Source organism: Rhinatrema bivittatum, chromosome 2, assembly GCF_901001135.1.
Source record: "Rhinatrema bivittatum chromosome 2, aRhiBiv1.1, whole genome shotgun sequence".
Taxonomy (NCBI): Eukaryota; Metazoa; Chordata; class Amphibia; order Gymnophiona; family Rhinatrematidae; genus Rhinatrema; species Rhinatrema bivittatum.
Genome location: NC_042616.1, coordinates 666,937,809 through 667,009,897, shown reverse-complemented (window position 1 = coordinate 667,009,897; position 72,089 = coordinate 666,937,809).

Here is a 72,089-nt window from a genome sequence, read left to right as displayed (position 1 = left end):
AAATAGTGGAAACTATTCTAAAGATCAAAATCATACAGCATATAGAAAGACATGGTTTAATGGAACACAGTCAACATGGATTTACTCAAGGGAAGTCCTGCCTAACAAATCTGCTTCATTTTTTTGAAGGGGCTAATAAACATGTGGATAAAGGTGAACCGGTAGATGTAGTATGGTGGATTTTCAGAAGGCGTTTGACAAAGTCCCTCATGAGAGGCTTCTCAGAAAACTAAAATGTCATGGGATAGTAGGCGATGTCCTTTCATGGATTACAAACTGGTTAAAAGACAGGAAACAGAGAGTAGGATTAAATAGTCAATTTTCTCAGTGGAAAAAGGTAAACAGTGGAGTACCTGAGGGATCTATACTTGGACCGGTGCTTTTCAATATATATATATAAAGGATCTGGAATACGACGATGAGGTTATCAAATTTGTGGATGATACAAAATTATTCAGAGTAGTTAAATCACAAGCGGATTGTGATACATTACAGGAGGACCTTGCAAGACTGGAAGATTGGGCATCCAAATGGCAGATGAAATTTAATGTGGACAAGTGCAAAGTGTTGCATATAGGGAAAAATAACCCTTGCTGTAGTTACACGATGTTAGGTTCCATATTAGGAGCTACCACCCAGGAAAAAGATCTAGGCATCATAGTGGATAATACTTTAAAATCATTGGCTCAGTGTGCTGCAGCAGTCAAAAAAGCAAACAGAATGTTAGGAATTATTAGGAAGGGAATGGTTAATAAAATGGAAAATGTCATAATGCCTCTGTATCGCTCCATGGTGAGACCACATCTGGAATACTGTATACAATTCTGGTCGCCACATCTCAAAAAAGATAAAGTTGCGATGGAGAAGATACAGAGAAGGGCAACCAAATTGATAAAGTGGATGGAACAGCTCCCCTATGAGGAAAGACTGAAGAGGTTAGGGCTATTCAGCTTGGAGAAGAGACAGCTGAGGGGGGATATGATAGATGTCTTTAAGATCATGAGAGGTCTTGAATGAGTAGATGTGAATTGGTTATTTACATTTTCAAATAATAGAAAGATTAGGGGGCATTCCATGAAGTTAGCAAGAAGCACATTTAAGACTAATCGGAGAAAATTCTTTTTCACTCAATGCACAATTAAGCTCTGGAATTTGTCGCCAGAGGATGTGGTTAGTGCAGTTAGTGAAGCTGGGTTCAAAAAAGGTTTGGATTAAGTTCTTGGAGAAGTCCATTAACTGCTATTAATCAAGTTTACTTAGGGGTAGATTTTCAGACGAGCGCGAACAGCCTACTTTTGTTTGCGCTCCAGGCGCAAACAAAAGTACGCTGGATTTTAGTAGATACGCGCGTAGTCGCGCGTATCGGCTAAAATCCTGGATCGGCGCGCGCAAGGCTATCGATTTCGTATAGCCTGCGCGCGCCGAGCCGCGCAGCCTACCCCCGTTCCCTCCTAGGCCGCTCCGAAATCGGAGCGGCCTAGGAGGGAACTTTCCTTTGCCCTCCCCTCACCTTCCCCTCCCTTCCCCTACCTAACCCACCCGCCCGGCCCTGTCTAAACCCCCATCCTACCTTTGTCGGGGGATTTACGCCTCCCAGAGGGAGGCGTAAATCCCCGCGCGCCAGCGGGCCTCCTGCGCGCCGGGCCGCGACCTGGGGGCGGGTACGGAGGGTGTGGCCACGCCCCCGGGCCGTAGCCACGCCCCCGTACCCGCCCCCAAAACGCTGCCGACACGCCCCCGCAACGCCGCACGCTCCAGCCCCGCCCCCCGACACGCCCACTCCGAAAACCCCGGGACTTACGCGAGTCCCGGGGTTCTGCGCGCGCCGGTGAGCCTATGTAAAATAGGCTCACCGGCGCGCAGGGCCCTGCTCGCGTAAATCCGCCCAGTTTTGGGCGGATTTACGCGAGCAGGGCTCTGAAAATCCGCCCCTTAGGGAATAGCCACTGCTATTAATTGCATAAGTAGCATGGGATCTTCTTAGTGTTTGGGTAATTACCCAGTTTGGCCTCTGTTGGAAACAGGATACTGGGCTTGATCGACCCTTGGTCTGACCCAGCATGGCAATTTCTTATGTTCTTATGTTCTTAGAAAGGAAGGGTTTAACAAGACCATATCGAAAATATATGCTTTATTGATTGGAGAGCTGAGGTCCAAACTGAAGATTTAGGGTTGCAAGTGGAAGACATGGAGTAGGATGTGTGTTATCAGATTACGGAAAGAGCTCAGTCTCATACAAATTGTGGAGAATGGGTACAAGAAGGAGCAGGCGTTAATAGATGTGTGCATCAAAAAAAGAATAAAAAGAAAAGAATAAAAAGAAAAAAAAAATTGTCGATCGGGCCCATCATAAAAACGACATCAAGTTTAACGGCATCGTTTTTTGTGACCGGCAGACAGCCATGAAAAATGACGCTGCTAAACCTGGCGTTGGTTTTCGTGACTAGGTCGCTGAAAACCAACACCGAGTTTAGTGACTAAAACCAATGCCGGTTTTATCAGTGTCGGCTTCCCTTACTGCCATGCGGTGGTCACGAAAACTGACACCAGGTTTATCAGCGTTGGTTTTCGTGACCGGCGTACAGTTGTCACAAAAACCATCTGGGTTTGAATTAGCAAGAATGTGCTAGGGTCGACTGGGGCCGGAGCTGAGATTTCAAGCTGCCATTCACCCAGATGATGTCACATCCTCCAAGTTGTTATTTTTTCAGATGATATTTTCCTGTTTTTGTTGGATGCTAAGAAATGATTTCCAAGATGTAGTCAATATAGATGGAATAGAAATACTTTAAATTTAAAAAAAAAAAAGCCCTCGAGATTTTTTATGATTATGGTTCTATGGTTTTAAACTTAATTCTAAAAAGTCTGAGGGACTGCATGTGTTAGGCAGCTTGGCTTCCAACTGGAGTTCCTTTCTGCTTAAATGGGCAGTAGACAAGAGTAAATATCAGGGGATTTGGATTATGTGCATTCTGTATGTGGTTAATATCCCTTGTATAATGAAAGTTTTTGAGCAAAAACTAGATAGTTGGATATTATTTCATCTTTATTAGGTAGGATTGCACTGGTGTTTTTTCCTAAATAGCTTTATGTATTTATACTGCCTCATATATATATATATGTATGTATAGGTATGTGTGTGAGACAACACCTTAGTTCCTATGACCAGAATCTTGTCTGAACCATTCCCAACATCAAGGAATGCAATTAGTTATTCTCCTCTGTTTAAAATATATTTACTTGTATCCTTTATTACTTGGCCAAATCCATTTGAAAAATGTCCTCAAAATGTACAGAAAACTGACCTCTAAAGAATAAGTCACAGTCACTAGTATCTTTAAAATCCAAAAATGTTGCATGACTGGACCAGAGACCAGACCTGAATATGTCAGTGAACTGAAGAAGAATGTGAGTCATATATGTATATGACACAGAAATAAAGAGATAAAATCTTAGTCACCAAGAGGTGTTCCTGAATGAACCTGAGGGGCCAAGACAGAGAGAATGGAGGGCCACAAATTAGTCACAACAAAACAGTGCAATATCTATTATTTATTTCATACACTTCTGGCCTTCTAATCTTAACACACTTATCCCCAACAGGTAACACATTTAATTACAGTGTTTACCTTCATTATTGACTTTCTAACATGCCATTATAGCTTGATCTGCTGTAATCTGGCTTTCACCATTTCCAGTCCACTGAGACAGCCCTTGCCTAAGTTTCTATTGACCTCTTCATGGCTAAGATCAGAGGCCACTACTCAATCCTCATCCTTCTTGACCTATCCACTGCTTTTGACCCTGTTAATCACCATCTACTTTATACAGGGTCAATATTACCTCCTATTTCATGCAGATGAAACCCCTACTTATGCCTCCAACCATATTGTTAATTTGTGTTGAACAAATTGACTGAATAGTAATTTCAGTACTTATTAATGTTAAACTAATTCCTTATTAATGTTATCCTAAACATATTTTATTAATGTTTTTCATGTAGTTCAATTAAAAATAAAGTTTGCGAAATGGGAAATGATGAAGTGACACTTAGCAATGGTTAAGAAAGCACTAAAATTCTGCTCCTGCCATTTTTCATATCTCACTCTTTTCAAACTCTCTCATAAAACTTGAGACATACTGAAAGTAATTTTCAAAGGCTTCCTCTGGGTCGTGCATCTAAAATCATCATATGCATGTACAAGTACCCCCTATGTTCAGTAAAGTGAATTTTTAAAAGGGTGGACTGCACGTGAATTGTCTCTGCTGCACAAAAAAATATGCAGATGCAAAGGAGGGCATTTCAGAGCGGGATTTCGAAATACACGCACATTTATTTATTTCATAAATGAGGTACATACATATATCAGCAAACAAGCGCACATTCTGTAACACCTGCTAATTAAGTTACTGAAATTAAAAGTGACTTCTCTTTTGTCTATAATTTGTGGGTGGGGGGTCTAGAGCAAGTGGTGGTTGATGGTCTCAGTGAACTGGTGCTTGAAAATACGCACACAAGGAAGTATTTTTATAAGTGAAATCAGTTCATACAACAGCCAACTTTATAAAATGCTTGCCTCTGTGCATAAATGTAAGGTTATTATTTGCACATACAGCAATTATTTAATGCATAAAATATATGCACATACTTTTATAAAATAGGTGTAGAAACTATGTGGATCTCTATATGTAAAAAGTATGCATGTACTGAAACATACAAGCGCACTATCGAAGCAGTGATATTTTATAAGCTGAGTGGTTCCTGCTGCAACTTTGTATAACAGAGGCATAACTTTAGGCACACCTTCTTATCTGGTGAATTTTCAAAAATTTCTACACATAAAACTTAGCATATAAGTACATAAGTAACCTTTGCTCACATATTCTGTATTTTATAAAAGGAGAAAATGGGTGTGTATATTCACTTTCACGCACACATATATGCATGTAAAACAGGGGTGGTCAAAGGGCGTTCTGGGGAAGGACCAACGCTAACATACATAAGTTGCTATTTTAAAAGACGTGCGTGAAAATTTGCCAACTTAATTGCATAGTTTTACACTGCAAATTATTTGGCATAAGTGATATTAAATGTGTGTACTGGGTATATTCTGACTGGGAAGAAGATCTGGGTAAACTGGGGTGACTTCAGGCTAAAGGAGGGTCTTGATAACCTGGAAAAGGACTGGGTAAACTTGTAGACTAATTAGTAAAACTGGTAATATCCTTGATGTACTCATATTTTTGAATTGCCTGACATACTCGTGTAAATCCCGATATATGCAAGTAAGTCCTACCTTACTTTCATGTGTAAAATATTTGTGTGCATATTTTTAAAATAGGTAGGAAAAGTGCACACTTTCACTTTATTGTATGTATTTGCGCATGTCGAGGGGTAAAGATATGCACGTTTTACATGGAGGTTATAAAATACTGTGATAAAACTATCAGGTCGATTTTAAAAGCATTGCTTGTACAAAAATGACCCACATACGCATATATGAGGCCAAGCGTGAGCAATGCGGATTTTTAAAAGCCACAAAATATGTACATATATTCCCAGGCAGAAAAGGAGCAGGGCATGGGCGGAGCATGGGCATTCCAGGGTGGGGCCAAAAATTATGCACGTAACTCTGAATTTTAAAACCAAAAATCACAGCGTGCATAGGTTAGATATCCGCGTAACTTTACCGTTGCTTCTGATGAGAATCAAGTTTATAGATCTCGAGTTTTAGGGCTTATAGAACAGGGTGAGGGGTCCAAATCAACTGGGGAGCATGTAGGATGAAGAACTAGAGAGGTCTGAAAGACCTAGCTATTAACTGGATAAACTGGTGGACGGACTGGAAAAGGAATGTGCTTCACATGAGCAGGGCTTAAAATTTGCTGACATACACACATAAAAGTCAACAAGGGCCTCAGAGACATACTAAGGGGGGGGAGGGGGCGGTCCGCTCCAGGTAGCAATAGAGGGAGTGGTGCCAATGTCGCTGGCAGGAAGATCCTGCGGCGGCACGGAACAGTGACGTGACGGGCGAAATCCCACCAGCAAAAGCAAGGACCTGCAGCAGTGGCAGAGGCCAGTGGTGCCACTGGCATTTCCTGGAGCCGGCAGCTCTCGGAGCCGGTGCTCTCGGAGCCAGCGGCCGAAGAAGAGGCCCCGCAGTGCCACCGGAGACCGAAGAAGGGAGAAACTGATCCTGTGAGCAGGCCCAGCGCTACCGGGTGTGGAAACCGTGCAAGTGCAATGGGGCAGCATCAGGAGCAGGGAGAGGCTGGCACACCCGGTGGGGTGGCGTCGGGAGAAGAGAGAGGCCCACAAGGCCACCAGTGGACTCTATCTCACCAGAGGACCGGAAGAGGAATCAGCCCGTGAAGCCACCGGTGGACCCCACCAGAGCCCCAGAAAAGGAAGAGGCTTGTGAGGCTGCCAGTGGACCTCATCTCACCAGCGGCCCAGAAGAGGTCCGTGAGGCTGCCAGTGGACTCCATCTCACCGGTGGCCCAAAAGAAGAATTGGCCTGTGAGGCTGCCGGTGGACCCCATCTCACTGGAAGCCAAAGAAAGAAGAAGGAGCTCATTCTCCTACTCCTTCTTGGTGCCGGTGTTCACTTTCCAAAACACGTGCAGCTAGCACATTTTCTATGCTGACCTCATGATGCACGAGATCAGCATAGAGGAAGTGCTAGGCTCATGTGGTTTGATTAGCACATGGGCCAGCACATGAGGAGGAGCAGCAGAATGACTCCCCATGGTAAGTGTGTGTGTTTGTGTGTGTGTTTGTGAATGAATGAATGAGAGTCTTATTGGGGTGTGCATGGGAGCCTGCCTGGGGTGAATAAAGGCCTGACTGAAGGAGGGATATGTGAATGGGAGTCTGACTCCCTGACTGGAGGCTCGGGGGCGGGGGGGGGGGGGGGGGTATGTGAATGGGAGCCTGACTGCCTGACTGGAAGGGGGGAATATGTGAATAGGAGCCTGACTGGAGGGTTATATATATGTCAATAGGAACCTGTCTGGGGTGTGTGTATGTGTGTGTGTATTTCTGTGTGCATGAGAACCTGACCAGGATGTGTGTGAGGGGGGAGAGGGGAGGAATCTGTCTGGGGTGTGTGTGAATGAATGGGAATCTGGTGTGTATTTCTGTGTGTATGGGAACCTTTCTGGGAGGTGTGCGTGTATGAAGAAAATTTGTGCTCTCTCACTAATCCATGCCTTACTCAGGATGACTGGAAATAAAACGTTTTCAGGTATGGTGAGGGGTGAATTTTCCATCCTTATTAATTTATCTTATTGGATATCTGTGTCTGCCATTTTGAAATAATTTATTGTTGTTTGGGAAATTTTTTAAATTTTGTATGAGCTCTTAATTATTTGATGTTATTCTTTTCCTTAGATCATTATAAAAATAATATTTCCAAGTATGGTTGTACTAATATGATTGATTTATATTCCTTGATTATATTGTTTGATGGATGATTTTGATTTAAGAGGACTGGTGATATTTCTGTTTCTTCATTTCTTCATTGCATAGAGTCTGGCTTGTTTCAGTTTGCGCTTTCTTTTTTTTTAATTATTATTATTTATTTATTGAACTTTTTTGTATTACATAGACAATATATAAAATTATCAATGAATCAGAGAGATCAGAACATTTTCCTTATTATACAAATATGTTCCTAAACACATAGAACAAACATAATATTATCCATATTAACTGAGTTTACATTTGAGATCATATTTATGAAAACAAGAAAAATATATATCCTGTCTGACTTGTAAAAGGAAATAGGTACCTCACCGAGTTCTATTTGAGCACATTTATATATTAATAGAAATCAGGTAATTAGCGAACAATCATTTTGATTCTCCAGTTTTTGAGTGGGATCCCACATCCGTGGGAATCCTTGCATTGATAAAGGATCTCAATTGAATTGGTTCAAAAATATATACCTGTTATTATTCAATTTAACAACACATTTGCTTGGATACCTTACTATGAAATCTGCACCAAGATTTCTTACTTCTTGATACATTGCGAGAAATCTTTTCCTCCGCACCTGTGTTTCCCTGGCTATATCTGGGTATACCCATATTTTCCCACCTAGAAATGTATTAGATCTATTGCGAAAGAAATGTTTGAGAAATGAATCTCTATCTGAGGGGAATAAAAAAGTAACCAGTAATGTTCCTCTAAACTCTATTTGAGTCTCCAAAGACTGTTCCAAGAAATCGGTTAGATTCCCATTTTCTGTTTGAATTTGATTACTATTATCCTGTGCTATTGGTATATGTTTCTTCCCCACATTCACAAAATATATTTTAGCTACTGGTGGTATTGCTTCACTAGGAAACATTAAAATCTCTGTAGTATATTTCTTGAAAATATATAAGGGAAGATGCAATTTCACACATGGGAAATTTACAATCCTTAAATTCTTATATCTAACCTCATTCTCAAGAATTTCAGTTTTCCTGTTATTTGATATTTCCCCTTGAATTATTTTTTCTTGAGTATCATGTAGCTGTACTACTTGTTTTTCTATCACATCTATTTTATCTACATTTTCTTTTACAACTGGTTCTATTTGAGATATATGGTTTTTTGTTCCAAGCATTGTATTCGCTAACATAGTAATGGAAGATTCCAAAGATAATAATGCCTTCCATACCAATTCCAAGGTAATTTCTTTTTTTCTCCACCAATTGCAGGCCCAAGGGTTGAATCCCTGTCTCAATTCCCTGAACATGACCTCCCATGATCAGTTCCCCTCTGTCCTTAGATGTTGGTACCTCCATAATCGGATCTGGATTTCCACCACCCATTGTTCCAGCGATCTGTTGCAATGGGATAGGTTTCTTTCTGGACTCTTCGATGGGTACATTAAGGGAACCTTTCCCATCTTATCCTTCTCCGATGGATATACTTCCAGCCACCAACTTTGGGAGGGCGGTTGTATCAGGAACTAGATGTTGGTTTCCACTAGGATTAGAGGGGACCACTGGAGCTCCGGGGCTCAACGATGTACAAATATCCAACATTAGGGATGTGAATCGTTTTAGGACGATTAAAATTATCGTCCGATAATTTTAATATCGTCTTAAACCGTTATGGAACACAATACAATAGAGATTCTAACGATTTATCGTTATAAATCGTTAGAATCGTGAGCCGGCACACTAAAACCCGCTAAAACCCATCCCCGACCCTTTAAATTAAATCCCCCACCCTCCCGAACCCCCCCCAAATAACTTAAACATTTCCTTGCCAAATCCTACCTCCTTCAATCCCCCACCCTCCCGAACCCCCCCCCCCCCAAATGCCTTAAATTACCTGGGGGTCCGGAACGGCAGCGGTCCGGAACGGGCTCCTGCTACTGAATCTTGTTGTCTTCGGCCGGCGCCATTTTCCAAAATGGCGCCGAAAAATGGCGGCGGCCATAGACCAACAGGATTCGACGGCAGGAGGTCCTTCCGGACCCCCGCTGGACTTTTGGCAAGTCTTGTGGGGGTCAGGAGGCCCCCCCCAAGCTGGCCAAAAGTTCCTGGAGGTCCAGCGGGGGTCAGGGAGCGATTTCCCGCCGCGAATCATTTTCCGTACGGAAAATGGCGCCGGCAGGAGATCAACTGCAGGAGGTCGTTCAGCGAGGCGCCGGAACCCTCGCTGAACGACCTCCTGCAGTCGATCTCCTGCCGGCGCCATTTTCCGTACGGAAAACGATTCGCGGCGGGAAATCGCTCCCTGACCCCCGCTGGACCTCCAGGAACTTTTGGCCAGCTTGGGGGGGGCCTCCTGACCCCCACAAGACTTGCCAAATGTCCAGCGGGGGTCCGGAAGGACCTCCTGCCATCGAATCCTGTTGGTTTATGGCCGCCGCCATTTTTCGGCGCCATTTTGGAAAATGGCGCCGGCCGAAGACAACAAGATTCAGTAGCAGGAGCCCGTTCCGGACCGCTGCCGTTCCGGACCGCCGCTGGACCACCAGGTAATTTAAGTCATTTGGGGGGGGTTCGGGAGGGTGGGGGATTTAATTTAAAGGGTCGGGGGTGGGTTTTAGCGGGTTTTAACGATTTTAACGATATATCACGATATTTTACCCCCCCAAACGGCAACAATACGATTCCCTCCCCCTCCCAGCCGAAATCGATCGTTAAGACGATCGAGGACACGATTCACATCTCTATCCAACATTGAAGACGTGTGCTCTGAGTCCACCAATGTAACGGATTGTCTACTCGGAGTAGACGTGTTCGCAGGAGAGAAGAAACCCGTTATATTAGGTTGCAAAGACAATGTTGGCGTAGTCGGAGTCTCCACACGAACTCTGCCTTTTCGCTTCGTACGAGGCATCAAGTTAAATTGGAAAAAATACTAATAATACAACAGTTTCCTCTAATTTACTCACGGTTTGGTACCTTTGGGGGAGAACAATAGGATCTTAGTGAAGCATAAGTTTTCATCCAATCTTAAGTCCAGTTCATGCAGAGCCAAGCTAGACGAAGCCGAGCAGACAAAGCCGCGCGCCTTTGTCACGCGCGGCTTCGTCAACGCGCCGGTGTCGACTACGCACCGCAGGAAGGTACTTTAAATACCTTTGTAGTTGGAGGAAATGACGTCAGCAGCGTTTAAGGCAATGCAGGTTACAGTTCCAATTTTGAAAAGGAAAAAATGCCGTCGAGGCCAGCTACCGCTAGACCCCCGGTAAGGTAAGGAAACTTCTCCCTGTTCTCCTCAGTAGATGAAAACGGAAGGCACTTTAAATACCTTTGTAGTTGGAGTAAGTGACGTCAGCAGCGTTTAAGGCAATGCGGGTTACAGTTCCAATTTTGAAAAGGAAAAAATGCCGTCGAGGCCAGATACCGCTAGACCCCCGGTAAGGTAAGGAAACTTCTCCCTGTTCTCCTCCTTGCGCTTTCTGGTTTAGTTTCTGTTTATAGTATATAGTCTATTCTGAATTTTGTGAGAGTGAGTCTGTGTTCCGCATGTTTAATTGAGGTGGGGTATTCTGTGTTAAAAAACAAAATGAGGAGGGAGCAGCATAGTAATTGTCACACAGGACAGCAAAAATGCTAGCAACGGCCCTGCCTCTTAGCATAAGTGCCGGGGTGTGTGTGTGTATGAGGGGGTGTGGATGTGTCTGTGTGTATGAGGGTATGTGGGTGTGGGTGTCTGCAATGAGGGTGTGTGTGGGTGTGTGTGTATGAGGGTGTGTGTGTATGAAGGTGTGTGTGTGTATGAAAAGGTGTGTATGAGAGGGTCTTTGAGAGTGTTTATGAGAGGATGCCTGTGTGTATATGAGACGGTGAGTGTATGGAAGAATGAGTGTGTGTGTGCCTGTGTATATATATCAGAGGGTGCCTGTGGGTGCATATGCGTGAGAGGGTGCCTGTATGTGTGTATGAGAGGGTGCTTGTGTGCAGTGGTAGGGGTGGGGGTGATAGAGGAAGCATGTCTGTGTGTGCGTGAGTGTGACAGGAATCGTGTGTGAGAGATACAGAGGAAGCGTGTATGTGGGTGGGCGTAGGGGTGAGAGAGAGGAAGCATGTATGTGTGTGCATTGGTGAGACAGGAATTGTGTGTGAGAGAAACAGATGAAGTGCATATGTGTGAGAGAAAGAGATGGAGGAAACGTGTCTGTCTCTTTCATACACACACACACACACACACACACACACAAACACACACACTCAAGCTCCCTCTGTCTCTCACCAAGCATGTATATGTGTGAGAGAAAGAGGGAGCATATTTTGTTTGTGTCTTTGTGTGTGTGTGTGTGTGTGTGTGTACCCCAGTTCACAACAATCTCAGGGTGACAGGTATGGAGAGTGGAGGATTTTTAAAATCTTTATTAGTTTTAATTATTGGGTGTTGTTTGATGTCTGCTGTTTTGAAATATTTTATCAATGTTTAGGAAATTTTAAAATTATATATTGGGGGGGGTGTGCCAAAAAAGTATGTGCCCCAGGTACAAATACTCTAGGTACACCTCTGAAGGTCCTATAGAAGACACACACATGCTAGCTGTGCTCAAGTAACCTCTTAAAAGTAGGAGCATACTTACAAGCGGTTGGTGCATTTTAAAATATATAAACGCAAATGTGCGCACAATAAAAAATTCCAGCGTATCCTCGCTCGCGCACCAATACGCTCATTGCAGGCGCACACATGCTTTATTTTAAAATCAATTTCTTTGTATAGCCATCTACACGTGTATATGCCACTATGGGTATTTGTATGAAAGTTATCCTATCCTCCCTGTGCTGAATTATGCACACTATTGAAAATTACCTTCACTCTCTTGATCATATTTTTTCTGCAGTCTTTACTAGTTAATCTTTTCTAGCATTTTGCAGTCATGTAAAACCTCTTGGTCGCTTACTGGGTACTGAGTCCCTTACATATAGTATAGTGACTTAAGAACGGAAAAAGCATATACTATACTGCATGACTCAATGATTCAAAGTTTCATCAGTAGGCCTCTTAGGAGCTTTATGTCTCAATCCAATGTAGAACCTGACAGGTATACTTGATAGTTCACAGGGCAAAATCTCATTTGTTTCATAAGATTCTTATTCTTGTTTGACATGCTTTCCACTGAGGATTCTACCACCCTTGGATTCAACTTTACCAGATGTTCTCTGGATTCTATTATGAGTTTCTTCAAAGAGGGAAAGGTAGAAGTAAGGAAAGGAGCTGCATTTTCATTGTGCAGCATTTAACCAAACTACTTTATCACTGTGCTGAGAAATGCCAGAATGCTATGTTGGGAAATTGAAAAAATCATTGCCTGTACAACATATATATCACTAACAGAAAGCCCCCCTCTAAGCCTTGCTGTTTTAACTTCATGAAGACATGTTAGCTTTAACTATTTATATTTTTATATTTTACCTTTATATATTATTAAAGAATCCATATATGTGCATATAATATAACAGAATCCACGTACATCAAGAATTCAGGATTTCAGGGTTATGTTAAAAATTGTACATATTTAGAAGTCAAAACTATGCTTACTTTACTTTTATTAGATTTATTACCTGCCTTTCCAAAAATAGCTCAAGGCAATAAAATACAATCTAAACATCAAATAAGGAGTCAAAAAGACGAAGCATAACAACAAAATAAATCAAAAGATTCCATGAGTGAAAATGTTTAAATAGTCTTGTATTTTGGGATGGCAAAATACTAAATCGCCAGTTTTATAAGGGAAATCAATGGAATTACTTCTACCTTCCAGTAAAAAACCTTTCTAAATTTAGGTTAGCTGAAACATTGTAGGGATGTTTTTAAGACTCATTAATTTAGGTGGTTGATAATATTGGAAAAGGCTAGATAGGGATCAAGTGTGAAACTAGAATAGAGATAAATATCTCCACTAGTCACTTTGTGAAGATTTTCATATTCAAAATAACTGCCAAAGCACTTTGGGCAGGCACTACCTACATCAAGCGAGTGTAAATCCAGCCGCTTATGAACGCAACCCAGTCTGTTTAGCAGGATAGTCATGATAAATGTTCAGAAGATATTTAAATAGATTGGGGGGCTAGATATTCAAATACTACTTAGCCGGATAAGTCGGATTTATCCAGCTAAGTGTCTGCCACTGAATATGCGGCTATACCACTAAATATAGCACTAAATATCCATCTAAACCACTAAATAGTTAGGCTTAGAGTCAATGGATGGGCAGTGGGTGTAACTGGGTAGTGCTATCTATCTAACGGGCCGATGCAGTAAAGTATGCAGGAGAGCTGGCACTCCCGATGCGCGCCCAGGCCACTCTCTTGGGTGCACAATTCACTATGAAAATGAGGGCCCATTCTAATAAAGAGGCGCTAGGGACACTAGCGCGTCCCTAGCACCTCCTTATTGGCAGAAGCGGCGGCTGTCAGCGGGTTTGACAGCTGATGCTTTATTTTACCATCGTCGGTTGTCGAACCCGCTGACAGCCACGGGTTCAGAAAATGGACGCCGGCAAAATTGAGCATCCATTTTCCAACCCGCGGGCTGCGGACAGATTTTTTTTTTGGGGGGGTCTCCTACTTAATATCGCTATGATATTAAGTCGGAGGGTGTACAGAAAAGCAGATTTTCTGCTTGTCTGCACACTTTCCCAGTGCCAGCTGAAATTAACTCCTGCCTTTGGGTAGGCGTTAATTTCAGAGAGTAAAATGGGCGTCTTGGCTGCACATTTTACTTTCTGTATTGCGTGGGACTAATAGGCTCATCAACATGCATTTTCATGTTGCAGGCGCTATTAGTTTCGGGTGGGGGGGAGGGGGTTGGCCGTGCATTTTCCACGCGCTATTACCCCTTACTGTATAAGGGGTAAAAATAGCGTGTTGAAAACGTGCGGCCAAATGGGGGCTAATGGTAAGCTCAGCCAAGCGCACTATATTGCATCAGCCCGTAACAAAGCAGGATAGCTTAGCCAGATAAGTAGCGATATTGAACCTTATCCGGTTAAGTTAACTGGATAAATTAGACGTTGCACATAGCAGGTCTAAAGTTAGTCAGATAAGCTTACCCGGCTAACTTTAATACTTATCTAAGTAATTTCAGTGTCATTACGGTGCCTCTGAATATCTTGTGTAAGTTAGCAGAATAAGTCTTATCCAGTTAACTTACAAAGACAGATAGCTTTAAATTTTGGCTTCTTTGATTTATATTTTTTGGTTACCTAAATATCAGACAGGTTTGCAGTTTTCAAAGCCGAATATGAATTCCCCTGGCCTAAATATAGAAAAAAGGAAAAGCAGCTGTAAAATATTTAAAGCACCTAAGCATGGAGGGGTGAATTTTAAAAGCCCAGAGCACTCCAAAGCTGTGAGTTGCACACAGAAGTCTGGCCAGGGCACATCATGCAAAATGTAAAAGACGCCCAAGTGCATGCATATCTCAATGTATGCACACAAAATCTTTTTCTTGATAAAGGAGTGGAGCATGGGTAAGGTATGGGCGAGGCATGGGCATGCCAGGATTTATGAATGAAACCAACATGTAAATATTTACATGTGCAAGCACACACTGGGGTCCCCTATTATGTAACTTTACTTCTGCTATGTGTAAGTCCTAAAACCAAAATTAGGCTAGTCAGCGGGGCTTTAAAATTAGGGGCTAACAGGGTAAAAGGGAGGCTTATTACCTAGAGGGGTTAGGAAGTTCTATCTTTTACCTGGGTGAACTGGGAATGAACTTTGGAAACTGGTAATTTTCTGGTGTCTACCAAAATCAACGCACATGTCTACTAAAATCCCCCCACTTATGCAATAGAGGCAGCATTTGCATGCACATGTCCATATAAAATTGTGCACACATGTATGCACATCAGCCTATTTTATCCCAAGTGCACATATACGCACGTATGTTATAAAATGACCACGTCCTTTGGTGCGAGCCGGCATATGTGCAAACATGTGTGCCTGCTAGCTGGTATCAAAGTTACGTCCAAGTCTAAGAACTCCACAAGACATATGGATCTCAAGTTCATCAAACTGAGAACATTCCATAGTTCTTAGACCAAATGGATGCAAATTTATCTCATGAATATCTGATGTGTTTAGCCTGAAAATCAGACCTGTTTGAAGACAGAAGTTGAGAACCAAGGTAAAAAAAATATCAGTGCATGGTTTCATCTACTACATCAGGGCTTCTCAACCCAGTCTTCGGGACACTCATAGCTAGTCAGGTTTTCAAGATATCCACAATTAATATGCATGAGATATATTTGCATACAATGGAGGCAGTGCATACAAATCTATATCATCCACATTCATTGTGGATAGCCAGAAAACTAGACTGGCTGAGTATGTCCCGAAGACTGGGTTGAGAATCCCTGCACTACATTACGCAGGGCCGCCAGCTTAAAAGGATTGACTGTTCTCTGGACCTCATCTCCTCTGCCTCAAAGACATCAGAGGCTCTGCAAGCTGATACTACCTTTACTGCCCAATGCTACCTGCATTGCACTGTGTTGTTCCCTCCTCAGCTCCTCAGCTGCTAGCCACTTCATCAGAGGGCACTTTGGAGGCCATAAACGTGAAGCAGGGCTGCCGGCTTAAAACGACTGCCTGTTCTCTGGACCTCATCTCCTCTGCCTCAAAGACATCAGAGGCTCTGCAAGTTGATACTACCTCTACTGCCCTACTGCATTGCACTGCCGACCTCTGGCCGAGCCCCAGAACCAAAACACCATGTTGTTCCCTCCTCAGCTGCTAGCCACGTCATCAGAGGGTGCTGAGGAGGCCATAAACGTGACGCAGGGCTGCCAGCTTAAAAGGACTGCCTGTTCTCTGGACCTCATCTCCTCTGCCTCAAAGACATCAGACGCTCTGCAAGTTGATACTACCTCTACTGCCCTGCCCTACCTGCATTGCACTGCCGACCTCTGGCCGAGCCCCAGAACCAAAACACCGTGTTGTTCCCTCCTCAGCTGCTAGCCACGTCATCAGAGGGCGCTGAGGAGGCCATAAACGTGACGCAGGGCTGCCGGCGTCGCATGCTGAAGGAGCGCGACAAAGGGCCTGCCCCTTTGTTCGCCCCTTCGTTCAGCACTGAGGGAAACCATGAACATCTTAATCTCCTCTATTTCTGTTTTTTTATGTCACAGATTCTTCTTAAGCTTTTCCTCTACAAGTGAGCCACACGCTGTGAGTTTCCAATATTGAGATGTCTAACTGAACTCCATCTGTGACCATGCTATCGACTGGAGAAAGGAGCCCCACCTGCATCTATAATGGAATCTATAAAACAAGGACTGCATCTAACCGTAAGTCTGCAAATAAACCGAGACAAACTAAGCATAGACTAAGAAACAAACATACGCTTATCCCCATTTCTATCATGGTTAAACATAAATGTAACAACTTATTTTTGTTAACTTTCTTCCTGATTAATATTCAAGCACTAACTAAAAAACTGCCAACATTAATGACCTTCTGTGTGATCATAAGCCAAACTTTCTCGCAATTACTGAGACATGGCTTAAACCCCATGACTCAGTAATAACTAATTCAATTTCAAACGACATGTACACAGCAGCATTCTCGTTCCCTAGAATGAAACTTAAAGGAGGCAGACTTATGTTAATCGCTAAGAACGAGCTGAAATTAAAGCTGATACCGACCAATATTGATGAACCATATGAAGTTGCCTTGTTTGAATCCTTATCTCTGCAAATATGTTTAATTTACTGCCCTCGAATTACTTGATCACAACATTTCCCCCTTGATAGAATTACTGATCATATCATTAAAGCCAGATAAATTACCCATTAGTTAAGGTGATGTCAACATTCACATAGATGAAAAGCCACTTATTACTACCTATTATACCATTATAGAGTCCCTGACTAGCCTAAGATTTGACCAACTCATCGATGGACCCACTCATAGAGCAGGCCATATGCTTGATTTAGTTTTAACAAATCTCAACAAACTAGAAACCCATGAGTATCACAATTACCTGTCCCCTGGTCAGATTACTATTTGATTAATTGCAAGCTGCAAGGTAAGTCAACTAACAATATAGTGAACCAATCACAAATACCAAACAGAAAAGTTAATCCTAGAACTTGAAAAAAAATCTAGTCAATTTAGAGTTAACTGATTCCCAAAAAGCCACCTCCTCCTGGCTTAACATGTCTGAAAAAAATCGCTGAACAAATCAATCCCCTCAAAATCAAAATCTTAAAAAACAACAAAATATTTGGAAAGGATGTGGCAAAAAAACAGAAATAGCCAAACTCTAGGGACATACAGATAATTTCTGATCTATTAGTTAAAATTTGTAACCTATCATTAAAATCATCCATTATACCTGAAGACTGGAGGGTGGCCAATGTAACCCCAATATTTAAAAAAGGCTCCAAGGGCGATCCGGGTAACTATAGACCAGTGAGCCTAACTTCAGTACCGGAAAAAATAGTGGAAACTATTCTCAAGATCAAAATCGTAGAGCATATAGAAAGACATGATTTAATGGAACACAGTCAACACGGATTTACCCAAGGGAAGTCTTGCCTAACAAATCTGCTTCATTTTTTTGAAGGGGTGAATAAAAATGTGGATAAAGGTGAACCGGTAGATGTAGTGTATTTGGATTTTCAGAAGGCGTTTGACAAAGTCCCTCATGAGAGGCTTCTACGAAAACTAAAAAGTCATGGGATAGGAGGCGATGTCCTTTTCGTGGATTACAAACTGGTTAAAAGACAGGAAACAGAGAGTAGGATTAAATGGTCAATTTTCTCAGTGGAAAAGGGTAAACAGTGGAGTACCTCAGGGATCTGTACTTGGACCGGTGCTTTTCAATATATATATAAATGATCTGGAAAGGAATACGACGAGAGAGGTTATCAATTTTACGGATGATACAAAATTATTCAGAGTAGTTAAATCACAAATGGATTGTGATACATTACAGGAGGACCTTGCAAGACTGGAAGATTGGGCATCCAAATGGCAATTGAAATTTAATGTGGACAAGTGCAAGGTGTTGCATATAGGGAAAAATAACCCTTGCTGTAGTTACACGATGTTAGGTTCCATATTAGGAGCTAACACCCAGGAAAAAGATCTAGGCATCATAGTGGATAATACTTTAAAATCGTTAGTGTGCTGCAGCAGTCAAAAAAGCAAACAGAATGTTAGGAATTATTGGGAAGGGAATGGTTAATAAAACGGAAAATGTCATAATGCCTCTATATCGCTCCATGGTGAGACCACACCTTGAATACTGTGTACAATTCTGGTCGCCGCATCTGAAAAAAGATATAGTTGCGATGGAGAAAGTACAGAGAAGGGCAACCAAAATGATAAAGGGGATGGAACAGCTCCCCTATGAGGAAAGGCTGAAGAGGTTAGGGCTGTTCAGCTTGGAGAAGAGACGGCTGAGGGGGGATATATAGAGGTCTTTAAGATCATGAGAGGGCTTGAACGAGTAGATGTGAGTCAGTTATTTACATTTTTGAATAATAGAAGGATTGGGGGCATTCCATGAAGTTAGCAAGTAGCACATTTAAGACTAATCAGAGAAAATTCTTTTTCAGTCAAAGCACAATAAAGCTCTGGAATTTGTTGCCAGAGGATGTGGTTAGTGCAGTTAGTGTAGCTGGGTTCAAAAAAGGTTTGGATAATTTCTTGGAGGGAAGTCAATTAACAGCTATTGATTAAGTTTACTTAGGGAATAACCACTGCTATTAATTGCATCAGTAACATGGGATCTTCTTAGTGCTTGGATAATTGCCAGGTTCTTGTGGCCTGGTTTGGCCTCTGTTGGAAACAGGATGCTGGGCTTGATGGACCCTTGGTCTGACCCAACATGGCAATTTCTTATGTTCTTATGTTCTTATGTACAGCTAAATAAATATAAAAATCTGATTAACGAAACAAAAAAAGAGTATTGTAAACAGAAAATCCAGAGCTTTAATCATAATCCTTGAACCTTGTATACATTTACATTAGTAAAGAACTTAACAAAAAACCCCAATTCAGACTTGAATTCTTTGAATGAGTCAAAATGTAATGATATAGCTCTTTTTTTCAAAAACAAGGTTGATAATATTATTGTTTATTTATTTATTTATTTAAAATCTTTTCTATACCGTCGTTTAGTATAATACCGACACAACGGTTCACATATAGGCACATATAGTAAATTGTACATGCAACTGTTTCTATTAATAGTAATGGAGGTGCCTGATGATCTCGGTAACATTGTTTCATAGTAATGGCTAAGAGTTTAGTGATGATTAATCTGACCTGTGATTAAGATAAAGACTGTTAAATTATACATTTAAATTAAAGGTGCAATAGACAAACTCATGACGTACATACATAAAAAGTGCTAGTGCTTTATGAAGATTTTATGTGTACAGCTTTCAGCGTTTTTCTCTTTCTCGCTCTCTTTGTGGAAAGGCTTCTCTAAAGAGCCATGTCTTTAAGCTCTTTTTGAAAGTCTTGAAATCTCTCTGTAGTCTTATCTCTATGGGGATGGTGTTCCATAGTAACGGTTCGGCCAATGATAGTGCTCTTTCTCTGACTTGAGTTAGTTTTGCAGTTTTTACTGAGGGGATGGTTAGGAGGGCTTTGTTGGCGGATCTCAGGTTTCTGTTGGGGACGTGGACGCGGAGTGCTGTGTTTAGCCATTCAGCTTTTTCATCATGTATAGTGCAAAGGGTTTTGTATTTTACTCTGTGTTCAATTGGCAGCCAGTGTAGTTCAGCCAGTGTTTCAGTTATATGATCTCTTTTTCTTTTTCCTATCAAAACTCTTGTGGCTGAGTTTTGGAGTATTTGGAGTGGTCTTAATGTCGTGTACGGTAATCCTAATAGTAAGGCATTACAGTAGTCAGTGCTTGCAAATATTAAGGCTTGTAGGACAGTTCAGAAGTTAGTTTGATTTAGTAACGGTTTAAGTTTCCTGAGGACCATTAGCTTGACATATCCTTCTTTGACTTTTAATGATATGTGTTGTTTGAGGCTAAGTTCTGTGTCTATTATTACACCGAGGTTCCGTACTTTCTCATCTATTCCAATTTTCTGATTGTTTTTTAGTAGGATCGTGGATTGGGTGACTGTCATGCTTTTTCGTTCAAGATGGAGGAATTCAGTTTTCTCGATGTTGATGACTAGCTCCATTTGGTTTAGTAGCTGCTTGATAATGTCAAGGTACATGATTGCGTCAATACCTAACACTCAAGCTCAAGAAATTAAAATGATTAAAAAAAAGACATACCTGAATGGCCCTGCTTTGAAGAGGCATCCATCACTGAAATAGAAAATATTATTAAAAAACTAAATCTTGCCACTCAGCCATTAGATATGATAACTACCTCAGTACTAAAACCGGCAGCACCAGCAATTGCTCCAACTACTCAGATCGTCAACTTATCATTAAAGGAAGGTCATTTCCTGAGATATTAAAAACTGCCATAGTTAAACCAATCTTGAAGAAATCCAATCTAGACCCCGATTCGTTATGCAACTACAGGCCTATATCTAATCTCCCTTTCTTAACAAAAATAACAGAAAACATCCTTCATAGACAACTGGTTGAACATTTAGAACAAAATAACATTTTATATCCAAATAAATTTGGCTTCAGACAACACTTGAACACTAAAACATTGTTGATTTCACTCACGGACGCCATATTGAAAGGTTTTGACACAGGCCAAAAATACATACTAGGATTACTTGATTTATCTGCCACCTTCGATACGGTTAACCATGACATCCTAATAACAAGATTGAAGGAAATTGAGATAACTAATATCACTCTTAAATGGATGACATCATTCCTCCACCAGAGATCTTTCCAGGTCAAGATGGGCGACACACTCTCTGATAAATTTGAGTTCAACACCGGGGTACCTCAAGGCTCTGCCTTGTCGGCCACATTATTTAACATCTACTTATTACCAGTGTGCCATCTTTTAGCCAGACTTAGGGGGTTATTTACTAAGCATTTTTCCCATAGACACAGAATGGGAGAAAATCTTTAGTAAATGACCACCTTAGTCTGAACTTTTATATCTAAGCCGAAGATATTCAGATTCCCATAACCAACACTCTTGAACAGACGTTTAAATTAACAAACATGTACTTATCCGCAATCAAACAGCTACTTTGCATTATGAAACTTGCCCTCAATATGGTTTTGGGTTTTCTGGACAGAAAACCCAAAACCAACAATAAAAATATACTTTCCCTGTCAAATAATATTAAGATATAATATTAAGATAAACTTAGCTGAATCAGATAAAGATTTGGGAATAATCATCGACTGCAAATTAAATTTTAAGAAGCACATTTCCACAAAATTAAGAGATGGGTACTATAAACTGTTGGTCCTCCAATGGCTAAAACCTTTATTAGACTTCAATGACTTTCACTCTGTGTTACAGGCTCTCATATTTTCATCATTAGATTATTGTAATTCTTTACTATTAGGTCTGCCTCAATCCTTTGTTGCGATTCCGGGCTGCCCCCGGAACCTTCCCCTACCTCGTCGGCGCTCCGCTCGGGCCCCGCGCGCCCCGGGCCTCCAGGGACCTCGGCCGCCGCGGGCCCGGCGTCTCCCCACCTCGCCCGGGCCTGCAGACGCTTCCCCTGCTTCCTCCTTGCCGCGCCGGAGCAGCCGGCGTCTCGCGGCGATAAGCCCCGCCCCTTAGACGCGCGCGCGCGTCCCGGGTCTATATTTAAAGGGACCAGCGCGGGAATATTCGGGGACGCCTCCTGGTGATGTCAGACGCTGCAGGGTACTTAAACCCTGCAGCTGGGCCTAGTCTTGGCCTTGCAACAAGGTTCCCAGGCTTGTTCCTGCCTTCTGTTGCTGCGTTTGGACTGTCTTGTCTCCTTTGGGCTTCGGACTCGGATTGGCTGACGTATCTTCTTGGCTCCTGACCCCGGACTGGTATTTGGTATCTTCTGGCTTCTGACCCCGGACTGGCTTTCGTTGACCCCCTGGCTTCTGACCCCGGACTGGCTTGCGTTGATTCCCTGGCTCCTGACCTCGGACTGGCTGACAGCGATCCTTCGGTTCCTGATTCTGGACTGGCGAGCAACGACCCTTCGGCACTCAACCTTGGACCACAGCTGACCAGGCCCCCGCGGGCCCTCCTAAGTCCCAGCGGCCGGGTCCCTACGGGCTCCTCCTGGGGGGACTCCGGCTTCCAGGGTGAATCTCCTAAGTCCCAGCGGCCGAACTCCTACGAGCTCCTCTCGGGGGAGGATCGGCTTCCAGGGCGAAGGTTTCCTCGACACAGTGCCAGCGCTTTCCTCACCTCTGCCCTCGCCAGAGCTCTTGGTCGCATAGGGCTCCCAGAGTTCCACCTTCGGCCAGCCACTAGTCTCTCCTCTCCGCCGCCCGGTCGGGGTCGCTGCTGCAAACACCTACAGCAGCTCCTCTTCAGGCTCCGATCGGCCCAAGGGTCCACGAACTTAACAGATTGCAAGGCCATGGACCCGGCGGACCTTGCCGGTCTAAAGGCCATTCCGGGCATAGCCCAGAAACTGCAGCAACAGCAGTCCTGCCTGGATACATTGATGTCTGCCGTACAACGACTGGCGGATCGCGTGGATGGGGCCTCCGCAGCTCACCCCGCAGCCTCCACGTCTCAGGCCAACCCGGCTTTCCCCGTTCCGGTACAGATGCCAGCACCCCCGAGGTACTCGGGGAATCCGAAGGCGTGTCGGGGATTCCTTAATCAGTGTTACATTCGTTTTGACCTCCTACCGGCGCAATTCACCACGGATCGGGCAAAAACGACCTACATCATTTCCCTTCTGGATGGGAAACCTTTGACTTGGGCTTCCTCCCTGTGGGAGCGCCAAGACTCCCGCTTGAATAGTCTCGTGCAGTTTGTCAAAGCATTTCGGAGGATTTTTGACGAGCCATCCCGGGCCTCCACCGCTGCCTCAGAGCTTCTTCAGTTGAAGCAGGGTAATCGCCCCCTAGAAGAATTTGCGATGGAATTCCAGACTCTGGCCACCGAGTTGGCCTGGGGCGAAGATAGTTTGCAGGGGATTTTCCTGGAGGGTCTCTCTCCTCGGCTCCAGGATGAACTTGCCGCCCGGGACCTTCCGGACGATTTACAGGAACTCATCGAGTTGGCTGGACGCGTGGACCGGCGTATTCAGCGTCGGTTCCGAGAACGAAGGTCCACCCAGGGGTCGTCCGCCCGTCGAACCACGCCTCCTCGGATTCGGGCCTCACCGTCCACGGCGGCTGCCCCTCCGCCCGAAGAACCCATGCAGTTGGGACGGGGTCCACTTTCGGCCGAGGAACGAAGATATCGACGTTCACAGGGACTTTGCCTCTACTGCGGTGGTAAGGGGCATTTTCTGGCTCGTTGCACTGAGCGTCCGGGAAACGCCAGAACCTAGAGCCAAGGGGGGAGGTGACTCTAGGCAGTATCTCTCCAGACTCCCCATTCACAGTTCCCGCTAAACTCTCTCTCCCGGGAGGAGGGCTCGACACCCTGGCTCTACTAGACTCTGGCTCTGGAGGGAACTTTATTCTCCGGGACCTGGTGCAACAATTTCACCTTAAAGTCGTGCCTCAGGAACCCCCGTTGCGAGTATCATCAATCCAAGGGGTTCCCCTTCCGGGGGCCATTACCACTCGCACGAGCCCCCTCCGGCTACAGGTCGGCCTCCTCCATACGGAGGAGATCTCATTCCTCATCTTAGAGAGATCCATTCACCCGCTCATCCTCGGACTGCCCTGGCTAAGAAAACATTCGCCGGTAATCGACTGGCACACGCTTCAGATCTCGTCCTGGGGACCCGCCTGCTTCCACAGTTGCCTCCCTGCTTGTCCGCTTCAGACGCTTCCACTTCTTACCGCTCCGCTGACGGTACCATCGCCGTACCAGGTCTTCAAAGACGTCTTCTCTAAGGAAAAGGCGGAATTGTTACCGGAACATCGTCCTTTTGACTGCGCAATTGATCTGCTGCCAGGTACCACACCTCCTCGTGGGAGAGTTTATCCCCTGTCCTTGCCTGAAACCAAGGCCATGTCAGCGTACATCAAGGAGAACCTAGACCGAGGATTCATACGACCATCGAAGTCCCCGGCCGGGGCCGGCTTCTTCTTTGTAGCAAAAAAGGATGGGTCTCTCCGGCCCTGTATAGACTACCGGGGCTTAAATCAGATCACCCGACGAGACCGCTACCCGTTGCCCCTCATTCCAGAGCTCCTGGATCGCTTGCAGGGGGCCCGCATCTTTACCAAATTGGACCTTAGAGGGGCGTACAATCTCGTACGAATTCGACCGGGAGACGAGTGGAAGACCGCCTTTAACACCAGGGACGGCCATTACGAGTATCTCGTCATGCCATTTGGCCTCTGCAACGCCCCGGCCGTGTTTCAGAATCTAATGAATGAGGTGTTGCGCGATCTGTTATACACCTCCGTAATTGTCTACCTGGACGATGTCCTGATTTTCTCCCAAAACCTGGAAGAACATCGCCAACACGTACGCCAGGTGCTGCTAAGATTACGAGAGAACCAGCTGTACGCTAAGCTGGAGAAATGCCAGTTTGAGAAGGAATCCTTGCCCTTCCTAGGGTACATCATCTCCTCGTCTGGCTTCCGCATGGACCCTGATAAAGTAGCAGCGATCCGGAACTGGTCCCAGCCCGTAGGAGTAAAGGCGCTCCAGCGCTTCTTAGGTTTCGCTAACTTTTACCGCCACTTCATCCCGCAGTATTCCTCCTTGGTGGCCCCCCTTACGGCCCTCACACGCAAGGGCGCGGATGCCCGAAACTGGAATCCAACCGCCATACAGGCCTTTCAAGCCCTAAAGGAAGCCTTTCTTCAGGACACTTGTCTCCGACATCCAGACCCCACACGCCCATTCGTGGTAGAAGTGGATGCCTCCAGTGTGGCCGTGGGGGCTGTCCTCTCCCAGATTTCCAGAGAGGGAAAAGCCCGGCCATGTTCTTTTTTCTCCCGGAAATTCTCGCCTGCAGAAAGGAACTATGGTATTGGGGACAAAGAACTACTGGCCATTAAGCTAGCCTTCGAGGAGTGGCGCCAGTGGTTGGAGGGGGCTCAACACCCAATCGTGGTGTATACTGACCACAAGAACCTGGCGTACTTATCCCAAGCACAAAGGCTCAACCCCAGACAGGCACGCTGGTCACTCTTTTTTAGCCGGTTCGATTTCTCTCTTCGGTACCGACCGGCGGCCAAGAATATTAGGGCGGATGCCCTCTCACGAACTACAGAAATAGAGGACTCAACTGAGCCCCCTCAGTATATCCTAGATCCTGCAAAGGTCCAGTTGGCTGCCACCGGTCTAGCACCCGTGGGCAGCACGGTGGTTCCTCTCCGCTCGAGGAAAAAGGTACTAGCTTGGGCACACGACTCCTTGACAGCAGGCCATCCTGGAATCGCTCGGACCCTGGAACTCCTGACCGAGTTCTATTGGTGGCCAAGAGTAAAGGAGGACGTCCGCCTGTACGTCCAGTCGTGCCCCACGTGCGCTCAGCAAAAACCGTTACCAGGCCGTCCCTGGGGTCTCCTTCAACCCCTCCCGATTCCTACGGAACCCTGGACCCATATCTCCACGGACTTTGTGGTTGAGCTGCCGCCGTCCCAGGGGAAGACGGTAGTTTGGGTCACCATTGACCGCTTTTCGAAGATGGCCCATTTTGTGCCTCTAACCAAGTTACCCACAGCCCCGGAGTTAACAGAGCTATTTGTCCGACACATCTTCCGCCTGCATGGTTTACCGTTACACATCGCCTCGGACCGTGGACCCCAATTTACGGCGAAGTACTGGCGGGCGCTCTGTCAGAAATTTGGGGTTCAACTAGATTTGACCACGGCGTTCCATCCCCAGGGCAACGGTCAGGTGGAACGCACAAACCGAACCCTGAAAGCGTTCCTTCGAGCCTTTGTAAAAGACCAGCAGGACAACTGGGCTGCTCTCCTTCCCTGGGCGGAGTTCTCGTACAACCGTCATCGACACTCCGCCACGCAACAGTCTCCCTTCAAGATCGTGTATGGAAGGGTTCCCAAGCCACCACTACCACTACCCTGTTCTACGCCATCACCAGCGGCGCAGCTGACGGCCAGTCAGATTCAGCAGCTTTGGCTCTCCACGCAAGAGAGGCTCCGCCGCACTGCCGCACGCTTCAAGGCCTATGCAGACAAGTCCCGGCGACCTGCTCCTGTGTTTCTGCCCGGTTCCAGAGTATGGCTCAGTACTAGGAACATTCAGCTCCGGCTCCCGTCCATGCGGCTAGCCCCTCGCTATATAGGTCCCTTCCAGGTGGCTGAACGTATTGGCGCGGTTTCCTACCGTCTACGCCTCCCCTCTACCCTTCGCATACATGACGTCTTCCATGTCTCCCTCCTGAAGCCAGTGGTCCTCTCCCGCTTTCATCCTCTGCCGCCGAGGCCTGCGGCGGTCACTGCTGATCCTGGGGCCACGTACACGGTTAAGGAGGTGCTGGACGTCCGCTTCCGCCGGCGTCGGTGGGAATACCTCCTGTCGTGGGAGGGTTATGGCCCTGAGGAGAACTCGTGGGAGCCCTCCGCCCACATCCTGGATAAGGATCTCCTTCGTCAATTTCACTTGGCACATCCTGACAGGCCGCGGCCCCCCGGGAGGGGGCGTAGGAGGGGGGGTACTGTTGCGATTCCGGGCTGCCCCCGGAACCTTCCCCTACCTCGTCGGCGCTCCGCTCGGGCCCCGCGCGCCCCGGGCCTCCAGGGACCTCGGCCGCCGCGGGCCCGGCGTCTCCCCACCTCGCCCGGGCCTGCAGACGCTTCCCCTGCTTCCTCCTTGCCGCGCCGGAGCAGCCGGCGTCTCGCGGCGATAAGCCCCGCCCCTTAGACGCGCGCGCGCGTCCCGGGTCTATATTTAAAGGGACCAGCGCGGGAATATTCGGGGACGCCTCCTGGTGATGTCAGACGCTGCAGGGTACTTAAACCCTGCAGCTGGGCCTAGTCTTGGCCTTGCAACAAGGTTCCCAGGCTTGTTCCTGCCTTCTGTTGCTGCGTTTGGACTGTCTTGTCTCCTTTGGGCTTCGGACTCGGATTGGCTGACGTATCTTCTTGGCTCCTGACCCCGGACTGGTATTTGGTATCTTCTGGCTTCTGACCCCGGACTGGCTTTCGTTGACCCCCTGGCTTCTGACCCCGGACTGGCTTGCGTTGATTCCCTGGCTCCTGACCTCGGACTGGCTGACAGCGATCCTTCGGTTCCTGATTCTGGACTGGCGAGCAACGACCCTTCGGCACTCAACCTTGGACCACAGCTGACCAGGCCCCCGCGGGCCCTCCTAAGTCCCAGCGGCCGGGTCCCTACGGGCTCCTCCTGGGGGGACTCCGGCTTCCAGGGTGAATCTCCTAAGTCCCAGCGGCCGAACTCCTACGAGCTCCTCTCGGGGGAGGATCGGCTTCCAGGGCGAAGGTTTCCTCGACACAGTGCCAGCGCTTTCCTCACCTCTGCCCTCGCCAGAGCTCTTGGTCGCATAGGGCTCCCAGAGTTCCACCTTCGGCCAGCCACTAGTCTCTCCTCTCCGCCGCCCGGTCGGGGTCGCTGCTGCAAACACCTACAGCAGCTCCTCTTCAGGCTCCGATCGGCCCAAGGGTCCACGAACTTAACATCCTTGCTACGACTGCTTCAGGTACTGAAGAACTCTGCGGTTAGAGTGCTAACTAACCACAACAAACATATCACCCCAGTTTTGATAAGCCTCCATTGGCTTCCGATAGCTCAGAGAATACTATATAAAACTTGCTGTATTCTGCATAAGGCCATTAATGGACAAAAAACTGACTGACTAAACTTTTCCATCCATATGCACACTCCTCACAGATCATTAAGATCAGCAAACAAGGGGCTTCTGCACGTCCCTTCAATAAACACTGCCCACTTGACCTTAGTCCGAGACAGAGTTATTTCCATTGCAGGTTCCCGACGCCCTCTCTCCGCCCTCCTTACCTCTTTAGCGCCTCCCTCTTCAACCACAGGAAGATTGGCTGCCACGGTGTCCTTCTTCCGAGGCCCTCCGGCATACCTGAACCGGCTAGATGCTGCAACCTGCCATGTTTCCTGGAGACCTAAGGGCGCACGCACGGCGCGACCCTGACTGAAGTACCGGCGGCGCGAACCTCAGGGATGTCCCCCTAAGATGACGTCACCTGCGACGGATATATAAGGTCTTAGAATTTGCTAACAGTTTGAGTTAGCAAGGGATAGGGTTACTCTACCTAATCTACTCTGCCTCCTCGGACTTACCAGGGGTACCCGCTCTTTGGGGGCCTCGATCTCTCCTTTGTTTTTCAGGTGACAGTCTGGAACCGGTACTCGCTCCTCGAGGGCCCTCGTTCCCAGACTTGTTCCGTATTCTCTTCTGCCTGGAAGTTACCACTGCCAACTATATCAGTGAGTTACCATCGCTCACTCAGAGCTTTCCCTGGAACCAGGGACTCACTCCTCAAGGGTCTATACATTCCAGCTCCTGGGCTTCTGTGAGACATTGTGTGAGTGTTACCATCAGGTTCGGTACATGAACTCTGCATACCCTGCCTACTCACTATATTTCATTTTCTCTACAGCTCAGCCTCCAGGGATTGCTGTTCCAGTATCTGAGGGACTAGACTACAGCCCAACCGGGCATTCCAGCTCACTACTGCCACCTCTGGTGGTTCAGTATACTGTCTAATAAAAGAACTAGTGTGTGTCTGTCTCCTAACTCTGAGCCTGACCGGTGGCCCCTCTCGGGATCTCTCCCCCAGGGGCGTGGTCATCTGCCACTGGTCCAAGGATCCACCCACAACTCTCCTAAATAATAACAGATTGCTAACTCCCTAGCAGACTGCTAACTCTGAACAGAACAGATTGCTAAATCCCTAGCAGACTGTTAACTCTGAACAGAACAAGGGCCAATTGTTTGGAATACTATGCCAGCAGACTTAAGATTGGAGACAGAGCTAAAAAAATTTAAGAAAGGACTGAAGACGTCGCACTTCGAGCAAGCCTTTATGGATAGTCTACAAACAAATCATTAATTTGAGAATTAACCACACCTGATTTGTCACAATGTATATCTCTTTTAATGTTAAATTGTGTTATGCCTCTTTTAAAGTGTACTAATTGCTGTTCCTTGCAATGTATTTCATTGAATGCTTTAAGGTCTTTGTACACTGTTGTGATGTAAACACGAGCGACGGTATATAAAATCTTTTAAATAAAAGAAATATAAATAAATTACAGTTTGTTTTATTGTGATAGTGTGTGACAACTCAAGTTTAATATCTGAAATTTCTTTCAAAATACTAAAACCAGCTGTAGCATAACTGCTTGACTGTAATTATATCTCTGTGTAGTTTGGAGAATTCAGAGATAATGTAATCTATTGCTGTAATGCTGTAACATATATACAGTGATGGAAACAGCTTTGATTTTTAAGATATCTATGATGAATATGGGCAAATTATATTTGCATGCACTACTTCAATTATATGTGACTATATCTCTAGCATTCACATTGTGGACATACCGATCTGTTTATGGCAATGGAGTTGTCTCTCCTTATCCAGGTCAAGATAGGCGACACACTCTCTGATGTAACCAGTGTGGCATGGCACACTGCTGTGCCTTCTGACATAATCAGGTATGCCAAAGAAAAGTCACTACTGCTTGATGCCAAGATCTCCAGGCCAGTATACGTGCTTTTCTCTCAGCATTTCACAGCAACAAGAGTCACGAGTGGTGAGGTGACTCTTTAATGCGTAGGAGCCCCAGAGAGCAGTAATTAATGGTCAACATGCAGGGCACAGATAACTGGACACCTCCCACCCCACCCTAGCACCTCCTTGCTAACGCAACTCCCTAATTTAAATTTTGCATGGCACCCCCCTTGGGAGTGCCTGGGGTGCATTAAGAGAGTGGGCACTGATTGTTCAGCACCTGCTTTCTACCGACTTTTTTGCATCGGGCCCTTTGTGATGCATTCCTGCATACAGCACCATCTTCTCTCCCTCCTCCTGAGCCTTCTCCTTTGAGTCCTTCCGGTCTCTTTCCAGGCTTAGTGAGATGGGGACAGTGTTCAGTGAGCACTGGATATGATTCATTCTAAATGTTGGGAGTAGCAGCAGCAGTGAAAAAGCTCTGGCAGCCACATGTGGCAGCCAAGAAAGCTAACTTATCCGGCTGCTTGATCCACAGTGATTTCTCCCTTCTGTACTTAATATATGAAGGTGCTAGTCCATAGCAAAGTGATCATTTATCTTCGCCCCACCTCTATCCCTTTGTTTTAAAATTCAGAAAAGAGACTAATGGGGTTTTCAGTGATTCCCTAGCTCTTTCGGCCTTACGAGTCCTCTCTATGTCCCTACTGCTTACTAGGTGGAGACTGGTGTGCCACACAACATTTTTGTTAATGTAGGTGTTTCTTGGGCTTGAAAGGTTGGGAAACACTGCCTTATCCTATAGGCATAATACAGAATGAAGCATATTATAAATCAGGCCCCATGTTTGAAAATCTGTCAAATCATTAATGTAGCATAATGGGAAAATAGTATTCTTCATGTAATATACAATATTATTCAATTAAAGGTTTTCTTGAAAATAATATGAGCCTTTCGGCAATAAATCTTTTTTTCTTATAGAAAGTATGTTTACTAAGGGGATTATGGTAAATTGAATCAAAGTGGTCTTTACCAAAGAGAAGTTTTTATTAAATTATTTGTGATTACGCCAGATTAATGCCAGCTGGGCTAATCAAGCAATATCTTTTTTTATCTCATTCAGACACTCTTTTTTGAAAGGACATATCATTTTTTTCACTTATAGTAATGCAAACCTGACATGGGAGTTTGTCTCCAATGAAACCAGCCAGTTTAACAAATGTTCTTTTGAAAGGTAGGATGGATTACCATTTAGCATCTTGTTCTCTTTTCAGGCTTCTGTGGTAAATGCAATTTAACAAGATGATAGTGAGTAACCTCAAATATTAATTGAAAATTCCAAGAATTATACATGTGATTGAAATTTATGTTTGACAGGAGATGGGAAGAAAATAACCTTAAGGTTACAAGCAACATTAAAGTTCATTTCTATCAATGAAATCTGTTTATTTGACTCACATGTTGATCTCCAGTTTCCATACACCATACATCTGCATCTTCTAAGATGGTTTACTTTCCAACCTATGACTGCTTTCAATAAATACAGTAATTAATCAGCTAATAACATGTGTTCCATTTTTTAGGGTTATTTTATTATGGACCAGTTCATCAACTGGAAGCATCAGCCACTGTTTTAATGTTTATCACTGAAAGGTTTAGGAAAATAAAACAGTACAATTAAAGGTGAATTTTCAAAACTGGCATGCATAAAAATCAACATATACTCATGTAAATAGTATATACTCGCATATATGCTATTTTATAAACCTCAAAATACAGGTGTAAGGGTCCGCAAGTAAATCTGCATGTGTAAAAAGGGGGCGGGCCAGGGTCAGTCTAGCACGGGGCCAACATTTACACATGTAGATTTGACAGCTTACTCACGTATATTTACGCCTGCTCTGTTTCCGAAGTAAGTGATCTTAAACATCTTAAAAGTGAAATACTAACTGGGTAGGGGGTCTGAGTGAAATGTGGGAGTTGAGGCTGAAAATCTAGGAGGGTCTCCATGTGCTGTAGGTGGACTAGATGAACTGGAAAACTATTTGGTAAAGTTGGTAATGTAATTGCAGTGTGCATGTTAGAAAATATCTTGATTTACACACATATAACCCAACTTATGGGAGGGGGGGTAAATGAGTGTAAATTATTGCTGCTACTTTGCTAGATAAAGCCTAAAAGTTTTGATTTATCCAGCTAAATGGGGGGACTTATCTGGACAAGTTCCAATTTATGCATCTAAGGAGCAGCTTGCTTGATAAGTCTTAAAAGCGCTATTTATCCCATTAAGTCAGAGAACCAGATAAATCTAAAAAGTGCTACATATATGGATAAAGAAAAGTGCTACTTGTCCGCCTATCTTACTTATCCAGATAAGTAGCTCTTTTTGAGACTTATCTGTCTTTCTTACATATCTGGATAAATAGCACTTTTCAGACTTATCCAACTATGCGCATCATTGTTCAAAATATGTTATGGCATTAACACTCGTGTTAAGTGCCATAACACATGGTAGCGATGCAAATTTTTAAAAGGGGAGAGATTGGGTAGGAGTTGGGGATGGGACTTCTGCAAAAGTGGGCTGGCTTTGCAAAGTGCAAAGCCATAACTATACCTTTTTCAATAACATTAAGCTGTGTGATATCATTATTCTCTCTCTTTCTCAGAGTCATTCTCTCTCTCACAACACTGGATGCCAAAAGTAGGATTTATCGCACTACACAGTAAACTTACCATGTAGAGCGATAATACTAATGTGAAGTGGTAAGTTACTGAGTGGTGTGGTAACTCCCAAATTTCCCTAAACACACCCCTTTTTCTTAGCTCGAGTGTTATCACTGCATTATTAAGACTTTTTGAATAATCTAGGGGCTATTTATTTATTTGGCCATTTATTTATTTTAGCCATTGTTCCAAATAAAGATCACAACGGTTTACAACATGACAACATGACATCAATATTATAAATTGACATGTACATTGACTTAATGAGGTCAAACATCATTCATTTTAAAATCGACACAAATTTGGGATAAGGTACTTAGATCAATAGATAGGTTCTTAGTGACTTTGACCCTGAGGGTGTAATCTCTGTGCTCAGATGATTTTAAGTTAGGTTATTGGCATTTTGAAATAACCATGATTTTAGGTCACATTTGAATTTCTTTGTTTCTGGAGTCAGTCTTAGATACTCAAGTAGAGAGTTCCATAGTGTTGGGCCTGCTATTGAGAACACGTGGGTTCTTATTTTTGATTGGTGAGTATTCTGTAATGATGGCACAGCTTTGTTTTGAGATCTCTCTGGCTTGTTTGATTGTAGAGCTACATCTATCAAACCAGCATTGTTGGAATGGATGATGGAGTATATTAATGTTAGGACTTTGTAGTTGATTCAGGATTGTACAGATAGCCAATGAAGAGCTACCAGTGATTGTGAGATGTGATCGAATTTCCTTGAACCTGTTAAGAGTTTAGCTGTAGCATTTTGTAATAGTTGTAGTTTTTTTAGAAGATAGATGGAGACTCTGAGTAGAAGTGAGTTACAGTAGTCTAAATTTGAGAAGATGAGGGTCTGCAGGACCTTGTGGAAGTCTACATGAGTCAGCAATGGTTTCAGTCTATGAAGTAAGTGCAGTTTGGCATATCCTGATTTGATTAGTTTAATTATGTGCTTTTCCATTGGTAGGTTCTTGTTAATCTGTATACCAAAATCTGTACTTGGTCTGAGAGTGTAATGTTGAAGTTACCTATGTCAAGTGTTTGAGGAGTTGCTATAGGTAGATTTTTTCTTAACAGAATGATTAAAGGTTTTTTTTGTGTTTAGAGTTAGTTTAAGTTTACATAGTTCATGTTATATAGCCTTCATGTGTATTGCGAGATTTAGTCTTGCATTTTCAACAGATTTGGTATATGGTATGAAGAACTGAATGTCATCGGCTTATAGGTAGAAGGCGATTCCAAGATCAGATAGTAATTTTCATAGAGGAAGCATATAGATGTTGAATAGAGTTGCTGAGAGAGCTGAACCCTGGGGGACACCTGAATCAATTGGGTAGGTGTTGGACATATGCAGAAACTGGCCATTGCAGAAACTGGCCATTGCAGAAACTGGCCATTGCAGTTTCTGCAGTTGCCCAGTTTGACTTGAAATGATCTTTTTGATAGGAAGGAGGTGAACCACTTCATTACATTGCCGTCAATTTCAATTTTTCTCATCTGCTGGCATAGTAGGGTATGGTCAACAGTGTCAAAGGCTACTGTTAGGTCAAGTAGTACCAGGAAATAGGATTTGTCATTGTTAAATCCCCATAATATGGGGTCCAACAAGGATGCAAGTAAAGTCTCAGTTGATTTTTCCTAAACCCAAATTGGTTTGGATGTAGAATGTGCTGGTCATCTAGATAGTCTTCTACGGATAGTACTGCTTTTCAAGAATTTTCGAGAGAAAGTGCAAGTTGGATATTTGTCTATAATTTTCCCAACTGTCAGAACTGCTGATATTATTTTTTAGTACATTTTTTTATCACTACTTGTTTCGCCCTATCAGGGACTAAACCCTCCATGAGTGGTTGATTGAGGATGTGATTGTTGGAGTGATAGTGCTATTTATTAGTTTGAAGGAGCTAGCTAGAATGGGATCATGTGGGTGATTTTCAGGTTTTATTTTAGTAATGATTTGAGTGATTTGTAGTTTAGATACTCTGTCAAAAGTGGTCCATTTCGCTGGTTCATTTTTTTCATCATCTTCTATGGTTTGTGAGAAGGTAGAGAATTGGGTTTTTAGTCTAATTATTTTTTTCTAACAAATGAGTGTCGTATTCATTGCAGACATTCTTTGATGAGATGTGGCGACCAGAATTGTACACAGTATTCAAGGTGTGGTCTCACCATGGAGCGAAATAGAGGCATTATGACATTTTCTGTTTTATTAACCATTCCCTTCCTAATAATTCCTAACATTCTGATTGCTTTTTTGACTGCTGCAGCACACTGAGCTGACAATTTTAAAGTATTATTCACTATGATGCCTAGATCTTTTTCCTGGGTGGAAGCTCCTAATATAGAACCTAACATCGTGTAACTACAGCAAGGGTTATTTTTCCCTATATGCAACACCTTGCACTTGTCCACATTAAATTTCATCTGCCATTTGGATGCCAATCTTCCAGTCTTGCAAGGTCCTCCTGTAATGTATCACAGTCTGCTTGTGATTTAACTATTCTGAATAATTTTGTATCATCCGCAAATTTGATAACCTCACTCGCCGTATTCCTTTCCAGATCATTTATATATATTTTGAAAAGCACCGGTCCAAGTACAGATCCCTGAAGCACTCCACTGTTTACCCTTTTCCACTGAGAAAATTGACCATTTAATCCTATTCTCTGTTTCCTGTCTTTTAACCAGTTTGTAATCCACAAAAGGACATCGCCTCCTATCCCATGACTTTTTAGTTTTCGTAGAAGCCTCTCATGAGGGACTTTGTCAAATGCCTTCTGAAAATCCAAATACACTATATCTACCGGTTCACCTTTATCCACATGTTTATTAACTCCTTCAAAAAAATGAAGCAGATTTGTTAGGCAAGACTTCCCTTGGGTAAATCCATGTTGAATGTGTTCCATTAAATCATGTCTTTCTATATGCTCTACGATTTTGATCTTGAGAATAGTTTCCACTATTTTTCCAGGCACTGAAGTTAGGCTTACTGGTCTATAGTTACCCGGATCGCCCCTGGAGTCTTTTTTAAATATTGTGGTTACAGTGGCCACCCTCTAGTCTTCAGGTTCAATGGATGATTTTAATGATAGTTTACAAATTTTAACTAATAGATCAGAAATTTCAGTTTTTAGTTCCTTCAGTACCCTAGGATGCATACCATCCGGTCCTGGTGATTTGCTACTCTTTAGTTTGTCAATCTGGCCTACTACATCCTCCAGGTTCACAGTGATTTTGTTCAGTTCATCTGACTCATCACCCCTGAAAACCATCTCCAGAACTGGTATCTCCCCAACATTCTCATTAGTAAACACGGAAGCAAAGAATTCATTTAGTCTTTCTGCAATGGCCTTATCTTCCCTAAGAGCCCCTTTAATCCCTCGGTCATCTAATGCTCCAACCAACTCCCTCACAGGTTTCTTGCTTTGGATATATTTAAAAAGGTTTTTATTATGAGTTTTTGCCTCTATGGCCAACTTCATTTCAAATTCTCTCTTTGCCTGTCTTATCAATGTTTTACACTTAACTTGACAATGCTTATGTTTTATCCTATTTTCTTCAGATGGGGCCTTCTTCCAATTTTTGAAGGATTTTTTTTTGGCTAAAATAGCCTCTTTCACCTCACCTTTTAACCATTTATTTATTTAAAAACTTTTCTATACCGTCATTAAGTTAGGGACCATCATAACGGTTTACAATAAGGCACAAATAATAATATTGGAAACTATAATAAAATATATCATTAAACAGGTGCCAAGATTTTACGTTTATAATTACTCATAATTGGAAGTGTTGTATAATAATAAATCATGTCCATTCTTTATTATAACAGATTTTAAAATTCTAAAATCAAGAGCAAACATGTTTAAAATAATAATAGAATACATATACCAGTGTAGATTGGGGTAGCGTGCTTGAGTGTTCTGCAGATCGCTTTTCTTATTCTCTGTGTTCTACTCTCCTTTCTCTTTGTTGTACGCCTGTTTAAATAACCATGTTTTTAACTGTTTTCTGAAGGTTTTGATGTCTCTTTGCAAGCGGATCTCAACGGGCATGGAGTTCCATAGCATAGGGCCTGCAAAGGAGAGCGCTCTTTCCCTTACTTGGGTTAGTTTAGCTGTTTTGATTGAGGGGATGGACAGTAAAGCTTTATTAGCTGATCTCAGGTTTCTGTTAGGGATGTGTACGTGGAGGGCTGTATGACGGAAATCGTTTTGCCTTCCTTTCACCTTTCTTAATGCATGGAATACATATGGACTGCGCCTCTAGGATTGTATTTTTAAACAATGTCCAAGCCTGTTGAACACTTTTATTAACGTTTGTAGCTGCACCTTTCAGTTTTTTTCTAACTATTTTCCTCATTTTATCAAAGTTTCCCTTTTGAAAGTTTAGTGTTAGAGCTGCATACTTACTTATTGTCCCCCTTCCAGTTATTAGTTTAAATTTGATCATAATATGATCACTGTTGCCAAGTGGCCCCACCACCGTTACCTCTCTCACCAAATCCTGCATTGCACTAAGAATTAAATCTAAAATAGCTCCCTCTCTTGTTGGTTCCTGAACCAATTGCTCCATGAAGCAATCATTTATTACATCCAGGAAATTTATGTCTCTAGCAAGTCCTGATGTTACATTTACCCAGTCAATATTGGGGTAATTGAAATCTCCCATTATTATTGCACTGCCAAATTGGTTTGCTTCCCTGATTTCTCTTAGCATTTCATCATCTGTCTGACCATTTTGTCCAGGTGGACGGTAGTATACTCCTATCATTATAGTCTTACCCAACACACATGGGATTTCTACCCATATAGATTCTACTGAGCATTTAGTCTCTTGTATGATCTTTATCCTGTTGGACTCTATACCCTCCTGGACATAAAGTGCCACACCCCCACCAAGTTGATCCTCCCTATCATTGTGATATAATTTGTACCCTGATATAGCACTGTCCCATTGGTTATCCTCCTTCCACCAAGTCTCTGTGATGCCAATTATGTCAATCTCATCATTTGCTGCTATACACTCTAACTCTCCCATCTTACTTCTTAGACTTCTGGCATTGGCATACAGACATTTCAAAGTGTGTTTTTTGTTTGTTTTAACAACCTGCTTTTCAGTTGTTTGGGATAATTCGGAAATCATTAGCTTTAGTGATTTTTTACATATTGGTATATGGACTGCTTATATCTGTGTCACTCCCCGCTTATGACTGTGTCACTCCCCACACCTGAACCAGGGTCTACTCTCTCTGATCACCTGGGAGACCTAGTTTTCTTCCTTTTCTATAGCAGGGAGGGTTGGTTTGAATCTGGCTCCCCTTTTGCTTCCAGAGACACCCCAGCACAGGTTTTCGCTCTCTGGGTTTTCTCCCAGGGTTTGCATTCAGGGTTTGTGCCTTCTTTACTTCAGGGGGTCCGTTGCTTGCCTCCCTGCTCCCTTTTGGTTTCAGAGTCACTCCCCCAGGGAGTTTGTTCCTTTTATTTTCTCTTTTCTTTCCTTCTTTTCTTTTTTTCCTTCTTGCACCTTGTCTTATACTTCCCAGCCGATAAATATTCATAAGCACATGCATAACCTTGTGAAGGGTCTCTTGCCACATTGCAGATCTTTTTCCCCCTCTTCATTACTTCAGGAGGGGGTCCTGCCATGTTGCAGGTCCTCCCCCCCCCCCCCTCCCATTCCTTCAGTGAGTGAACTGCCACGTCTGTATGCTAAGCTGTGTGTCAGAGTGTTAGCATTGTCTCAGGCTGTTCCACTTCTTCCGTACAAGGTGGGGTCTTCATAACCTTCTGCACTCTGCTTGCTTGCTTGTCCCTGACACTTGCTTAGGATCTTAGGTTGTATTGTCTCTTCTGTCTGCTTTCTTTATTTGCACAGGAACTGACAAACAGGCACATCTGATAAGGCTTCTTTCTCTGCAATAGGAGAAGGCCTCTAGTTTCCACTGATGCAATGCAGTTTAAAGTTCACCTGGGTAAACTTCTTCTCTTGTTTTAGCAGCATCTGGGCCTGTCAGAATTTGGCCTGTACATGGCTATTATAATTCATAATTGATGTATCACTGGTAAACATTTCACCAGCCCTACAAGCTGGTGAAATGTTGACTCCATCCGAGCAGCTGGTGCTCAGCATTCTATCCAAAACTGCTGTGGGAGGAGTTGGCCGCATAGCCACCATGGAACCTCAACAGCAGCAAGGTGAGTAGAATATAGTCAAATGTGTGTGTACCCAATATTTTTCTTTTCTGGATTGTACCTTGTTCTCATAAACCTTGTTATTGTTAGGTGACACACTAGTGCATTGATATACAGCTGAAACACTAACAAGCCTCCTTGGCCTCTACAAATTCAGGCTTTGCATATAGGCTACAAACTCTAAAGCAGTCTATTGATATCTATCATGCACTTTTATCTGTGAGACACTAAATGCTTCTTACAGCTAATGACCCAATAAACATTCTGCTCACCTATAGTACAGATAAAGCTTAATGGTTAGAATTATACCTATCAGTATGCACACAGTATCAACTAAAATCAGTTTGCAGTCATTTCCTGATCCACCACACAGGACAGGTCTTTGGAACAGCTCTGGCTGAGAGGCTGTGGATACAGCAAAGCAGCAGCCTTTAGGAGGAGATAAATGGCTTCCAGGGCGTGGTGAGGCAGGACGCGCAGGGCCTCCGTGACACCATCTAGAGGAGGTGCAGGGCCTTGTGACACCATCCAGGAGGAAATTCAGGGTATGCAATAGGCGCTATGGGCCCTTTGCCAGTCAACAGGGGCCCAAACTGCAGTGTGAAGAAAGATGCTGCAGAGGATTTTCCCCTTCTAGCTTCAGCCACCAGCGACTCTATGGCATTTTTTGAAGCCCTGGATGCAGTACCCTCCATTTCACTGTGCACCGTGTGCATGGCTGAGACATTCCCATGCTGAAGGTCACCCTGTGCCCCAGCCACTTGCATCTCAGCCTGCACATCCTTATGCCTGGATGCCACTTTACCAGGCACAGGGTCCGTGTGCACCATAGCTGCCCACAGCACCCACAATCCTTCCACGGCCACCACCACCAGCACCAGCACCACAGCCTCCAGCTGAACCTTCCAACAATCATGAACTAGAACTGCCACAAGCTCCTTTGCCCTCCGAGGGTAGTGTGAGCAGTGGCAGGAGCTCCTCTCCTGGTTAGGGCAGACTAAGCCCTGTGAGCTTACTGTCTCAAGAAAAAGAGGTCAGCCAAGGAAGCTATAGTTTATTTTATTTTAATTTATTTTGGTGCATCTTTTTTTGTAAATAAATACACATTCACATTCTGAAATATCTTTGTACCAGAATGTTCCTTTCTTGTATAGCCAGCCTTTGACTCATGCAATGTATCTCCTAAAATTGTGCCTGAGTCAGCTCATCTTCCTCCTTATCATCCTCTTCATTCTGATTCTCTTGCTGTCCCTCCGAAAGAGGCATGCATCTGTTTTTGGCAAGGTTATATAGCATACAGCAGGCTAGAAATATTTCACAGACTTTAGATGGGGTGTAAAGAAAGCATCATTTTGATCTGCCCAGCTAGTGGAAACATGTTTTAAGTAAGCCAAAGTTTCTCTCAATGACAGCTTGGTGTGCCCTGTTGTAGCAACACTCGGCTGCAGTACCTGAGGTAGCTATGGGGATTATGAGCCAGGTTTTGAGTGGATAGCCTCTGTCACCTGTAGGGGAGAATTTACAGAAAAGCTGGGTTAGATATACCTTTTGGGTTTGAAAGTGGGACAGTTCACAGGACTCTTTTTGAGCAGGCCTGCAGTGCCAGCACCCGTGAACCAAAATATAAGGGAGACAATAGGAAGCAGTTAACTTGGAATGAGGTAGAAGTGATAAGTTCCTTCCTACTTAGATGCCACTCCTCGGTGATGTATCTTTCTTGGAAGTGGTCATGAATTCTTGATTGTGAGAGAATGTAAACATGGTAAGTGAATCCTGGAAACGAGGACATGATGTTTATGATGATGCCCTTGGTGTCACAGACCACTTGCACATTGAAGGAATAGAAGCCCTTGTGGTTGCAGTAGACAGCCTCATCTCCCCCTGGTGCACCTGTGGAGCCATAAGTGCAAACAATAGCTCCCAAGACAGATGGAAAACATGCAATTTGATAGAAATCAGTCATTATTTGGTGTTTCTGCTGTCTTCTGCTAGGGAAGGATATGAAGTGTTGCGTCTTTCTGAGCAAGGCATCCAGGACCTGCTCTATACACATAAAGGTGGAGGACTGATTCCAGATGTGACCCCTAGAGGTTTCTGGAAGGTGCTGGTAGCAGAAAAGACTAGAGCAGTAGTAACCTTGATATTTACTGACAAGGCGCAGCCCCTTTGGGTGATAGGTTGCAGGTTGTGCTCTAAAACAACATATGCCAAACCAGGCCATAAGAACCTGGCAAGTACCCAAACACCAAGAAGATCCCATGCTACTGATGCCAGTAATAGCAGAGGCCATTCCCTAAGTCAACTTGATTAATAGCAGTTAATGGACTTCTACTCCAAGAACTTATCAAAACCTTTTTTGAACCCAGCTACACTAACTGCACTAACCACATCCGCTGGCAACAAATTCCAGAGCTTAATTGAGCGGCAGCGCAGATGTGAGAGAAGGCAGCAGGAGTACTTTCTGTGGCTGTAGCATTAGGAGGGAAGGGGAGCCCATGGAGCTGCCACTACTTCAGCTGTCATCACGATGGAAAAATGAAATGGCAGGAAGGAGAAGCTGCTGTGGGACCTGGTATTCGTCACAACACTAATCATGTAATTGCCCTGACCTGCCCACTGGGACATACCCGAAGCCCTGACTGATAAGCCAATTTGCCCATGTTAACCAGGCAATATTTTGCTAACTTCAACAACTGGAGACCCTTCTCTAAGTCTTGATCTCTGCAATATTCTTTTTTATATTCTTGCAAGTATAAAGGATATTGTTTTGCATAATAAATGAAACATTTCCATATTTATTAATGCATCTTTCTTTCCTTATTGATTGCCATGGAGATGTTCTACATAAGTGGTTCTGAGCATATGCAAATGAGGCAGTGTGCTGATTGTAGGGAGAACAAGTGATTTTAGATCCTTGCCGCTAGTTTGAATTGGCAACATGGTGGGCGCATGGTCAGAGCAATTCTGCAAATTTCTGATGTTGGTAATATCAAGAGAGGGAGTCTGCTTCTTGAAAAAGAGATTATGGAACTAACAAAGTATGTGATTCTGAGCATGGGCAGGACTAAAAACACATGAAATGAGTTTAATTTCTTTTTTCAGAAATAAAATGGCATGTAAGAATTTTTTTAATATAGAATTTGAATATTTTTATTCAAAATGTTTCCAAGCCTTGCGCTGAGTGAATGGAGAACTATGAATTTCTAATAGACATTTAGGACCTGATTGACTAAGACATTTCTCCTATTCTGAGTTTATGTGAAAAGATCTTGATGAATCAGGCCCTAGACGCACATTGGCACAGTAAACATTTCAGATCAGTTACATACCAACTGTCACGGTAATACAAATTATACATTTCCACTGACAGTTTAATATATAGTAATAAAAATTCATGCAAATAAAAAACATATACGAGTGTATATGGTACTGATATTTTTTTCTATGAACTCCTGCTATTTTATTTATTGAAAATTCATGCCAGGATAAGTTAGTAGTGCAGAACACCATCGCAAATAGAACCCGAGCCAGAAAAAAAAGTTTCCAACAGATGATCTTCCTTAAGAAATTAATAAATACATTTTATTATGCTTTATTGATGTGAATAAATAGAGACAAGGAATGGTTTTCACGATTGTAACTAGAGTTTTAACTGAGGCCAAGTACTATGACATCATTATAGACTGATTAATTTTGTCAACTGGTACTCATATAACAGCAGTAACCTTTTATTTTGTTGCTGAGGATCTAATTCAAAACAGCTCTAGACATAGTACAGTAGCTCACAACTACAGAGTAGAGTCTTGTTTAAATTTATGCCAAGTCATTTATTGTACAAGACATTACATTTTGGTTTATGAATTTAAAAACTAGCATCTGGCCTAAATTCTGAAGCTATTTAGATGGATAGCAATTAGGTACAGTAAATGTTAAGTTAGCAGCTTTATTGCCCTGCGTCTTTTTGGGCATTTTGATATGTCCCTAGCTTTTTATGCCAACTGCATTTGAGAGAAGTGTTTGTATTATGAGTGTTATTATTAATGTTTTAAAACATGGCATACAATGTTTAGTTAGTGGTAAACATGTGAAGAGATACAAAGTAGTTCATTCTTGAGTTTGTCAGATTTTTCAGAATTTTCCTCAGATCTAAAGGAGAAATTTGTTAAATCTTCGGGGAGGGCAGATGTAATTATCGGAAAGGAGGTGAGCCCTTTATGTTGCAGCGCAGGTGATACACCCTCTTAGATGAACCTATGAGGCCTACACAAGCATCTGAAAACCATGCCCTGTAATGGGACAGTCTGGAGCTTCACTTATAACAGCCACCTCCCACTTGGATTCTGGCAGCCTGCAGAGTTAGGTGGGTCACTAGGGCAGTGAAGAGAGCAAGAGTCTAAGGGCACGGTCAAAGAGTTCCATGATCAGTGGGAGGGGGTATTGGTTCTTTTTGGTAATAACGTTGAGCCCATGGTAGTCATTGCAAGGACATAAGGAACCACCCTTTTTCCCTATAAAAAAGAATCTGGCTCTGGCTGGCGATGAAGAGGTACAGATAATCCCTCTCTCCAGGTTTTCTTTAATATAGTTGGACATAGCCTCAGTCTCAGGCACAGAAAGTGGGTAGAACGTTTCCTGAAATAAAGTCTATAGGTCAGTTGTAGGAGTGGTGTGGAAGTAGGATCTCTGCCTGCTGGTTACTAAAGACGTCAACATATTCGGGGTACTATGGTGGCAGGCCTGGTAACTCTGAGATCTCTGACCGAGCCAGAGATACAACAGGTGAAACTTTGGCTAGACATTGTACATGGCATTGAGGGCTCCATTTAGCAATTTGTAACGTAGCCCAATCGATGTGGGTCTGATGCAGCATGAACCTTGGTAAGCCTAAAATGACTGTGTTGACTGCCTTGGGCAACACATATAGACTGATTTTCTCTCAAAGTAGGAAGCCAGTATACTTGGTGAGAGGAACGGTGGCCCTTGTAACACGTCCAGATAGAGGTTTTCCATGCACAGCTGAGATTGTGAGTGTCGTATCCAAAGGAACCGTCGGGATCCCATAGTGATGGACCAAGGATTTGTGAATAAAGCTGCCACCAGCCTCAGTATCAAGGAATGTGAAATAGTCTACAAGTGAGAGATATACTGGTGCTAGAATTTGTGCAGAGCTGCATGGGTGACTTAGGGTGGCCTCTCCCTCCAGACCTAGGTCCTAGAGTTTCCTGGATTGGCCAGGCAATGTTTGGTGAAGTGCCCTTGTGCTGCACAATACAAGCACAAGTTGAGATTACGGTGTCTCTGCTTCTCCTCCATGGGCATATTGAGGCGGTCAACTTGCTAGCCTCTACTGGTGCCGGTCCTGGTTCAGAAGGTGAGCGGGAAGCCATTGATCACTGGAAACTTGGAGTGAGGTGGATGGGGTGACAAATTGAGCCCATCTCATGAGCCCTTTCTTGTAATCTCGAGTCCAAATGCAAGGCGAGGCTGATTAGGACCTCCAACGAATCTGGTAGATCCCGAGCAGCCAGCTCATTCTTAATGCACTTTGAGAACACTTGCCTGAAAATTGAAATTAGGCTATCGTTACCCCATTGGAGTTCGGAGGCTAGGGTGCAGAAGTGCATTGAGTATTCCACAATGGATTGGGAGCCTTGTCTTATATGCAGAAGTTCAGATGCCATGGAAGTCGTGCAGCCAGACTCATCAAAAACTAGAGGGAACTCCTACAGGAAGCAATTCATATCCCCTAAGAGTAAGTCATTTTTCTCCTAAAGGGGTGAATTATATGCCAAAGTTGAACCACCCAACAAAGACAGAATATAAGTCTGTTTGACCCAATGTGAAGGGAACAGTTGTGGCTGAAACTGAAATTGGATCTGGCACTGATTCAAGAAGCCTCTGCATTTTCCCGGATCGCCATCATACCTTGGAGGTAGAGGCAGGTGGAACATGGAAATAAGAGGCCATGCAGGAGGTGCCAGAACAAGAAGAGGAAGAGCTGGATGGGGAGTCATGTTCTGAAAGAAACCGACCATAGTACTTAATCTGATTCCCTAGGAGTGGGTCATTTCTCTCCCAAAGGGGTGAAGCCCATGCCAGAACCACCAAACAAAGACAGAATATGATACTTTGACCCAGTGTGATGGGAATAATGATGCCTGAAATTGAAATTGCATCTGGCATTGATTCAAGAAGCCTCTGCATTTACCCAGATCTCCATTGTACTTCGGAGACAGAGGCAGGTGGAGCATGGAAATAGGAGTCCATACTGGAGGTGCCGGAGCAAGAACAGCAAGAGCTGGATGAGCATCCATGCTCTGAAGGTAATCGGCCATAGTATTTAATTGGTTTTGCTGTTGCTTTAATTGGCTAGCTAACCTGGGAATGGTGGAGGCCAGGGATGAATCCACTGAGCTCATGGCCTCAGCAAACTGTAATGATCAACGTGGAAGTGAGCCCTTTATGCTGCAGCATAGTTGATATAGCATCATAGGTGAACCTATGAACCCTTCGCCAGCAGCTGGTGAATGCTCCCTGTAACAGAACAGTCTGGGGCTTCACCTTTACCAGTTACCTCCCCGCAGGTTGAGCCCTTGGGTTCTGGTGACTGGAAGGGCTTAGGGAGATCCATAGAGCAGTGAAAAGAGCACGAGTCCAAGGGCATGCTGAGATGAGGACAGGCAGCAAGTGGGAGACACGGAGACAGGCCAAGGGTCGGTGCAGTCAGTGGGCAAACGTGATCAGTTCTGAGCAAGAGGTCAGGTCCAGGAGGCAGGCAAACATGGTCAGGTCCAAAGCAAGAGGTCGGTGTCAGTAGATCAGGCTGGAGTGGATGAAGACACTGGATGAGACAAGCAGGAGAAGGCAGTGCTGGATTAGGCAAGGCTGAATGAGGCAAGGCAGGAAAAACAGTAACACAGGAACCAGGAAAGCAAAAACAGACAAGAAGCAAGATGCTGGAGCAAAACGCACTGCAGGAGGCACTGGTTGACAGTCCGAGGAGCACTTATATAGGAAGGGCCTGTTGATATCATCAGAGGATGTTGCAGAGATTTCCCCACCACAGGCCATTTAAAGTAGAGAGTTGACCGTGCATACACGAAATAGGAAAAAGCAGGATGGTGGTGGCATGGCAAAGTGTCAGACCGTGCTTAGCAGCATCCATTTTGTGATGAGTTCGGAGCCTGTCAGTGGCATTGGGGTGAGTGTGGTGATTAGTGGAGCCATCCCATGAGCTGTAAATTCTAATAGCAGAATTTTTCACAGATCCAAAGAAACTTTTTGGGATTTCAATCATCATTGCATCAAACCATAGGCCTGTTTCACAGGGAGGAGAACTTTGAAATAAATGTGTGCGAGCCCATATTCGTGCCAATATGAGCCGGCTCACTCACACTTGTGTGTGAATTTTATATTGATACAAAATATATGTAGCTTTAGCACAAAAGTTGCATGTAAACACGAGCATGGTTTTCCGGTCACACACAAACTTGTGCATGTATCGTACACATTTATGCTTCTGTGACACACAAATTGAGATTATTCTGGGACAGACTCATTCCATGATGCCACCACCAGCTCGGCAGCCAAACATCACCACCAGGGATGTTGCCGACTTGTATCCTTAGTGATGGAGCACAAGATGGTGCTGTTCCTGATCCAAGGGGTACACAGGAACCTGCAACAGAATAAAGAGGCCTGGCAAATGGTCTGAATACTGTTTAACCAGGGAACTTCCTACCCACATGTGGTAAATAGAATGTGAGTAGTAAGGGTAGAGGCATATTAGGGTGTGCATGGGTGGTCACTGGAGGGGACTATAGAGATGTAGGAGTGGGGTGCAGACAGGTTAGGATGTGCAAGGAGGGGTCATTAGAGGGGCCCCAATGTGGCCTACAAATAGGATAAAGGTCAATAGATATGTCTGGATACTGTAATAGATATCATGATCAATGTACATGTGTTGCTAAAGTAATATAATACAAGACTGAAATTGTAGGTAAGGATGACAAGAAATGCCATAAATCAGTAGTCACTGTATAGTAAATGTGCTTCAGTGACATTTAATAGTTTTAATGATGGCCCAATAGCAGAAGATACGCATGGCCTCTTTTCTGAAGGAAGAGATTTGGACCTGTCACATGGTTCCTATTACTTCCCAACACTATTCACTATAGAAAGGGATATTCCCACTGGCTGGATTGCTACTTCATGCAAAGTGTTGCACTAGGAGTGGACCCTTGGCCTGGTGCAGGATTGGTACGGCCCTCCGGTCGGACCCGGAGAGCACCTGCCACCAGGAGGTGGAGCACAGGAGGAGACAGAGGCTAGCTGGAGCTTTACCAATAGCAACCCAGGGTTCCCTCAGGTTGAGCCCTTGTTTATCCTGGCTGCCTGGTCTTAGGTGGGCCTCGCAGGGTCTCCGAGAGAGAAAGTTCAAAGGAGTGCCCACCATGAACAAGGGTGCACGGTCGGTGTCCAGGCAGAGGTCAGGTCAGGCGGCGATCAGAGTAGTCGGAGTTCCAGGCGGAGGTCGTTCCAAAAGGCACAAACAAAACATGATCAGAACTTATAGGGACCCTGTGGCAACTAGGAAGGACCTGTTGCAAAGGCAAGTTCTGACTGTCAGAGCTTGCCACGGCCCCTTAAAATCCTATGGAGGAGCATGTGCGCACGCTAGGGGAAAGCCGGAGGAGCAAGGGCGTGTCGGCCGCAAGATGGGCCCAGAAGGATGGCAGCAGTGTTTCCAGTGTGCCACAAGGCCGAGTAACGCTGGCGCGACCACGGAGAGGAGATGAGGAGGGCCAAACACGGAGCCCGTGGCTGGCCATCGCAACAGTAACCCCTCCTCAAGGGCCCCCTCCGAGGGGGTCGAGAAGACTGGATGCACCTCAAATGGGGACTCTTGAGTGTACATTGATCGATCCTGGCTGGAGCACTGAGAAGTAACTTTTTCAGAGTGGTCCTGGGAAACAGCTGAAGGCCTTAATGGTATTGAAGAGGCTATGGAGAAGCCCCTCTCCTGTTCTTTAAAGTGTAGCTGGGTCTGTAATCTCTGGACTTCCTCTTCTTTGTAAGCCAGGAGAGACACAAAATCTTTCATGATTCGCTTGTTCTCCCTTTCTAGGATTCCGTATTCGGCCATCCTGTGTGATAGTTGCACCTTCTGTTGTGTTAGGATGGTCTTTAACAGATTCTTGTGGAGAAAGTTGGAATCAGTCTGAGACTCTTGGGATTTCCTACTTGGACTTGAATGGTTAGGCAAGGTGGTAGCCGCATTCAGAGAGTGGGGAGATTCTGTCGAGTCCAGACAGGATTCTGAACACTGTAGTCCCCACTGGATCAGGTCGGCCGTGGCCCAGTCGAACTGAGGCTGGTACTTTCGCAGCCATGGTAGATCCAAGATGACCGGTTTCATTGCTGTAGGCAGAATGCAAAAGGAAATAAGCTCCGAGTGATCTTGGCCGATCTTCAGAGTAAGGGATTGGGTGGACCAAGATATTACCCCGGGAAGGATGGCCCCGTGGACGGAAGAGAGAGCCAGAGGTGGGGTTAACGGGCATGTGGGAATCTGTTATTGGTCCATGAGGTCCTGTTGGATGAAGTTTCTTCCTGCGCCGGAGTCCACTAGGACCTGAGTAGAAAAGCTGATGGATGGCATCTCCACTGAAGCAGGCAACTGGAACAATGGTGATGGTGAAGTCATGGTGAGACCAAGAAGAATTGTTTCAGGAATATCTTGACGTGAAGTACTGCTCTTCCTGGGACACTGTGGTAACAGATGGCCCGAATTCCCACAATAAAGACAGAGGCCGAGCTGACGGCGATGGGCTCTTTCTTCATCTGGGAGACAGGTATAGCCCAGCTGCATAGGTTCTTCCAAGGAAGCCCTGGAAGACGGGGAGCGATCATCGGAAGGGAGCAAGTCCCTGAGACGGTTCTTTGGGTGAGTGCAGTTCTCCCGAGAACGTTCCTAGAGATGCCTATCGATCCTCCCTGTTAACTCGATAAGGCCTTTGAGGGAAGTGGGAAGCTCTCATGCTGCCAGTTCATCCTTTATTCTGGGGGCTAAGCCCTCCGAGAAGATTGGGTGCAGACTGTTCCCTTGCCAGTTTAGTTCTGTAGCCAGGGTACGGAATTCTATCGCGTAGTCGGAGAGGGAACGGGAGCCCTGACACAGCTGTAGAAGATCCAAAACCATAGTCGGAAGTCTGTCCAGTTCTTCAAAAACTTGCTTGAAGGCAGCTTCGAATTGTGGAAGATTGGTCAGCATGGGATCAGAGCGCTCCCACAAGGGTGAGGCTCACGCCAGTGCCTTGCCATCCAAAAGAGACAAAATAAAGGTTGTCTTCACCAGATCAGTTTGGAACAGCACCGATTGAAGGGTAAAATGCATGTGGCATTGATTCAGAAACCCCCGACATCATTTGGGGTCCCCTGAATAGCATGGTGGGGCTGGCATAGGAATGACCGCCCATCCAACATCGGTGTTCAGTGCGGGAGCCAGTGTGGAGGATGCCGAAGAAGGTAATGAGACGATTAACTAGGGGTGTGCATTCGGATTGACCGCATTAGTAAAACGCAACTCATATTTTTTTTTTACTTAAAAAATTGATTCGACATAAACGATCGGATTTCCCACATATCGAACATAGATATGTTCGATATGTGGGAAATCGCGATTGTTGAGCCAAAATAAAAATATAAACCCCCTCACCCTCCTTAATCCCCCCCCCCCCCCCGACTTACCACAACTCCCTGGTGATGGAGCGAGGAGTGAGGACGCCATTTCTGCAATCCTTGGCGAGAAGCATGTGACGTCGGCGGCACGTCGAGTGACGCCGGCGTCACGTGATTCCCGGCTCGTTCGCGCCGGACGGCTCGTTCGGCCCAAAAAGAACTTTTGGCCAGCTTGGGGGGGTCGATCACCAGGGAGTTGTGGTAAGTCTGGGGAGGGGATTAAGGAGGGTGATGGGGTTTAAATTTTTTTTTTGCACATATGTACATATACCCAACTCATTGGATTTTTTTTATGTCCATATTGGCCACAAGTGGGACCCCCTTTCGGACATAAAAAATATGAACATAAAATTTTGCTCTGCACATCCCTACGATTAACCGGCTTAGGAAATCTTGTTGGACCGCAAGACTGTTCACATCCGCTACCACCTGGTCCAGCGTTGACTGGAGCTTCTGGATGATCCTGGGGTAGGAATCTAGTCAGGTGTGCAAGCTTTCCAGGGAGGAAGACAGGGTCTCGAGGCACCGTTGCTGCTCCTGTACTTTGGAGACCAGCCCAGGCATGGTCTACAGTGCGGAGGACTCTGCTGAGTCCATGGCCTTTGCAACCTGTTGCGTTGGGAGTGGACCCTTGGTCCTCCTATGCGCCTGCCACCAGGAGTCGGAGCATAGGAGGAGACAAGGGCTAGCTGGAGCTTCACCAATAGCAACCCGGGGTTCCCTCAGGTTGAACCCTTGGTTACCCGGGCCACCTGGTCTTAGGTGGGCCTCGCAGGGTCTCCAAGAGAGAAAGTTCAAAGGAGTGCCCACCACAAATAAGGGTGCTCAGTCGGTGTCCAGGCAGAGATCAGGTCAGGCAGCGATCAGAGTAGTCGGAGTTCCAGGCGGAGGTCAGGTCAGGCGGCGATCAGAGTAGTCAGAGTTCAGGGCGGAGGTCAAGTTCCAAAAGGCACAAACGAAACAGGATCAGAACTTAGAGGGAACCTGTGGCAACTAGGAAGAGACCTATTGCAAAGGCAAGCTCTGACTGTCAGAGCTTGCCTTAAGTAGGGCTGGTTGAGTGATGTCATCCGAGCAGGCCCGGCAGCTCTAGCGCACCGTGGCCCCTTTAAATTCCATGGAGGAGCGCATGCGTGCGCTAGGGGAAAGCCGGAAGAGCAGGAAACTTGACGGGGGCGTGTCGGCCACAAGACGGGCCCAGGAGGATGGTGGCAGCGTACCCAGCTCGCCGCAAGGCTGAGTAACACCGGCGGAACTGTGGAGAGGAGGTGAGGAGGGCCGACCATGGAGCCCATGGCAGGCCGTCGCAACATAAAGGGATACCCTGGTGGTTCATGGAGGGTCCCTGTTATTGGCTCCTATTGGTTCAGATGGCAGCACACCACTTCTGGATGCATTAAGGGAGAGGACAGATCCATGCTACTAACTTCAGATGTCAGTAGAATTTAATTTAATTTAAAATTATTTATATGCTGTACAATCCAGTGTTCTATGTGGCTTACAGCAAAACAGTCATAAAAAAACATAAAATAAAAATAATTACAGATAGATAAACAAATATACAATTAATTCCTGTCGCAAAGTTAAAATTCTAGAGATGGCTTCCATAGTTCGCCATCCTTGCTGGAGGTATTCCTGCATACTATTGTCACAGATTTTCTTCAATCACATTCCTTCTTAATAAAAAGTTTGAACAGGGGCTTCAGTTGTTTTCTAAAGATAGACCCACATGCCTGCTTTCTTACAGCTAATGGAATCTGGTTCCATGATATTGGACCTGCTACCAATAGTATTTTATAGGGGTGTGCATTCGGTCCCTACGTATTGGCAATCCGCAACAGATGTGGCCATATTCGTTGTATTCGTGGGGAAGCGAAACGTATCGCGATTCCCCACGAATACACGAATCTTCGCCGAATTATTCGGCCGCCTAAAGAATCCAATTTAAACAAAACCCCCACCCTCCTGACCCCCTCCCAAGACTTACCAAAACTCCCTGGTGGTCCAGCGGGGGGTCCGGGAGCCATCTCCTGTACTCACACCCTCGGTGCTGGTTTCAAAATGGCGCCGATAGCCTTTGACCTACTATGTCACAGGGGCTACCAGTGCCATTGGTCAGCCCCTGTCACATGGCCATTGGCTCCCTCTTGTGCTCCAACCATGTGACAGGGGATGACCAATGGCACCGGTAGCTCCTGTGACATAGTATGGGCAAAGGCTATTGGCGCCATTTTGATTACTGGCAGCTGACAGTCCGAGTGCAGGAGGTCACTCCCGGACCCCCGCTGCACCACCAGGGACTTTTGGCAAGTCTTGGGGGACCGTCCTGACCCCCACAAGACTTGCCAAAAGTTCAGCGGGGGTCCGGGAGCAACCTCCTGCACTCAGACTGTCGGCTGCCATAATCAAAATGGCACCGATAGCCTTTGCCAATACTATGACACAGGGGCTACCGGTGCCATTGGTCAGCCCCTGTCACATGGTAGGAGCACAAGATGGCGCCGATGGCCATGTGACAGGGGCTGACCAATGGCACTGGTAGCCCCTGTGACATAGTAGGTCAAAGGCTATCGGCGCCATTTTGAATACTGTCAGGCGATCACCTTTGCCCTCACTATGTCACAGGGGCCGATGGTCGGCCCTTGTGACATAGTAAGGGCAAGGGCGATCGGCGCCAGTTTGAGTACTGGCATCCAACGGCCGGAGTGCAGGAGGTCGCTGCCGGACCCCCGCTGGACTTTTGGCAAGTCTTATGGGGGTCAGGAGGGTCCCCCACAAGACTTGCCAAACGTCCCTGGTGGTCCAGCGGGGGTCTGGGAGCGACCTCCTGCACTCGGACAGTCGGCTGCCAGTAATCAAAATGGTGCCAATAGCCTTTGCCCATACTATGTCACAGGGCTACCGGTAATTTCTCCTGTCGATATCTTATGTCCAAAAAATGTAATGATCTCACCCTATTTGTTTGTTCTTATAATCTAACAACGTGATTGCTAGTGGTTAAAAAATAATTAGATGCGGGATGAGGTAAGTTTCATATACTTAGACGCATGCCTCAATGGCCTTGCCTCTTATTTTGCTATATAATCATTAACTTACCTCCCTCCCACTCCCTTTATTTTGTTCAAAACAATTTTTTTAGAATTTTATTCAATACTTTATTTAATTCTTTTTCTTAAAAAAATGTGATCTTCACCTTATCTATTCTCTAGGCTTTCCACATTTTTGAAAAATTCTGCCTTTAAAGACTTATAAATGTTTACTTATAGTGAAAACTTGAATCTTATAACCTAGTCGATAAGGAGTTATGTCACTTTTATCTCCAACTAAGAACTTATTCGTGAAAACGCCAAAATCATATTATAAATGCCATATCGTTATTATGAATCATAAAGACTTATCTCCCAACACAGCCGTGTTTCGAAAGAGTGTCCTTTCTTCATCAGGGGAGCATATGTCCGTTCTTAAGTTCACGCTCTCTGGTACAAAGACTCTGGTGTATGGCGTGATTCTGTCTATTCGCGTCTTTCTCACCTCAGGTTAATAAATGCTGATCGATGGCATTCTTCTTCCTTCCTCTCTCTCGAGCTAGCAGGCTCCAAATGACGGCGTTATTTCACCGGCGTTTTAGAAGTTTGCTTTTTAAATTGGTCAACTGATCGCAAATCCACCAATGGATAGAGGAACATCTTACGTGTTACGTCACACTTAGATTTCTCTTTTGCTATTTGTTCTGAGCGCTTTGCTATTCGTGAAGAAATTTACCTCTGTTATCAGAGCTTTTCTATTCGTCAAGAAATGTTATTATTCACCTACTCGTGAAAGTAAAATCTCCCACTCAGTCTTCAATCATTTCCATTCATGAAATGTTAGAACAATCTCATTATTCACCAAACTGTTAAAGCAAAGTTGCCCACCCTATCTCTTCATTTAACCCTTGCGGGACTACGGTGTTCAATCTAAAAATCCAATGTTGTTCACTGTAGTTTAGGCTTCTTTTTTGATCTCCTCCACGTGGATTGTTATCCACCATGTCTATAATAGTCCATCTTAATTGGTCAAACCAATGATCATATTTGACACAGTGATCAACTATTGGTGCTTCCAAAGTTTTGGTGTTCAATTTCGATCTGTGTTCAATCAGCCTCGTCCTGATGGTTCTTGACATCCTACCAACATAATTTTTTGGGCATGAACATTGGATTAGATAAACCACATTTTTGGAAGTGCAATCTGAATTGCTCTGGAATTTGTTGCCAGAGGATATGGTTAGTGCAGTTAGTATAGCGGTGTTTAAAAAAGGATTGGATAAGTTCTTGGAGGAGAAGTCCATTACCTGCTATTAAATTCACTTAGAGAATAGCCACTGCCATTAGCAATGGTAACATGGAATAGACTTAGTTTTTGGGTACTTGTCAGGTTCTTATGGCCTGGATTGGCCACTGTTGGAAACAGGATGCTGGGCTTGATGGTCTGACCCAGTATGGCATTTTCTTATGTTCTTATGTACTTAGAACTTGGCATTTCTCTAGGTCATGGGTAGTACTGTCATGAAGTGTTACTTGGAAAGCACCCTCAGGCCAAGCTGGAAACTCTTCAGGGTTTTCGCACTCATTCCTAAAATTACTACCACTGAAAGTATATGGCCCATATCCTATACAACTGTTTGCTGCATTATGGACCTTGACACCTTGCTATGTAGACCACAATATAATGCTAAGCACTCTGACACAGAGCATAAGAACATAAGAACATGTCTGCCTCTGAGAGAATATCGCAAGCAAGGCACCATCAAGTAAAACATTGCTGAACTGAAACTTCCTTATTTCAAGTACCGTATTTTCCGGCATATAAGACGACTGGGCGTATAAGACGACCCCCAACTTTTCCAGTTAAAATATAGAGTCTGGGATATACTTGCCGTATAAGACTACCCTTCTGTGTCACTACATAACCATACTGTATGTGGTACCCAGTATACAACAACTAGCCAATCACGGCAAGCGATGTACCTTACCGGCGATTGCCTGGTTGTTGTATACAAATTCTGCTTGGATTGGTCAGCTCTCCCTGCTTGCCCAGCCCTCCCTGTCTCCAAGACTATCAGAGCGGTAATGCATCCCTCTGGCCCACCCTTGTATCCTATTACCGGTACCTCTTTCTCTGCCTCTCAGATCTCGCTCTTGAGGACTGCAGTGAAGCGGCACAGATGTGCATGTGCAAGATCTGAGAGGCAGAGAAGGAGATACCGGTAATAGAGATGTGAATCGGAACCGTAATCAGTTCTGATTCCGGTTCCAACTCACCGTGTTTTTTTTTCGTCCGGCCCGATCGGGTTTTTTTTTTTATTGGCTGCGCCCGAGCCGATAAACAAAAAACCCACCCCGACCCTTTAAAACTAATCCCTCAGCTTTCCCCACCCTCCTGACCCCCCAAGACCTGCCAAATTAATTAAATACAACCCCCCACCTTCCTGACCCCTCCAAGACCTGCCAAATTAATTAAATACAACCCCCCACCCTCCTGACCCCTCCACAAGATCTTCCAAATTAGTTTTCTACAAGCCCCCACCCTCCTGACCCCTCCAAGATTTGCCAAAAGTCCCTGGTGGTCCAGCAGGGGTCCGGGAGCGATCTCCTGGACTTGGACCGTCTTTGGCTAGAACAGCGGTGGATATACAGACTTAAAACAGTCAGCCCCCTTGGTTTGAATACTGAATTGGACTTACATGTTTTTCTTGGTTAATATGTTTATTTTGTGATCTAAAATCTAGAGGAGATTCTTTTCCATTTCCCTCATCTACCTGACGTCATGTTTGTTTGGAAATCCCCATTTTCATAGAATGACGTCCCGTTCCCGCTCTCGGTGTAAACAGGATATTTTTAGAGGAGCCTTCACCAGCCTCGGCTCCTCCATTCAGATTGCCAGATGGTTGAGACGCCGGTCCAGACGAGAATGGTAGCCTTTTACTTAAGATAAGTATTGCTGTGTACTATTGATACTTTTGCACATGTTATTGAAACAAGTTTTTTGCTACACTTTTATTTTTTTATTTGTAGTTCAGAGAGTTTAAGATATAGGATATCCTAAAAGGAATTTTACTGTTTTAGAAAATTATCTAAAGTATGTAGTAAATAATGGGGACAGACAACTAAAGTAAATAGAAAATAGAAACATTTTTATCTAAATATTAAAACTATTTACAATTATTTACAATTATTTAAAAAAAGGATGGGGTGGGACATTCTAGGATTCAAACTATATACAGAAAAAAATAAGGCCCAGAGACCTAGGGAGGCTAGATGCTGCATGTTTAGGAGTTTACTTGGTGTGTGTGTATGGGGGGGGGGGGGGCTCATGACAATGAGCTCAAGAGCTTCCATGTGGTGGTGGCCCACCATACTGAGGCCCAGATCCCATTCTTTCCTTCCTGCTGTCATCTGCTACCCTACCAGTGGCTCCTGAGCCTGGCTTATCATCTGGAGCTCCCGCTCTAGGTAATGAGCCAGTGATTCTGTGGCTTTTGGTGAAGGTATGCAGATGATGGTGGAGGAGGTGAGAGGGATCTGAGTTGACATCAGGAGTCTGCTCAGTATGGTGGGCCACCACCACATGGAAGCTCTTGAGCTCATTGTCATGAGCCCCCCCCCCCCCCCCCCAAATTTACAGATGACACAAAATTTTGCAAAGTAGTTAAATCACAAGCGGATTGTAATAAATTGGAGGAGAACCTTGTGAGGCTGGAAGACTGGGCGACCAAATGGCAGATTAATTTTATTATGGAAAAGTGCAAGGTGATGCATATAGGGAAAAATAACTCTTGCTATAGTTATACAAGTTAGATTTCTTATTAGGAGTTACCACATAGGAAAGACATCTAGGCGTCATATTGGATAATACATTGAAATCATCGGCTCAGTGTGCTGTAGCTGTCAAAAAATGAAGAATGTTAGGAATTATTAAGAATGCAATGGCGAATAAAATGGTGGATGTCATAATTCCTCTGTTTCGCTCCATGGTGAGACCACACCTTGAATACTGGGGTAGATTTTATAAATCTACGCGCGCACGTACTTTTGTTTGCGCACCAGGCGCAAACAAAAGTACGCTGGATTTTATAAGATACTTGATTAGCCGCGCGTATCTTATAAAATCTGGGGTTGGCGAATGCAAGGAGGTGCACATTTGTGCAATTTGCGTGCGCCGAGCCCAGCATCCGCTGCCCGTTCCCTCCGAGGCTGCTCTGAAATCGGAGCAGCCTCGGAGGGAACTTTTCTTCCACCACCAACCCCACCCGCACCTTCCCCTCCCTTCCCCTACCTAACCCACCCCCCCAGCCCTATCTAGACCCCCTACCTTTATTTGAAAAGTTACTACTGCCTCCGGGCAGTAGTAACTAGGGATGTGAATCGTTTTAGGACGATTAAAATTATCGTCCGATAATTTTAATATCGTCTTAAACCGTTATGGAACACAATACAATACAGATTCTAACGATTTATCGTTATAAATCGTTAGAATCGTGAGCCGGCACACTAAAACCCCCTAAAACCCACCCCCGACCCTTTAAATTAAATCCCCCACCCTCCCGAACCCCCCCCAAATAACTTAAATAACCTGCGGGTCCAGCGGCGGTCCGGAACGGCAGCGGTCCGGAACGGGCTCCTGCTCTGAATCTTGTCGTCTTCAGCCGGCGCCATTTTCCAAAATGGCGCCGAAAAATGGCGGCGGCCATAGACGAAAAAGATTGGACGGCAGGAGGTCCTTCCGGACCCCCGCTGGACTTTTGGCAAGTCTCGTGGGGGTCAGGAGGCCCCCCACAAGCTGGCCAAAAGTTCCTGGAGGTCCAGCGGGGGTCAGGGAGCGATTTCCCGCCGCGAATCGTTTTCGTACGGAAAATGGCGCCGGCAGGAGATCGACTGCAGGAGGTCGTTCAGCGAGGGTTCCGGCGCCTCGCTGAACGACCTCCTGCAGTCGATCTCCTGCCGGCGCCATTTTCCGTACGAAAACGATTCGCGGCGGGAAATCGCTCCCTGACCCCCACTGGACCTCCAGGAACTTTTGGCCAGCTTGTGGGGGGCCTCCTGACCCCCACGAGACTTGCCAAAAGTCCAGCGGGGGTCCGGAAGGACCTCCTGCCGTCCAATCTTTTTCGTCTATGGCCGCCGCCATTTTTCGGCGCCATTTTGGAAAATGGCGCCGGCTGAAGACGACAAGATTCAGATCAGGAGCCCGTTCTGGACCGCTGCCGTTCCGGACCGCCGCTGGACCCGCAGGTTATTTAAGTTATTTGGGGGGGGGGTTCGGGAGGGTGGGGGATTTAATTTAAAGGGTCGGGGGTGGGTTTTAGGGGGTTTTAATGTGCCGGTTTTTCGATTTTTCGATTTTTCACGATTTTTAACGATTTTTCACGATATTTTACCCCCCCAAACGGCAACAATACGATTCCCTCCCCCTCCCAGCCGAAATCGATCGTTAAGACGATCGAGGACACGATTCACATCCCTAGTAGTAACTTATGCATGCCGGCTATCTGCTGGCGCGGCAGGCCCCGACATAGGCCGCTGTGTCGGGGCACTAAGCCACGCACCCGGACCGCCCACACATCCCCAAACATGCCCCTGAGCCGACACCATGCCCCCTGGCCATGCCCCCGACTGCCCCTTTTTGTAAGCCCCGGGACTTGCACGCGCCGCCGAGCCTATGCAAAATAGGCCCGGCACGCACAGGAGCTTTTTAAAAGGGGTACGTGTGTAACTTATGTGCGTAACCCTTTTAAAATCCGGCCCACTGTGTGCAGTTCTGGTTAGAGATGTGAATCGTGTGATCGATCGTCTTAATGATCGATTTCGGCTGAGAGGGGGAGGGAATCGGATCGTCGCCGTTTGGGTTTTTTAAATATCGTGAAAATCGTGTAAATTGAAAACCGGCACACTAAAACATCCCTAAAACCCACCCCGACCCTTTAAAATAAATCCCCCACCCTCCCGAACCCCCCAAAATGCCTTAAATTACCTGGGGTCCAGAGGAAGGGTCCCGGTGTGATCTTTTACTCTCGGACCTCCGGTGCTTGTAGAAATGGCGCCGGCGCTACCTTTGCCTTGTCATATGACAGGTCAAAGGTAGCGCCGGCGCCATTTTGTTTTTGTCCCCCGAGGTCAGGAGCGTAGGAGATCGCTCCCGGACCCCCGCTGGACCCCCAGGGACTTTTGGCCAGCTTGGGGGGGGCCTACTGACCCCCACAAGACTTGCCAAAAGTCCAGCGGGGGTCCGGAACGACCTCCTGCAGTCGAATCGTGTTGTCTACGGCCGGCTGCATTTTGCGCAAAATGGTGGCGCAAAATGGCGCCGGCCGTAGACAACACGATTCGACTGCAGGAGGTCGTTCCGGACCCCCGCTGGACTTTTGGCAAGTCTTGTGGGGGTCAGTAGGCCCCCCCAAGCTGGCCAAAAGTCCCTGGGGGTCCAGCGGGGGTCCGGGAATGACTTCCTGCATGCGAATCGTTTTTCCATACGGAAAAATGATTTGCATGTAGGAAGTCATTCCCGGACCCCCGCTGGACTTTTGGCAAGTCTTGTGGGGGTCAGGAGGCCCCCCCAAGCTGGCCAAAAGTCCCTGGGGGTCCATCGGGGGTCCGGGAGTGATCTCCTACGCTCCTGACCTCAGGGGACAAAAACAAAATGGCGCCGGCGCTACCTTTGACCTGTCATATGACAAGGCAAAGGTAGCGCCGGCGCCATTTCTACAAGCACCGGAGGTCCGAGAGTAAAAGATCACACCGGGACCCTTCCTCTGGACCCCAGGTAATTTAAGGCATTTTGGGGGGGTTCGGGAGGGTGGGGGTCTATTTTAAAGGGTCGGGGTGGGTTTTAGGGTTGTTTTAGTGTGCCGGTTTTCCCGCCCTCCCCCTTCCCCTCCCCCTTCCCCTCCCCCTTCCCCCGATTTATGATTTTTTGACGATAAATCGGGGGAATTGTTATTGTATTGCAGCTCTAACGATTTTTGACGATTTAAAATATATCGGACAATATTTTAAATCGTCAAAAAACGATTCACATCCCTAGTTTTGGTTGCCTCTTCTCAAAAAAGATATAATTGCACTGGAGAAAGTGCAGAGAAGGACGACCAAAACGATAAAAGGCATGGAATGGCTCCCCTGTGAGGAAAGGCTAAAGAGGTTCAGCATGGAGAAGAGATGACTGAGGGGAGTTATGATAGAGTTCTACAAAATTATGAAGGATCTTGACTTAAATGTGATCAGTTATTTACTTTCTCAGATAATAGAAGGACTTAGAGGGCACATAATCAAGTTAGCATTCAAAACAAATCAGAGAAAATTATTTTTCACTCAAAGCACAATTAAGCTCGGGAATTCATTGCCATGTGATGTGGTTATGGCAGTTAGTTTAACTGGGTTTAAAAAAAGGTTTAGCTAAGTTCCTGGAGAAGTCCATAAACTTCTATTAATCAATAGGGAATAGAAGCTTGGGATCTATTTAATGTTGGGTACTTGCCAAGTACTTGTGACTTGGCGGCTTGGTCTCTGTTGGAAACAGGAAACTGGGCTTGATGGACCCTTAGTCTGACCCAGTATGGCAACTTCTTATGTTCTTATCTACTCCTACATCACCATATGTATTTGGTTTAGTTGTGTTAACCTTGCACCCTTAAAGAACTACCAGTAAGGGAGACCACAAACCAAAAAGTATATATCAACAGGTATCACTTATTTCACCAAAGTGTACAAGATGTCAATGCAGCCAAGCCACAAGCAGGGATTTTGTGTATAAAGTTTCTTTTTTTATAATTCTTTATTTTTCAAATTTTGAAATTTTACCCAAGAATACAAATCTTGTACAGAAAATTCAATGTTTTTACAGGAAATATATCAAGATGAATAGAATATAACTATAATCCATTGAAATTAGGAATTTTCAACATCTAAAATATAAGAAATTAGGAGAGGCAAAAATAAGAGCACCATACAAGGTAATTCAAAATATAGGAAAATAACAGGTTACATCGAGTAGTGCTACAACATATTCCTTATGCCAAACCAGTAATGGATGCTTCTCAGGTATATGCATGTGCAACTAAAAAAGCTCTAAGTTGCTCAGGCTCCTGAAATACATAGTTGACATTTAAGTATCTTACACAGCATTTACATGGACATCGTAACATGAATCGAGCACCGAGTTGAAGTATATCAGATCGCATCATATGGAATTTTTTTCGATGTGTTTGAGTAACCTTAATCACTTCTGGATAAATCCAGAGTTGACGACCATAGAACAATGATTGTCTATTCCTGAAGAAAAGTCTCAGTATATTGTTGTTATCCGACAAGAAGGCAAACCGAGAGGTCTTCTTTGGTTAATCTCTGTATCCTGGGACATTTCCAATAAATGTGATATGCCCAATGAAGATATTTGTCTCCCAGCTACTTCTTGTTCTTCTACCTGGGTTGCCTGCTGTAGGTAATAGGCTATAATAATTACCGGCATAGCTGAGTCAGGTATTTTTAATATTTGTTGCATATAAGTTTTAAATAACTCTAGAGGTGAGATCATTCTTAATTCCGGAAAGTTTAACACTGAGATTATGTTCTCTAAGCGCGTTCCCAATACTTTCTAATCTTTTATTAGCAAGTACCTTGAACTGAATCAGTTTTTGTTGGATAGTATCAGTAGTGGTAATCCTTTTTTCTAATTCTTCTACTTTCTTATTAAAGGAGAAAATTAAATTATTATTTAGAGCAGATTGATTTTTTGTTTCCAGTGTTACTTGAGATAAAATTATTGAAGTTTCAATTGATTTCAGTACAGTTCAGATCCCCTCTAAAGTTATAATTTCAGGACTTGATGAAATAAAATCTGCAGTGCTCACCCCTGTACCTTGTGATGGAGTCGTCTCAGCTACATGCTGTTCTTCCAATGGGAGACCTGGAGTTCATCCCTCCATGTCTCTTCCCGGGCTTGTTCCTCTCTCTCCTCTTGGCCCCCGAATATCCCTTGGGTTCTCACCCCAGACACTAGGTCCTCTTTCACCCTGGATCCACACCAGGAGGGTTCCCACAGCCTCCGAGGTAGGAGGAGGTACGCCAGCTCTTCCTGGGTGAACAGGCCTGTTTGGCTCACCAGGGCTCAACATGATGTCATGAGTCAGAGGGGACGGCATATGCTCCACCGTCACTCCCCCAGTGACCAAACTCTCTGGCGATGATGTTGTAGCTCCTGCAAAGAACCCCTCGATGCGGGGCTGTTGAGGGTCGACAGAGGGTGGGTTGCCGTTCACTCCTCTTAATCTACCCTTCCTTTTAGTGTGCGGCATATTGAGGAAATTTAGTAAGAGGCAAAAACCTCACAGCGAGTGTTCCAGTGCAGCTTCCTACTCGGTGGCCATCTTGCCTCTCCGTATTGTGTATAAAGTTTCTAGTATGTTAGGTATCCCTTTAAATAAATAAATAAATAAACAAATGAAAAAATCCGCATTGGTAACTGAGAAGAGAACGCTGAGAGGAAAACAGTGATCAAGAGACCCGCCCCCTGACATCATCCCGCCTAGCGTTGATCCGGTAAACAGCACCATTCCACAAGGCATCGCGTGATGAAGGGGCGCAACAAAGGGGCACTCCCCTTTGTGCACCCCTTCATGCAACCCATCATGCTACCTTTTCATTTTTAACTTCCATTATTCTTCCTCGTTTGTTTAGCCTTTCTCCATGTTTTTAGTTTTATCCCTTGTTAACAATTTCCTTGTTATAAATGTTCAATGTATTAGACAAAGGAAACATATTTCCTGCATCTTCTGTTTTAATGTAAACCGCTGTGATTTGTATGTTAATCAAGAATGTCAGTATATAAAAGTTAAAAATAAAATAAATAAATAAATAGCATCACAGGATAGGGAAATAAGGAACAGACCTGAGATTGCTATTTCTGGATCACTCACTTGACAAGAGAGAATAGGTGTGATTATGGATATTCTAGTAGGAGCTGCATTCAGCTGAAGCAGGCTGCTGCTTAAAGGTCTATTAAGTAACTTCCGTGGCCCATAGACATCAGATGTAACAGAAAGGAAATGCAATATTTCTAATTTACAGTCTGAAAACAGATTGACATATACCTAGCCTGCCCTCTCCATTCTTACTCTGGCTGTCCTTACAGGTAAGGCCCCTGTCTTTTTCCCAAAGGCAAATCTGAAAATCACTTAAAAAACTAAATGATACATATTGCCCTCAAAAACCTATCTTTCAAAGGTATTTACTTACTAGAAGTCTTGTGATAGTCTTATGTTCTACAAGAAATCCAGGATCATGTACTTTATGAGGACAGACCAAAGCTCCCAGCTGAGAGAAATCTTTCACTGCTTAGTGATTAAATTAGCTGGCCAATCACCCACTTCTACTACTGGTAAACAGAATGGATTAGAACAATGAACTGATTTAAAGGAATGATCAGAGCTTGTCTTGCTCCTGGAACTTGGTCTGAAGTGTAATTGTCCTCAGCTGTTTCCCCACTCATACTGAATTAAGAGGACAAAGGGTTGGTAGAGTAGAAGAAACAATAGAGTCTGAATGGAAAATCTGGGCTGGATATATTGTAAGACACAGGACACAAATAAAAGACTATGAGATACATACATGTCAAATATAAGGTCTATTTCCAGATGGTGAGAAATACTGATCACAAGAAATACAAGCAAGCCTTATATAATAATAATCCAGACCTCTGATAATGATGTTTTCATTCACATATTTCATGCTATCCTAACATCCAATATAAATCTTGTGGAGATGTAATAGCAACTGGTTCAATGGCACCAAGGACTTGCAGGTCTGGTCCAGGTCTTATCCACTTAGCAAACTATAGGGAGAAAGACTTGTCTGTATATTGAATTCCGTGACAGATGTTATCCCTTGCATAGATTCAATGCACTCAAAGTGGAAAAATACTTGTATACCAATAGTGCACAATATACCCTTATAAAATATATGCTTGAATGAATATATGCATGCTATATACTCAGGTAATAGTAACCCAGGTTAATTTGCAATCTATAAGTATATACATCTGTAAGATTTACATGCATTATATTGCCCCCCTTTATACGTGCAAATATGTATAATTTACACATTTATGTGGGTATAAAAGCTCTTAGTGCATGTCTTCCTACTTTTGTACCAAGTCCCAAAAGAGTGAAGCACTTGTGAGGAAGGCCAACTTCCAATCCAGGGAGGTGGATCTTCTTGTTTGTCAGGTCATGAAGATCCAGCATCTCCTTAATGGCCCCCAGTCCAGAACAGTGGATTCCTACAGGAAGGAGATAGTGTGGGAGAAGATCTGCAACAGGCTCTATGCGGTCTATCACAATAACTGTAGCGTGAAAGATCTGAGCCACAAGTGGTGGGACATCCAATGTCTAGAGAAGAGGAATCAGGCTAGGATGCCAACTGAGGGGCCTGATAGCCAGGTCAGCTTCACTGCAGTTGAACAGTTGGTGTTCAGCACACGTTTTTATGCACGTGGCCCTTTTAAATCAGGCTGTTTGAATTTGTATTCTGAGTACAAAAATAGGGTTGGACAAATTTTGTGACTCCCTCCCATTTCATTGAATTACAGTTTATAAGCGCTGCTGTTGCTTGCTGTTGCAGAATAATTATTGACTACCTCATTATCCCTTTTCAGGTCTGCATCCCCCCAGTGAAATCAAGCATATGTAAAAAAAAAAAAAAAAGGGATATAGGGGGCAAGGTGTTGCGATCCTGGGTCGCCCCCGGGACTGGCACTTACCCTCGGCACGGCCTCGACGCGGCCCCGACGTCCCCGGCCACGCCGCGCTCCTGCTCCGGAGGAGCAGCCGGCATCCTCCCGCGGCTGGCCCCGCTTCCTAGGCGCGCGCGCGCGCAGGCTCCCTAGCCTTAAAGGGGCCAGCGCGGGAGAACCTCAATCTGCCTCCGGATGACGTCAGACACTGCAGGGCTACTTAAGCCCTGCAGCTGCAGCTATTCCCTGCCTTGCAACGAGGTTCCCAGGTTGTTCCTGTTCCAGTTGCAGAGTTCCTGTTTCGTCCTTGTGCTTCTCTGGTTCCTGACTCGGTTTGGCTTACGGTGATTCTCTGGTTCCTGACTCGGATTGGCTGACGGTGATTCTCTGGCACTCGACCCTGGACTGGTGAGCGACGACCCGCTGGCTCTCGACCTAGGACCCCTTCAAGACTCCGTCTCCAAGGACTCACCTAAGTCCCAGCGGCCGGGTCCGTAAGGGCTCCTCCTGGGGGGACACCGGCTTCCAGGGTGAATCTCCTAAGTCCCAGCGGCCGGACTCTTACGAGCTCCTCTCGGGGGAGTACCGGCTTCCAGGGCGAAGACCTTCTACTACCAGGCCAGTCTCACCTTCTCTTCATTCCCCTCCTGAGCCCTTGGTCGCATAGGGCCCTCCGTGGTTCTTCCTCCGGCCATCCTCGAGTCTGCCTCTGCCGCCTCCCGGTCGGGACCACTGCTGCGAACCCTCACAGCAGCCCATCCATCGGTTCCGATCGGCCCAAGGGTCCACGAAGCTAACAGATTGCAAGGCCATGGACCCGGCGGACCTTGCCGGCCTCAAAGCTATTCCGGGCATAGCCCAGAAGCTGCAACAGCAACAGATCTGCCTCGACACGCTGATGTCGACAGTACAACGCCTGGCGGATCGGGTCGAGAGGGCCTCCGCAGCCAGTTCCTTGGCATCCACGTCTCAGGCCAATAAGGGTTCCACCGCGCCTGTACAGCTGCCTGCGCCATCCCAGTACTCAGGGGACCCGAAGTCGTGCCGGGGGTTCCTCAACCAATGTTACATCCGCTTTGACCTCCTGCCCGCGCAATTCCCCACAGATCGAGTCAAGACGACCTACATTATTTCCCTCCTTGACGGGAGACCTTTGGCCTGGGCTTCACCCCTCTGGGAACGCCAGGATTCCCGACTGAACAACCTTGTGCAGTTCATCAAATCTTTCCGGAGGGTTTTTGATGAACCGTCTCGCGCCTCCACGGCCGCCTCAGAACTGCTCCAGCTGAGACAGGGCAACTGGTCCCTGGAGGAATACGCTATGGAGTTCCAGACCCTCGCCTCCGAACTGGCCTGGGGGGAAGACAGCCTGCATGGAATCTTCCTGGAGGGGCTTTCCCCGCGGCTCCAGGACGAACTCGCGGCCCGGGACCTTCCAGGCGATCTCCAAGAACTCATCGAGCTGGCCGGACGAGTTGACCGACGCATCCAGCATCGCTTCCGGGAGCGAAGGCCCACCCAGGGACAGGCCGGCCGTAGGTCCACGCCGCCTCGGGTTCGAGCAGCACCACCCGCGGCAACTGCCGTCCCGACAGAAGAGCCCATGCAATTGGGCCGGGGCCCTCTCTCTTCCGAAGAACGGAAGCGCCGACGCTCGCAGGGGTTATGTCTCTACTGTGGTGGTAAGGGGCACTTCCTGGCTCGCTGCACTGAGCGCCCGGGAAAAGCCCGACCCTAGAGTCTAGTGGGGAGTTGATTCTAGGCAATACTTCTCCGAACTCCCCGTGTACCGTTCCGGTAAAACTCGGTCTCCCAGAGGGGGGATTTGACACCTTGGCTCTGCTCGACTCCGGGTCCGGCGGGAATTTTATCCTCCAAGACCTGGTACAACAACTACAGCTCGAGGTCCTGCCCCAGGAACCACCCGTGCGGGTATCTTCCATCCAGGGGACCCCCCTTCCTGGGACCATTACCACCCGTACTTGCCCACTCCAGCTTCAGGTCGGTCTTCTTCATAGGGAAGTGATTTCTTTTCTCGTCCTTGAGAAATCCATTCACCCGCTCATCTTAGGGCTGCCCTGGCTGAGGGAACATTCGCCAGTGATAGACTGGGACTCGCTTCAGATCAGGTCATGGGGCCCTTCATGTTTTCATCGTTGTCTTCCTGCTTGCCCCTTGCAGACGCTCCTGCTCCTGGCAGCTCCGCTGACGGTGCCACCGCAGTACCATGCCTTCCGGGATGTTTTCTCTAAGGAGAAGGCTGAATTACTTCCTGAACATCGGCCCTTCGACTGCGCAATTAATCTGCTGCCAGGGACTACGCCACCCCACGGTAGGGTATACCCCCTATCCCTGCCTGAAACCCAGGCCATGTCTACATACATTAAGGAGAATTTGGACCGGGGGTTTATAAGACCGTCTAATTCCCCAGCGGGAGCCGGCTTCTTCTTCGTGGCAAAAAAGGATGGGTCTCTGCGACCCTGCATAGACTACTGGGGTCTGAACCAGATTACTCGACGAGATCATTACCCATTGCCCTTGATTCCGGAGCTCTTGGATCGCCTTCAAGGGGCCCGAATTTTCACCAAGCTGGATCTCAGAGGGGCGTATAATCTAGTACGGATCTGCCCGGGAGACGAGTGGAAGACCGCCTTTAAAACCAGGGACGGTCATTACGAATATCTCGTCATGCCGTTTGGTCTCTGTAACGCCCCGGCCATGTTCCAAAATCTCATGAACGAGATCCTTCGTGATTTGTTGCATACCTCGGTTATCGTGTACTTGGATGACGTCTTAATATACTCCCGGGACCTTGACTCTCATCGCCAACATGTCCGCCAAGTACTCCTCAGACTAAGGGAAAACCGGCTGTACGCCAAATTGGAAAAATGCCAATTTGAGCAAGAATCTTTGCCTTTCCTGGGATACATCGTCTCCTCAACTGGCTTCCGTATGAACCCGGACAAAGTCGCCGCCATCGAGAACTGGCCACAGCCACAGGGGGTGAAGGCGCTTCAACGCTTCTTAGGCTTCGCCAATTTCTATCGCCAGTTTATTCCACACTACTCCAGCCTAGTGGCTCCGCTGACGGCTCTCACCCGAAAGGGTGCTGATGCACGAAGGTGGACTCCCACCGCCGTACAAGCCTTCCAGGATCTTAAGAAGGCCTTTCTACTGGATACCTGCCTCCGGCATCCTGACCCACTACGCCAATTTATTGTGGAAGTGGACGCCTCCGACGTGGCGGTGGGGGCTGTGCTGGCTCAAACTTCCAAGAATGGGAAAACCTGGCCCTGCTCCTACTTCTCACGAAGGTTCTCCTCTGCCGAGAAGAATTACGGTATCGGTGACAAAGAATTACTTGCCGTCAAGTTAGCCTTCGAGGAGTGGCGCCAGTGGCTGGAGGGAGCCCAGCATCCCATCATAGTCTACACCGACCACGAAAATTTGGAGTACTTGTGCCGTGCCCAAAGACTCAACCCCCGGCAGGCACGCTGGTCCCTCTTCTTTAGTCGATTTAATTTCTCCCTTCATTATCGACCGGCGGCCAAGAATGTAAGGGCAGATGCTCTCTCCCGTGCTACTGAGACTGAGGATACTCCGGAACCGCTCCGGTACATTCTGGATCCGGCTAAAGTTCGTCTGACTGCTTCCGAAGTCAGACCCGCAGGGAAGACAGTGGTTCCAGTCTGCTCCAGGAAGAGGGTCTTAGCTTGGGCGCACGATTCCCTGACGGCCGGGCACCCAGGGATTGCCCGGACTCTTGAGCTCTTAACAGAGTTCTACTGGTGGCCACGGGTCAAGGAGGATGTACGCCTCTATGTGCAATCATGTCCTACGTGCGCACAACAGAAGCCTCTACCAGGCCGTCCCTGGGGCCTTCTCCAGCCACTCCCCGTTCCCTCGGAGCCGTGGACGCACATATCCACGGATTTCATTGTAGAACTGCCTCCGTCCGAAGAGAAGACGGTAATTTGGGTCACGGTTGACCGATTCTCGAAGATGGCCCATTTTGTGCCCCTAGCCAAGCTGCCCTCCGCCTCCGAATTGGCTGAGCTTTTGTTTCACCATGTCTTCCGTCTACATGGCCTGCCTCTGCATATCGCCTCGGATCGGGGTCCCCAATTCACGGCGAAATACTGGAGGGCCCTCTGCAAGAAATTTGGGGTCCAGCTAGACCTAACCACGGCATTCCATCCTCAGGGCAACGGTCAAGTTGAACGCACGAATCGAACTCTGAAGGCTTTCCTCCAAGCCTTTGTAGGTGAGCTGCAAGACAACTGGGTCGCCCTCCTACCTTGGGCCGAATTCTCTTATAATCGCCATCGACACTCCGCCACGCTGCAGTCCCCCTTCCAATTGGTTTATGGGAAGGTCCCCAAACCTCCTCTACCATTACCCGTGCCTGTCTCTTCGCCAGCGGCGCAATTAACGGCTAGCCAGATTCACAACCTTTGGCGCACCACTCAAGAGAAACTTCACCGCATCGCCGCCCGGTTCAAAGCTTACGCGGACAGGTCTCGGCGGTCCGCCCCAGTGTTCCTGCCCGGATCTAAGGTGTGGCTGAGTACCAAGAACATCCAACTTCGGACTCCTTCCATGAGGCTAGCGCCCCGGTACATTGGACCCTTCCAAGTATCCGAACGGGTTGGAGCGGTTTCCTACCGCTTACGTCTGCCATCTACCCTTCGGATACATGATGTCTTCCATGTTTCCCTCCTCAAGCCTGTGGTCCTCTCTCGCTTCCGACCGCTGCCTCCGGAGCCCACCGATGTCTCTTCGGATCACGGGGACACGTACACGGTAAAGGAGGTCTTGGATGTCCGGTTCCGCCGTCATCGCTGGGAGTATCTCCTCTCTTGGGAGGGATACGGACCTGAGGAGAACTCGTGGGAACCCTCTTCCCACATCTTGGATAAAGCGCTCCTTCTTCGGTTCCATTCCACCCATCCGGACAAGCCGCGGCCGCCAGGGAGGGGGCGTAAGAGGAGGGGTACTGTTGCGATCCCAGGTCGCCCCCGGGACCGGCACTTACCCTCGGCATGGCCTCGACGCGGCCCCGACGTCCCCGGGCCTGCACAGGCCGCCCACGCCGCGCTCCTGCTCCGGAGGAGCAGCCGGCGTCCTCCCGCGGCTGGCCCCGCCCCCTAGGCGCGCGCGCGCGCAGGCTCCCTGGCCTTAAAGGGGCCAGTGCGGGAGAACCTCAATCTGCCTCCGGATGACGTCAGACGCTGCAAGGCTACTTAAGCCCTGCAGCTGCAGCTATTCCCTGCCTTGCAACGAGGTTCCCAGGTTGTTCCTGTTCCAGTTGCGGAGTTCCTGTTTCGTCCTTGTGCTTCTCTGGTTCCTGACTCGGTTTGGCTTATGGTGATTCTCTGGTTCCTGACTCGGATTGGCTGACGGTGATTCTCTGGCACTCGACCCTGGACTGGTGAGCGACGACCCGCTGGCTCTCGACCTAGGACCGCTTCAAGACTCCGTCTCCAAGGACTCACCTAAGTCCCAGCGGCCGGGTCCCTACGGGCTCCTCCTGGGGGGACACCGGCTTCCAGGGTGAATCTCCTAAGTCCCAGCGGCCGGACTCTTACGAGCTCCTCTCGGGGGAGTACCGGCTTCCAGGGCGAAGACCTTCTACTACCAGGCCAGTCTCACCTTCTCTTCATTCCCCTCCTGAGCCCTTGGTCGCATAGGGCCCTCCGTGGTTCTTCCTCCGGCCATCCTCGAGTCTGCCTCTGCCGCCTCCCGGTCGGGACCACTGCTGCGAACCCTCACAGCAGCCCATCCATCGGTTCCGATCGGCCCAAGGGTCCACGAAGCTAACACAAGGTGAAGGTACCCTAAGTGCTATATACTAGAGTTAGGATTTTAAAGAAAACATAATTGCCCATACTTAAAATTAAGTAGAGGGATTTTTCAAAATTTCTGCCAGCAGCTCAGCTATATAAGCCATAAGAGAGGTACTGAACTCAAATCAATCTAGCATTTCATACTTAACATAATAACATAGTAATGATGGCAGAAAAAGACCAAATGGTCTATCCAGTCTGCACAGCAAGCCTCCCATGGCAGTAAATGACACTCCGTGTAGGTTACCCCCATGATTCTGTTAAGGGTAGTAACTGCCCCTCTGTGCAGGTTACCACCAGGTCCACTACCCCCATGCCTCTTTTCATTCATTCCCATCCTCTAGCCTTTAGGGATCCACAGTGTTTATCCTATGCCCCTTTGAAATCCTTCACAGTTTTAGTCTTCATCACTTCCTCTGGAAGGTCATGCCAGGCATCCACCACCCTCTCTGTGAAGAAATATTTTCTGACATTGGTTCTAAGTCTTCCTCCCTGGAGATTCAAATTGTGACCCCTAGTTCTATTAAATTGTTTCCAATGGAAAAGGTTCGTTGACGACCATGGATCATTAAAACCTTTCAAGTATCTGAAGGTCTGTATCATATCACCCCTGCTCCTCCTCTCCTCCAGGGTATACATATTCAGGTTCTTCAACCTCTCCTCATAAGTCATTTGATGGAGACCACCTACCATTTTGGTTGCCCTTCTCTGGACCGCCTCCATCCTGTCTCTGTCCCTTTTGAGATAAGGTCTCCAGAACTGAACACAGTACTCCAGGTGAGGCCTCACCAAGGACCTGTACAAGGGAATTATCACTTCCTTTCTCTTACTAGATATTCCTCTCTCTATGCATTCCATCAGATCTTTCATGAGAGAAGTTCCTCTTTGAGCTCCTTGGCATACATTATACAATTCCATAGATTAAAATGATCTGAGTTGTCTTAACTCCAATCATGCATTTGTTGATCCTTTAAAACGTAGCACAACTTACTAAGAAAACTTTAGGATCTATTTCTTAATGCATGCTAAATCAGTCTTAACATGCTTGCTTTAACATTGGCATAATTTTTTATGATAATGAGGTAATGAAATCCAAAACTACATAAATTACCTCATTGTTATTGTATCGCTCAAAGGTCTTGTATTAAAGCCCTTATGGTAAATCTCATTGATTTGAGATATTCAATCCTAGTTTGAATTAAGCCATCTATGTGGGGTATGAAGCTAGATCAGAGTTTACTCAATCAAAACCAAGATACATTGTATTCTTTGAAAACTAAAGTGCCTTGGGTCTGAATTTGGACATGAATTGGTCTGTTTTTCATGAGTTTACCTCTTTTTTGAGGAAAAGGTTTTTTTTTTTCATAATAAATGGCATTATTATTTTGAACTAGGGACTGGCATGTTTAAAATATTTAAAGCACTAAACACCATTATGGTTGGTTGCTTTCATTCACACAGCTGATATAGTTGGATATTCCCAGCTGTTAAATACAATCTTTTGGTTTATGTTCCAGAGTTGGCATGAAGGTTGTTATGTCAGGCCCCCTTGATTGCACTGAAGCACAATGATAAACCCCAGAAGCAGGCATTTAGCCAAAACATTGATGTTGTGGGAGAGCTTCTAAATCTTCCCAGGGCAGAAGAGGCCTTTTACCATACTCTTTGAAGA